Raw genomic sequence first — 70,775 nt, 5'->3', positions numbered from 1 at the left:
TTATTTTATTAAATTTTAAATTAAAAAATAATATTTATAATAAAAATATTATAATATATAATATTATATATTATAATTTTATTTATTAAAATAATATTTATATTTTATTTAAAATATAAAATAAAATAATTAAAAATTAAAAAAAAAAGTTAGACACTACAATAAGTAGCGTCCAACCTTTAAAATTTTTTTAAATAATTTTTTATTATTTAAAAGAAAGCTGGACGCTATTTTGAATAGCGTCCAGCTTTCCTTTAAAAATTTTGATGCGAACGCTATTATAAATAGTGTTCGAACCTTAAAAACGCTATTATAATTAGCGTCCCGCTCCAGCTCAGCATATCTCATCCCTTTTTTATAAATATTTTCAATCTCATTTCTTTTTTATATTATTTTATTTCGATTACACATTTTTTGTGAAAAGCCCCAACTCTTATACCTAAATACATTATCCTTTTCCACGTTCCCATCATGGCTCTATATATTTAGGGTCTACACTCTCTCACGGGTTTGACCTTTTGAATCAATAAAGAGACGTATTTTTCTTCTAAGGCACAAAGTTGAAGATCGACACAAGAAGATCAAGATGAGCGATGGGTAGTCGAGTAAATGCTAGATAGGGAGCCTTTAGAAATTGCTGAAATAGTTGACCTTTTAATAGGGAGAATGCATTAAATAATACAAACCATGTTTATTTTAATAATTAGTGTTATATATATCATAATGCTTTGTTTCTTTAAATTGATTGGAGAAACATTGTATGTGAATCAAGGGCTTTAGAAGAAATTGCATTAATTATCTATTTTTTTTGGTAGAAATTATCTATATATTTTGATATAATATATTGGGTAGTGGGCACCCATGTGGTGGAAAAAGGTTTTTTTGACTGGATGATTGGCTCTTTCTAAGCATAAATAATCGATATTTGATTGTTTGATCAATATTTTCTTCCTTTGAAGATTTGATTAATGAAGGATTATAAGTTTGTGATCTAATGATGCTCTTTATTGGTAAGTCAGAGAAAAATATTTTATCCCTTATATGTGCACATCTATGGTATAGTCAACCACGTAATAAAGAGGTTCACACCCATCACACAAATTGCTACATTTGCCATGAAACACCAAATGGCTAATGGTGCACACAATCAAGTCAACACTCTCTGAGTTTGTGTATCCTCCATACATTATCTCTCCCTGTCTCCCATGTATGCGTTGACTTATCCTCACAAACAAGCGTGTGGTTTAACATTTTTTAAGGATTGCCACAATCCCTAGATGGGATACTTCAAATGTGAATCATTATTTAACATTATTTGGAATTAAGATTAAAAAAAAATCGTTGTTAATTAGTGAGGTAGAATCCTAACTGATGACATCCACCTTTCTTCTTCGTCTTCTTATTATTTTTATTATTTAAAAAAAAAATTAAAAAGCGAAAGCCAAAAAATGACAAGGCAGAAAAATATTTTATTTTATTGATCCCTTTTGAAGAAAATATTAATTCACAGGTCACCAATAAGAAAATAGAGACTTTCCTGTAAGTCCAAGTGAGCGTGTTCCTCATTATAAATACTAAATTGGTGGAGCTGAAAGGAACATTTTAAATATATCATTCAATAACAAAACTACAAGTTAAGAAGAAGAAGGAGCAGGAGGAGGAGGAGGAGGAGGCAGTGGGGATGGGAAGTAGTAGAAAAACTGAGTTATACTTTGTTTTCATGAATTACGATCCAGAGTATGAGCGCCTTCGAGCTGATAGGTCAGTTGTCCATATTATCAGTCTGAGTTACAATTAACAAAGATAATGCTAGCTGATGCTCTAGATCTCTAATGTTGTTCTTTTCTTGATGTTGACGATTGTCTATAATAGAACAAAGCGAGGGGTATATGAGCTTGATTCGTACCTAAGTAGAAAGCATGACCAGTTATTGGCAAACACCCTTGAGCATGGCAGCTACAAGAAGACACTATCTTTGGTCATTGTAGATGGGTTCGGAGTAGAGATCACAGAAGACCAGGTGATCCTCATTAAAGCTATTGTTTTTGCAGCCTTTTCTTTTACTGAATTTTTGAGAAGTCTCTATCTTTCTCTCTCTCGATATACATCCCAAAAGAGTAACGGGGTTTTTATATTCCCTTTAAATTTCTGCTTGTCATTTTTTGTTTTTCAAAAACAGGCCAATGTGCTTAGATCTGCCAACGGAGTGAGGCTTGTGGAGAAGAATCAAGAGGTTTCTTAGACTTAAGATACGTAGCCGGAGAAGAGGATGAAGTACTATCGACTGAAAGTGGTGTAATAATAATGAGTTTGTAAAGTCTTTTGTAAATGCCATCAAGTTTGGTGGTATGTAGACTATGAGACTGAGAGTTATCTCAACTCATAATCAGTTTAATTAAAATGATCGACTTCCGGCCGTTTTAATTTTATGTACAGTATTGGTGGATTTTTCTTTATTTCTTCATTTTTTTTTCCTTATTTATTTCTTCTGCTGAGTTTTATAAGGAGACAGTGCTATCCTCGCTTTCACTGGAACAGGTATCCATCAATCAAAAAATTTGTCCAAACTTGATTTATAGGGTTTCATCTATCTTATACAATGATTTCATTATGTATATTGTGTTTTTACTTCTTAATAATTTGAGTTTAAATAAAAAAATTCTATTGATCAAAAGTTTAATTAAAATTTCTTTAAAAAAAAAAAAAATTCTTAATCCCAATCAAAATTTTAGTTTGATAGACTTGGACTTGATGCGACTGGTATTGTCTTTATTTATCTACTTCCTTGAGCCTTTCATCTGTTGGCCTTTCATTGCAACTTCCACATGTTTTTTTTTTTAAAGCAGTGCAAAATGAAGGAGCAGGGGTGACAGTCCTCTTTTAATTATAATTGTCTATTCAAATTGACCTGTAAATTTAATTTTATATTTTAAGCAATATTTACATTTATTTTCATTATCTTAAAATATTTTCTGGATCAGGTTCTCTCAATATTCACTTGGACCTAAAGAATTAAAAAAAAATAATTCACTTAAAAAAAAAAGAAACTAGCAGATAATAGGTTGGCATATATAGATGTGTGGAAAATTGGTTTTAAGTCATTTGTTTATCTCTTCTGATGTGAGCAACATTGTTTTTTTGATAAATTGTGAGCGACATTGCTAAAGTTCCTCTTAATAGAGTTAGGGCCCGGTTAGTAAGATTTGGCATTTTCATAAAAAAAGGGCATTATACAGTGAAGTCGGATTATCGTGTGGCTTTTTCGATGTTTCATCCAATCTCATACCTTAGATTTGCCCCCAAAGTAAAGAATTTTTTGTGGAGATGTCTAAGGTATATCCTCCCCACTAGAGACAATCTCAACAAAAAGGCATCGATGTTGTTGAAACGTGCTTATGGTGTGGTTCCGAAGAAAATTTAATCCACGTTATCTGCCATTGTTCTAAAGCCAGCGCATGTTGGTTGCTACCGGAATTGCAAGTCAACACATCCTTAGCATCTTTTGCTGATTTGGTTCTACCCATAGTTGAAGACTTTCTCATCTCTAAAGCTTGCACTGTGGCTTGGAAAATTTGATCTGCAAGAAGCCTTTTGTTGTGGTTTGGGAAAGACATGGCTGCTCAGGGGATTATTGCCAATGCTTTTCGAGTGTTGGAGTGGAATTCTGCTCTCTCTTCCCCTACCGGTTCTCCCCTCCCCAGCCTTTGGTCAAATGGATCAATCCTCCAGTGGGCTCCAACAAATGCAATGTTGATGCTACTACCTTCTCAAATGAAGGTTGTTTAGTATATGGTGCAATTGTCAGAAATCATCAAGGTGCTTTTTAGCAGGTATCTCTAGCTCTGTTGAAGGGCGTTGGAAACCAGTGGAAGTGGAGGCCCTAGGTTTGCGTGAAGTTCTTGTATGGATCCCATCTCTCTAGCTTCTCCTTGTTTGCGTGGAGATTGATTCCTTTAAAGTGTTTGTTGCTGTGAATTTCAGAAAGAAAGATTGTTCAGAATTTGGTGCTGTTATTTCTGATTGTAAATTGCTTTTAAAACATGCTAATATTTTTCTTAATTGGATTAGAAGGCAAGTTAAAAGAGCTGCTGATTTGCTAGCCAGATCATCTATTTATTTTGTTAAACCTGCTGTGTGGGATCATATGTATTTTGAATGTGTTACTTAATGATTATGCTCTTTAATGAAATTCTTATTAGTCTTTTTTTTTCAGAAGCAACTTATTTGGTTGGACTGAGACATAGAAAAAAATGAGAGTTGAATCGATGGGATAGGACGAGTGATACAATAAATATGAAGGGAAACATTATCTACTTAAGGTTGTAAAGGAGAAAGCAGAAGTTACTTGTAATGGTTCCATTTCCCCACCACAAATATAATTAAGCTGGAGAGAGAAAGCCTGGCATTGGCATATGGGTGGGTGTTGTCTTCCATCACATCAAATGTTGCATGCAATGCAAGCTCTGAACCTACATTTTTCTGCTTTTTAGAACCCTATGTATGTGCGTGCCTTATCCCTTCAATTATTTTTACCATCAGATTCATTTTTTGTTCTCTAACCCATGGTGGAAGGAGCCTGTACATCGCTAGCTACCGCTGCTGGCGGAGAATGGATATAGATAATTATTATTTTTTTATCAATAAATTTAATAAAATGAATATTGATATAGTTCATCAAAATATAAATAATTAATTCAATAATTTAGATTTCTAAATAAACGATAAGTCTAATGATATTTAATGGTTCAATAATGAGATTCGTTCAATTGGTTCAACCACGAGATTCATTTAATTAGTTTAACCACTGAAAGACTCACTCAATAAAAGAAAGAAAAATCTTGATTAAAGATAAGCAATATTAGTATGATTGTCAAATATAGCAATTCCTATAATTATTCATTATAAATAGAAATAAATTCTTATAATAATGCTAACTAATAATATCTACATAATTAGATAGTTGACTCACCATAACTATTCATTGTCCATATTTTATGTAACACCCCAAAATTTTAAATTTCATTATTTTATGAGTATTATTAATATTTTAATTTTATTAAATTTTAAGAAATTATTTGAGATTTTTTCGGATTTTAAAAATCGGGTTCGATTTTCCAAAAATATAAATTTTGATGATTTTTAAAAATTTATTTAAAGACCACGTGGCAAAACTAAAAATATATTTGGAGTCTACGAATTTTTCTGAGTTTTCTGAAATTTTTTCGAAATTTTTGGACCTCGTTTTCGGTCCCGAGGCAGAGTAAAAATTTAAAATTTTCTATTCCGAATCGAACCGGACCGGATCGGACCGATCGAATCGGACCGGCCCCCTCTTCTTCTTCTTTTTCTCCCGCGCGCGTCTCCTCCACCTTCTCTCTTTCTCCCATTTTCTCTCTCCTCCCGACCCAACCCGCCAGCCAGCCACCTCCCCCGCCACCCCAGCTCATCGGCGCGCCACCCCAGCTCATCGGCGCGCCGCCCCACCCCTTCCCCACGGCCAGTCGCGACTCCAAACGGCAGGAAAACGCGCACGAACGCCCCTCCCTTGCGCGCGCGACGTTCGTCTTCCCGGCCAAAATCCGGCCGATCCGGCCACCAATCGGATCGGGTCTTGTGTCTAAAGTCATCTACTCGTCGAGAGCTTTCCATAGACACCAAGAACATCGAAATTCATCGAGCGGTTTGTCCAATTTTTGTCCGGGAAGTTTTAGCCCATTTTGACTTTCGGGCTAGATTTCTCGCAAACCGTGAACCCCATGAGAAAACCGAGAGTACCAGAGCGCTCCACTCAACGAGAGCTTTGCGGGGATATAAATTTCAAAATTTTTCGACACCGTTTTACGGTGGGTCCCACAGAACTTCGCAGTGTTTTTCCGAGTATTAAATGAGCTTAGAAAATTTCAAAAAATTTATGTACTAACCCCCGTGTTGTGGGCTTCGTGTAGGTATCCTCAATTCGTGGAAATTCGACAGTTGTCCGGGTCTGTGAATTTTCGGCGCATGCACTTCTGGAAAAGTCTCCGAATTGGACTGAGGTTTGGCTACCCCCCCATTGTCAGACATCTCGAGCGTGTTCCAGAAGTCGGAATTGGCAAAGGTAAACCCGAACCTTGCTTTTCGTAATTTTCTAGTGCTTAAATAGGATAAAAAATTCATAAAATATTCTTGGTAGCTCAGAAAATTATGATTCTTTTTGCAATAGCCTAGTAATATTGCTAAGGACCGCGGGGCAAAGTTTTAGAATTTTTAGAGCTTGTTTGGGTAGTTTTTGCAAAAATGATCAATTATAAGGACTAAATTGAAATTTTACATATTGTGATGGATGACTGATTTGATGGGCCCAGGAGGGGCTGTGTGATGTGATTGAATTGTGGATATATGAGTTGCGAATATAGAAGTGTGTTTTGAGCCCTTTTGCAGGTTGGGTAGGTCCTAGGTATAGGGGAGACTCTGCCAGATTTTAGGCACAATTTAGGACGTATTTGGTCTTTTCTTGATTTGTATTGAGTCAATTATATTAAATAATTGTAATGTAATTGTCAGGTGAGCTGGGACAGCCTTCTTCCTCCGCCCAGCCGCCACAGTGACCGTTGTCAAGTCTGTGAGTAAAATATTAATTTTAATTGTAATTTCGATATTATTATATGTTTAAGCATGCCCATGCATCACTTATATGCATATATCTATGTAGATAAATCCTAGGCACGATTTATGTTGCATTCATAACTGTGAAAGTGTCATGTATGTTGTTGTGGTAATTTAGAGCAGTGTGCGTGCGTTGGCGTGCGTGTGATGTGGTGTGGACTATGGATAAGACGAGTAGTCACGGCTTGAGTTCTTCGCTGGGATGCCGATTTGGTTTATTAAGCGAAAGTCCGGCTTGAGTTCTTCGCTGGCACCAGGTTGGATTTAAGAGAGCTGTATAGGGGATCAGCTCCCATATATTATGATTGATATTATTGGGTGTGTGAGTGCTCCAAATTACCTTTTTGCTGTTATGATGTGAATTTATTGCTGATGTTGCATTTCACTCCACAGGGTGCATTAGTTTTAGATAGTTATAGAGATTATGGTTAAAATTGATATTTTACTATCTGAGTCGAACGCTCACTCCTGTTCAATATTTTTCCAGGCCACAGGAGGATATTTTTGAGGTTAACCTGCTTTCTCCCTCGCAGGTCATTTATTCATGTTGGTGTAATTCTATAAATTTCTAGAATTTCCGCATGTGTTAGAAATATTTATTTGATTTGGATCTGTAATATAAATTGTTATTTTAGACCTGTAAACTTAATATTTCATGCATGTTTGATGGACTGGATGAGGGAGCTGAGCTCCCATATATTTTTATGATGATATGGGTGTGTGGAGGGTGAGTTGAGCTCCCCAATTGATTATTTATTGTGTTTACAGGTCGGGTGAGTTAAAAACTCCCCGTTGAAAGGTCTATTTTATGGCCGGACTCTGTCCGGTTGATTTCTTGAAATTGGGCCCAAATGGGCTTTAGAGTTGGGTTAATGAATAGTTAGGCTTACTACGGGCCTCGGGGGCATTAGACTGGCCCAGGTCCTAGTGCCGGTCCGGCCCACAGGTTGGGTCATGACAAATGTGGTATCAGAGCTTAGGCTCCAGATTCTTAGGAAATGTTTGTCTAAAGTATTGGGAAGAGTCTACTAGAAGTCATATGCGGAAAAATAGGGTCCACATTCATCTTGCATTGTCATCTTTGCTTCTAGTTTCTGCTTCATATATTGTGTGTAAATATGAGTCTATAGAGCTGTGTAATGAGTAATTTTGAATTTTGTGGGCTAATGCTGCTAAATTTCAGGAAAATGTGTAGAAGCAGGAGAGCTGCCACTGCACCAGAACCAGATGTGCCTGACGAGGTGTCAGCACAGGATGAGGCACCTGCCCCTAGGAGGCGGGGTAGGAGGCCTAGAGCTGCTCAAGTAGAAGAGCAGCTGCCAACAGTTCAGGATCAGTCTTTCATGGCACAGGGTCCCATGGACCCCATGGCAGCTACTCTAGCTGAGTTACAGAGAACCATCGATATGATGGTCCACCCTACACAGCAGCAGCAGTCCACCGCACCAAGAGGGGAACCTTACAAACAGATCATCAATTTCAAGAAGTTAGTGCCAGGTACTTATGATGTGTCAGATGATGTATATTGGTTTTTGGATTCCTGCAGACAGGCAGGAACAGAATTACAGTTGACTGATAAAAGACTTATAGAGTGTATGCAGCATGTAATGGGGCCTATGCCTAGACAGTGGATGAATGACTACATATTACCTCGGATGGAGGGTTTGTCGTGGACTCAGTTTGTGGAACTGTTCATCAATCGGTTTGTGCCAGAAAGCTTCAGGGATCAAAAGCAGTGGGCCTTTGAGGCCTTAAGACAGAATGGCAGGTCTGTAGATGAATATGCTACAGAATTTCTTGAGTTGAGCAGGTATGCCCCTACAGCAGTTGCTACAGAAACTATGAAGGTGAAGAGGTTCCTAAAGGGGCTTGACAGGAGGTATGCAAACCTGGCCATGATGTCTGATCAGTCGTTTGATGTGGTAGTTGATCGAGCCAGACAGATAGAGATTAGCTATGCTGCGGATGACAGCGGAAGAGCAAAGAAAAACAGAGCAGAGGGTTCTTCAGGTGCTCCCCATATGGGTGCTCCAGATAGTGGTGGCCAGAGTAATTACAGAGGAAGAAGTAGGAACAAGAAGAGTGGTTTTAGACACAAACCTCGAGGGTTCAGACCAGGGTACGGATCCAGCAGTGGTCACAGTTCAGGGTACAGCAGTTCGGGGTCTGGTTCAGGATCCTCTTTGGCACCTTGTGCACAGTGTGGAAGAGGACATTCAGGACCTTGTATGATGGGTTCAGGAGTATGCTTCAGGTGTGGCCAACCAGGTCACTTTGCTAGGGAATGCCCCGTGTTCAGCGAGCCATAGATGGGGTCACAGGGTTCTAATGCAAATGTTCCTCGTCAATTGTATCCGGGTGCTTCCAAAGATGGCAGCGATCGGTTGATACAACAGGGCCGAGGACAAGGGGGACGTGGATTTGGAGGCAGATCAGGAGGTAGAAGTCAATATCAGGGTTCTGCCACTCAGGGTAGGGGTCAAGCTTGGGTTTTCACCCTGACCCACCAGGATGCTCAGGCTTCCAATGCAGTTGTGGCAGGTATTCTACTAGTCTGTTCCTATGAGGCTCGTGTTTTGATAGATCCGGGTGCTACGCACTCATTTGTCTCCCCTGTGTTTGCCATGAGATTGGGTAGAAACCCTACAACTTTAGAATGCCCTTTGTCGGTAGCTACCCCACTTAGTGACAACATAGATATAGATATGGTTTTTCCGAGTAGCCCAGTAGTAGTGGATGGAAAGATTCTCCCAGCAGACTTAGTTCCTCTACCAGTAATGGATTTCGATGTAATCTTGGGGATGGATTGGTTGGCAACTCATTATGCCACTTTAGACTGCAGGAACAAAAAGGTGTATTTCCACATACCCGGTGTGGAAGAGTTTAGCTTTGATGGTGACAGGAGCGTGGCTCCATATAACTTGGTGTCAGAAATTAGTGCTAGAAAAATGTTGAGGCGTGGATGCCAAGGGTATTTGGCATTGGTGAGAGATACATCTGTAGAAGGTGTCAACATGAAAAATGTTCCTGTTGTCAGAGAATTCATAGATGTCTTCCCTGAAGAGCTTCCAGGGTTGCCACCAGAAAGGGGAATAGAGTTCTGCATTGATGTTGTTCCGGGTACAAACCCCATATCAATGCCACCTTACAGGATGGCCCCAGCAGAATTGAAAGAGTTAAAGGAGCAACTACAGGAGCTGTTGGACAAAGGTTTCATACGTCCGAGCACTTCACCCTGGGGTGCTCCTGTTCCATTTGTGAGAAAGAAGGATGGGTCATTGAGGTTGTGCATTGACTATAGACAGCTGAACAAGGTGACTGTGAAGAACAAGTATCCACTTCCTCGGATCAACGATCTGTTTGATCAGCTCCAAGGGGCTAGATTCTTTTCCAAGATAGACCTGCGATCAGGCTACCATCAGTTGAGAATCAGGAATAAGGACGTGTCCAAAATGGCATTCAGGACAAGATATGGTCATTATGAGTTATGGCTGATGTCTTTTGGACTCACTAATGCACCAGCAGCCTTCATGGACTTGATGAACCGGGTGTTCAAGCCATTTTTGGACTGTTTTGTCATCGTATTCATAGATGACATTTTGGTATACTCTCGGACCGAGGAAGAACACGTGTGGCACTTGAGAATGGTGTTGCAGACTTTGAGGGAGCACCAGCTATATGCCAAATTTTCAAAATGTGAATTTTGGCTAGAAAGCATCTCATTCTTGGGACACGTGGTTTCTAGGGAAGGTACTCAAGTGGATCCCAAGAAAATTGAAGCTGTAACTGATTGGCTTAGGCCAACAACAATCACTGAGGTGCGAAGTTTTCTGGGCCTAGCTGGCTACTATAGGTGTTTTGTGTAAGATTTTTCCAGTATAGCAGCTCCCTTAACTAAGTTAACTCGGAAGAATATTCCATTGATTTGGACAGATGACTGTGAGAAGAGCTTCCATAAGCTTAAGGAGTGTCTAACCACTGCCCCTGTGTTGACACTACCTATGAGTGGTGAAGGATACACCGTGCATTGTGACGCCTCCAGAGTTGGCCTAGGGTGTGTTTTGATGCAGAATGGAAAAGTAGTGGCTTATGCTTCAAGGTAGCTGAAGAGGCATGAGCAGAACTACCCCATCCATGATTTGGAAATGGCGGCTGTAGTCTTTACACTAAAAATCTGGAGACACTACCTATATGGTGAAGTGTGCGAGATATACACCGACCACAAGAGTTTGAAGTACATCTTCCAACAGAGGGACTTAAACTTGAGACAGAGGAGATGGATGGAGCTTCTGAAAGACTATGATTGCACCATCCAGTACCACCTTGGAAAGGCCAATGTGGTAGCAGATGCTTTGAGTAGAAAATCTTCTGGCAGTTTGGTGCACATTTCAGTAGAGAAGAGACCGTTGATTCAGGCAGTACATGAGTTGATGGATCAAGGTTTAATCCTAGATCTTTCAGATGAGGGGGTATTATTGGCTCATTTTTCAGTGAGGCCAAACTTGCGAGACAGAGTTAGAGTTTTCCAGCACAGAGACCAACAATTGATGAAAATCATAGAAAGAGTACAACAAGGTGAAGGTGGTGAGTTCGGGTTTGCCAATGATGGCGCCCTTATGCAAGGTTCTAGGATATGTGTGCCCGATGTGGACAATCTCAGAAATGAAATCATGCAAGAGGCACACTATACACTGTACAATGTTCACTCAGGCTCCACCAAGATGTACCATGATGTGAAGGATAGCTATTGGTGGAATGGCATGAAGAGAGACATAGCAGACTTTGTGTCCAAGTGCTTGACTTGTCAGAAGGTGAAGTTTGAACATCAGAGACAGTCAGGGAAGCTGCAAGAGCTCCTTATCCCAGAATGGAAGTGGGAAATGATTACTATGGATTTTGTAACTGGGTTGCCTCGTACCACGTGAGGATATGATTCGATATGGGTAATTGTAGACCGTCTAACCAAATCAGCTCACTTCTTGCCTGTGAAGACTACATATTCTGTGGCACAGTACACCCGACTGTACATTCGAGAAATAGTCAGATTGCATGGAATTCTGGCTTCCATAATATCTGATAGAGGGCCCCAGTTTGCTTCTCGGTTTTGGAGAAAGTTGCAGGAGGCACTGGGCACACAGTTGAACTTTAGTACTGCTTTCCACCCTCAGACAGACGGACAGTCCGAAAGGACAATCCAAACACTGGAAGACATGCTTCGCATGAGTGTTTTGGATTTTGGAGGTCAATGGGATGATCAGCTAGCTTTGGTGGAGTTTGCCTACAACAATAGTTACCATTCTAGCATAGGAGTAGCACCCTATGAGGCACTATATGGAAGAAAGTGTAGGTCTCCTCTGTGTTGGACGGGAATGGGAGAGGCAAAGGTGCATGATGTAGACCTAGTGCAGTACACTTCAGAGATAGTTCCCTTAATCAGGGAACAATTGAAAACAGCTTTCAGTAGGCAGAAGAGTTATGCAGACCCTAGACGGAGGGATGTGGAGTTTGCAGTAGGCGACTATGTATTCCTGAAGGTTTCTCCGATGAAGGGAGTGATGAGATTTGAAAAGAAGGGCAAGTTGGCACCTCGGTATATTGGACCTTTTGAGGTTACTGATAGAGTTGGAGCAGTTGCCTACCGGTTGGAGCTACCACCCAACCTTTCTCATGTTCATCCCGTATTTCACACCTCCATGCTCAGGAAATACATTCCAGATCCTTCTCATGTACTACAGCCAGATGTAATAGAGCTAAAAGAGAATTTGACATTTGAGGAGCAACCTGTAGCCTTAGTGGACTATCAAGTGAGACAGCTAAGATCAAAACAGATCCCTATGGTTAAGGTTTTGTGGAGGAGTCAGTCAGTGGAAGAGTGCACCTGGGAGTCAGAACGGGACATGCGTAGCAAGTACTCTTATCTGTTCAATGTGTAATCTTGTACTTTATTCTGCCTTGTGTAAAATTACAGGACGAATTTTCTGTAAGGGGAGAAGAATGTAACACCCCAAAATTTTAAATTTTATTATTTTATGAGTATTATTGATATTTTAATTTTATTAAATTTTAAGAAATTATTTGAGATTTTTTCGGATTTTAAAAATCGGATTCGATTTTTTGAAAATATAAACTTTGATGATTTTTAAAAATTTATTTAAAGACCACGTGGCAAAATTAAAAATATATTTGGAGTCTACGAATTTTTCTGAGTTTTCTGGAATTTTTTCAGAATTTTTGGACCTCGTTTTCGGTCCCGAGGCAGAGTAAAAATTCAAAATTTTGAATTTCGAATCGAACCAGCTGAATCGAACCAGACCGGATCGGACTAGTCGAATCGGACCAGCTCCCTCTTCTTCTTCTTTTTCTCCCGCGCGCGTCTCCTCCTCCTTCTCTCTTTCTCCCATTTTCTCTCTCCTCCCGCCCCAGCCTGCCGGCCAGCCACCTCCCCCGCCACCCCAACTCACCGGCGTACCGCCCCACCCCTTCCCCATGGCCGGCCGCCGCCCCAAACGGTCAGAAAACGCGTGCGAATGCCCCTCCCTTGTGTGTGCGACCGTTCGTCTTCCCGGCCAAAATTCGACCGATCCGACCACCAATCGGACCGGGTCTTGTGTCTAAACTCATCTACTCATCGAGAGCTTTCCATAGACACCAAGAAAACCGAAATCCATTGCGCGGTTTGTCCAATTTTTGCCCGGAAAGTTTTAGCCCATTTTGACTTTCGGGCTAGATTTCTTGCAAACCGTAAACCCCACGAGAAAACTGAGAGTACCAGAGCGCTCCACTCGTCGAGAGCTTTGCGGGATATAAATTTCAAAATTTTCCGACACCGTTTTACGGTGGGTCCCACAGAACTTTGCAGTGTTTTTCCGAGCATTAAATGAGCTTAGAAAATTCTGAAAAATTTATGTACTAACCCCCGTATTGTGGACTTCGTATAGGTATCCTCAATTCGGGGAAATTCGGCGATTGTCCAGTGCGTGAATTTCCTACGCATGCACTGCACTGGAAAAGTCTCTGAATTGGACCGAGGTTTTGGCTACCCCCTCATTGTCAAGCATCCCGAGCGCGTTCCCGAAGTCAGAATTGGCAAAGGTAAACCCGAACCTTGCTTTTCGTAATTTTCTAGTGCTTCAATAGGATAAAAAATTCATAAAATATTCTTGGTAGCTCAGAAAATTATGATTCTTTTTGCAATAGCCTAGTAATATTGCTAAGGACCGTGTGGCAAAGTTTTAGAATTTTTAGAGCTTGATTGGGTAGTTTTTGCAAAAATGATCAATTATAAGGACTAAATTGAAATTTTACATATTGTGATGGATGACTGATTTGATGGGCCCAGGAGGGGGTGTGTGATGTGATTGAATTGTGGATATATGAGTTGCGAATATAGAAGTGTGTTTTGAGCCCTTTTGCAGGTTGGGTAGGTCCTAGGTATAGGGGAGACTCTGCCGGATTTTCGGCACGACTTAGGACGTATTTGGTCTTTTCTTGATTTGTATTGAGTCAATTATATTAAATAATTGTAATGTAATTGTCAGGTGAGCCGGGACAGCCTTCTTCCTCCGCCCAGCCGCCACAGTGACCGTTGTCAAGTGTGTGAGTAAAATATTAATTTTAATTGTAATTTCAATATTATTATATGTTTAAGTATGCTTATGCATCACTTATATGCATATATTTATGTAGATAAATCCTAGGCACGATTTATGTTGCATTCATAACTGTGAAAGTGCCATGTATGTTGTTATGGTAATTTGGAGCAGTGTGCGTGCGTTGGCGTGCGTGTGATGTGGTGTGGACTATGGATAGGACGGGTAGTCACGGCTTGAGTTCTTCGCTGGGACCCGATCCTTCGGGGGTAGTCACGGCTTGAGTTCTTCGCTGCGACGCCGATTTGGTTTATTAAGCGAAAGTCTGGCTTGAATTCTTCGCTAGCACCAGGTTGGATTTAAGAGAGCTGTATAGGGGATCAGCTCCCATATATTATGATTGATATTATTGGGTGTGTGAGTGCTCCAAATTACCTTTTTGCTGTTATGATATGAATTTATTGCTGATGCTGTATTTCACTCCACAGGGTGCATTAGTTTTAGATAGTTATAGAGATTATGGTTAAAATTGATATTTTACTCTCTGAGTCGAACGCTCACTCCTGTTCAATATTTTTCCAGGCCACAGGAGGATATTTTTGAGGTTAACCTGCTTTCTCCCTCGCAGGTCATTTATTCATGTTGGTGTAATTCTATAAATTTTTAGAATTTTCGTATGTGTTAGAAATGTTTATTTGATTTGGGTCTGTAATATAAATTGTTATTTTGGACCTGTAAACTTAATATTTCATGCATGTTTGATGGACTGGATGAGGGAGCTGAGCTCCCATATATTTTTATGATGATATGGGTATGTGGAGGGTGAGCTGAGCTCCCCAATTGATTATTTATTGTGTTTACAGGTCGGGTGAGTCAAAAACTCCCCGTTGAAAGGTTCATTTTATGGCCGGACTCTGTCCGGTTGATTTCTTGAAATTGGGCCCAAATGGGCTTTAGAGTTGGGTTAATGAATAGTTAGGCTTACTACGGGCCTCGGGGGCTTTAGACTGGCCCAGGTCCTAGTGCCGGTCAGGCTCATAGGTTGGGTCGTGACATTTTATATAATAAGATCATATCATCTATGGAGGTATGGCTTTTCTCCCTAATAAATCTAATACACTATTCTCTCATACTAGCTCTAACATGAGTGTCGGAGAGTACTCATCGAGTTCATACTCGATAGACTATTCAATAAAAGGAAATAATATTGATTAAAGATAAGTAATCTTAGTAGGATTACCAATATAACAATGCCTGTAATTATGCGCTATAAATAGAAATATAATTCTATAATTATGCTAGCTAATAATATCCATATAATTACATGGTTGACTTACCATAACAAACATTTTCTATATCCTATATAAATAGATCATATTATTTATAGAGGTATGTTATTTTTCTCTAATTAATCTATTATAATATTCTCTCATACTAACTCTAATTTGAGCATCGAAGGGTCCTTACCGGTCCATACCCGGTGAACTTTTGATCCATTTATCTTTTATTTCACAGTTTCATATCATAAGAAATCTTTATGAACCGTAATAAATATTAATATAATTTATATTACGCTTAGATGTATTTAGTAGGCAGAAGAAGAAGAAAAAAGAGTTCATCTCTTTTAAGACTACTTACTTGAGCTAAATAATGGGAGGGAATTTCATAAATCTTTCCATAATAGTGAAATTCAAATTTTAAATCTTTTTAAATTGACATTTCAAATAATATATGTTGATAATTAGGAAAAATTTTCATTATTCAGTGATATTGAAGTTATCCAAATATTTAAAATTTTAAAATTAAATTAAAATTAGAATTAAAAAAAATATTTGTCTACGTTTATTATTTTTATTAAAATAAAATAAGAAAAAGGAGCAGCCTGCATGATGTGGCTCATTGTTCATTTAAGTTAGCAGCAGCTACCGGCCCATTCACTTAGATTTTGGGCTTTTATCAACTGTTTCTTTTTACAAAAGCCACATATATTATTACTCTTACAAAATGAATTCCTTAATCCGTTCCTTCCAACTTGTTGGCAAATTGGCATCTCCTCAATTCAACCCTCAAAGCTAAGCATCCTTGCAAAACGTAAGGGGCAATCTCCATACGTTTGATCCTTCTTACAATATGTAATGAGACAGGTCTTGCGTATGGAGACACCTTGTTAATCATCTGCTTGAGCGATTGAGTTTTGAATGGAAGTTTGATTACGCACTTGCAGACTTAGTTTGATGGTAGGTGCATCTCTCATATTGAGCAAGGCTTTAAGTTTGTATCTCCACGTAATCCTTTGTCAACCAAAAAAGAAGAATGGATGTTTGATTTATTAATTAAAGATAAGCTAAGGAAAATCAAAGAATATAGTATATATAAATCCCCACCTCCACTAGCCTTTTTATAGCTGTAGTAGTGGTTGAAAAGTGTCAAGTTGCAGGCAAATGGAACCAGAACCAAAATTCACTGGCTGACTTTAATTTCTTCAGTTACGTACAAAATAATCCTGATGGATCTACAAAATAGAGTATCAAATAAGAAGCAACAATTTGCAGAGTGTTAGTGTAAAATTCTCCATGAAATCATGGCAAGTATTATACATTCTCCCTGGGGTCCTCCGTGTAGGTACTTGGTTATTCGATCGATAGACCAGAAAACACACAGAAGCCCTTGAGGAAGAGTGAGTAATGAATGCCATTATTGTTGTTGTTGACGAAAATTCTAGACAGTAATATTGTCCACTCTCCTCGATGACCTCCAGCCTTGTCATGCATGTGTCTGGCACTGCTGGAAGTCTTTGAGGGAGAGTGAGCAATAAAAATGTCTCGTACGTGGGAACACTATTACTTCATTATTCTTGATCGCCAGCAAGCCACAGCTTGTTCAAACCCCCTGCAAGAGCTTCTAGCCTACTAATCCCAGCTGATCGAAATGAATTACCTTTTTTGTTTTTCCATTTTTGAATGCATGGGCTAGGGCAGATATGCAGAAGCCCTTTAGGGAGAGTGAGCAACCAATGGCTTGACAGAAAAGATATTAATTAATCTTCTGATTGGTTTAACTAAACCGTTGAAGAGGATTGGGCAAAATAACTCTTTTTATAGGCCCTGGAGGAGTAGAGCTGGAAGTCATAAAGAAATGTGGAGAAAAGAAAACATATATTTGTGGCCAATATGATGGGATCCTCATATCTAGTAGCCAAACCAGATCCTCTTACTATCTTGAGGTCCCCCAAAATCCACCATCAATGCACAAAGTCAAGTTCCGTTCATTTCTTGAGTTTTCTAAGGTCATCGGGACCATTTCCTGGTTGCCACATCAAAATGTATACAATGGAGTTGGCTCTTAAGAATCGTGACAAAGCAGCTATATGTATCCTGTCGTTAATCCAAGAATATTATAAAGCTAGCCATAGGTGGCATCAAAACCTTATCTCCAGTACCATGTGCAGGGACAATATATAATTTTCTTTTGACATTCTTCCAATCCTACTTTCTATTAATCCAAATGGCGCATCTTACAATTTGGATATAAGGATGGTACGCATGCAACACCTTCCTTCTTGCATTATACCATCCTTTCTCTTTGTTAATTATTATTGCTTTACATATATAATTATTAAATATTTTGTACTATCTGAAAATTCAGAAATTAAATTATACAATTTATCTAAATTTTATAACTTGAATAATGTTTTAGAAGAATTGAGAGGAGGAAAATTTAAACTCAAATGCTTTTAATCACTAGAAAAATATTATGGTTTCATATAAAACGTAATTACCAATTTACCTTGGCAAATTAGGTTATCGTGTGGAAATTACTGTAAGAGCTATGGACCGATTATCCAACCTCTGAGTCTTTATTGTGTCGAACCAGCCCTTGAGAAGAGTTGTTTGAACTTGGGTCGCATCAGCCCAACAGAAGCCCATAACACGTACGCATGAGCATGGTTGGGTTGGCTGGCGGGAGGTCGATGCCTGCTGGCGATCGAAATGTTTGTCCCATGAACTAGTGCTCGATTTTTGGGGTTTCAAATGGAGAATTTTTATGACTTCGAACTTCATTTTCGAGTGGTTTGTGAGTTAATGGTATGTGAAATGACGAGTCATCATCACCGTCGCCAGTTGTTGTTTTTGGTCACGGCGCTGGTGCCCGTTCTTATTCCGATTGAACGATCAGGTATTTTTGTTTAACTCCTTTATTGCTCCTTTTTTTACTTTGGCTGATGTGAATATTTTTTTACCACTTGCTTTTGCTGTTTGGTAGAGATTGTTTAACATATCTGAATTCATAAAAATGTGAATTATGGTCTGTACGATTCTAAATTAATGGATTTGATTTGTTTGATATTTCTGGTAGAAAAAACAGGGGTCCTTCCAAAGCAGAGAAATTGGTAGAGTTTCACAAAGATATTGTATAAAAGACTGCTGGTAAGTACCCTCAACATCCTCTGATTTTGGCTGGGATATCCATGGGCTCTAGGTATAATACAACCTATTGAGAAGTTTTTCTTTTTTGGTTTAATTTTCTCTTATTATTTCCAACATGCTTGCATGAGAATTTTGAAATGTTTATGCTAACCTGAGTAGTTTAGTAGCTTATGCTCGTGTGCTGGGTGAGTCAATTTGGGATAGGCATTAGGGTATATGTTCCGGGGATACTTTTGCAGCCCAACATATTAAAATTTTAAAATTGATACATAATTGAACTTAAATGAATGTGACATCATTTAAGTTTTACTTATGTCCTTATGGGTGCCTATATTTGATAATTTGAGCTGCTTTCGTGCGCTGCCATTCTGGGTATTGTAAGGAAAAATAAAATGAATATATTTAATTTGCAATGCATTTTATATTGTTCCTCTCTCTTCTTGATTTTAATTTTCGCTTATAGTTAACCGCATGATTGCCGCTGAGGTTGAAATTGCAGCATCAGCAGTAATTTGCTTGGGATACCCACTTAAGTTTTGCAATACATGCATGCTGTTTTTCATTAACATAAATGATCTAACATGGCTATTTGTTTTTTTATCTCAATTACACTTGATTTGGAGGGGTTTGGTTTCATGATTTATGATAAATCAATCATGCATATGTTTCTTGTTTGCTATATGTGTATTTCGAAGTTGCACTTATGTTAGTTTTTTTTTTGGGCATTTTACTTTTCAATGCTCTACCAATTTCTTGCGGTAAAGCCAATCTTCTTGAGCTGCTATGAAAAGGCAAAACTTTTTAGGTATTTTGAGTTTACACTATCAAACCAATTGGATAACTTCCATTTGCTTAATATTTTAGGCCATGAATGGAGATGTAAGGGATGAGACGCTGTTGAAATTTGAAGTACTTGTATTGTTTGTACAGGTACTCCTTTTGGCTTGTACTGCCAAACTGAAATAAATCAGATAATGGGTAGTTTTTGTGCCTTTGATAATAACTGATAAGTTTGGAATAAGTTGCAATTTTTAGACCTTATTTCTCACATTTGATTTTAGTTATCTTTCCTTAACTAAAAGAATCTAAGAAAAAGAAAAAGAAAAAGAAAAAGAAAATGAAAATGAAAATGTTCTGTATCAAATGCTGTTTTTTTGAAAATTTCATCTTGTTTTTGTTGCTTGAAATATGTTGTACTTCTAAGCTATTTTTTCTTTAGTTTGTCCCCTTGACAAATTGGAAGCTGCTTACAAGAAGATGAAATACCTGTGATCAACGGTGGTGACAGCTTTCAAAGTTGCCAAAATGCATCTTCAGACAAAGGGGTTAACCGTTAACCCAAGATGAAGCTGAAGATCGTGCCATTCAGGCTGTTGCTCATTTGTTTCCAGGTGTCTCTGAGGAAGTTTAATTTACTGCCTTGGATTGATTTCTTTCTTTCTTTCTTTCTTTTTTAACCACTGTCACCTTTATAGTTTCATGAGGACTGACAAACTAATTTATATGCATATTGTAATTTCATTAGATTTAGCACAGGTGTGGCATACGAGTCAGCATTGATGCTGTTCTTGGGCTTACCTGACTATTTCTGCCTCAAAAAGTTGCGCTGTATTTTTATGTCCAGGCTATGAAATTAATAGAGGATAGGGCTCTTGCATAGAGTTTCTTTTTTAAAGATATTGCTTCATTTAAGGTCACATATAGTTGGTGTTGTCCTCGGCATTCAAGATTTTATGAGACGTGGTTCACTAATGAAGTAAAATCCTGTCGTGTAGTATCAGAATTTACGATGCGTAACTCCATGGATTTTGAGCCCCTCAATATCCAGATATCATGATTTTAACTGCTGACTTGAGGATTCAAAGAAATTTTGAGATTAAGAAGCCATGCATTTGCAGATGATCATGAGCTTAACTTTTCTGCTTGGAAAGTGGAGATATACTATTCATGGAACACACGATACAACATCACGTCATACATAGGACTCAACAAATTGGTACAGCTACAAGTCTTCACCGGCCAACACTAGTTCACCTTTATTTATGTGTCATGCTATATTTTATTTTTTTCCCCTACCTTTATTTGCAGATAATGTTGGTAGGCACTCTCACTTGACTCGATTTCTCATTTCTGTAAATATTGAACAGACAAAAAAAAGTTTAATTAGCTCACAGTTTATATTGATGATATAATACTAGCTATATTTTTCAAAATCCAGAGTAATTAGCTAACAATGCATGCCTTTTGTGTTCCTCGGCAACTCTTTAGTCACTGTCGCTGCTGCTGCTGTCCTCCTTCTTCTTATGTCCACGCTTCTCCTTCTTCTTACCCTCGCTTTTCTTTTCCTTCTTCTCTTTCTTTTCCTTCTTATCCTTCTTTTCTTTCTTCTCCTTTTTTTCCTTCTTGTCTTTTATTTTCTTTTCACTCTTTGCAGGGCAAGCCATGACGCTGGATTCACGGTGGTGCTCCTGGTTGCCGTGGGTCTGGCTTTGACATGGTTGAGTTAGGGATTTGGCCATCTGGTGGCCCTTGTCTTGTCCTTGGCTCTTGCTGTGCTCATCATGGGTGTGCGTTTGGGCAAGGCTAGCCTGGTGGTGTTCTTGGAGGCTGGTTTCCTCAGCGGGTTTTTGGATTTGCACCGATGCCATGATGGTTTGAGGCAAAAGGGTAGTTCTGTTGAGTTTTCTCGAGCCTTGCTGGTTATTGCCTGTTATTAGAAATCAACATGGAAACCTAGATTTATAGGAAGTGAGTGAGTGGGATTCCTTCAATTATACATCATCCTTTGAATCTGCTTTTGCAGGATGGGCTAGTAGCATCTTTACTGGAGAAGATTATATTGCTTTCTTATCCGAATTATTTAGCAGAGAATAAATGCAAAAAAATTTTTTCCTCTGCCAATGACGTTCAAATTGTAAGTTGTTCTTCGTCTTTTCCTCCATATTCAAACATGGCTCCCAGAAATGTTGATGGGTATCAAATTATGTGCCGTGAAAAGTGTAAAGTGTGCTGTCTTGAGCCTTTTTCTGAGAATCTGACTGTAAATATAGGTTACATATTCTCTTCAGAAATGTGAAAAGAATTCCTCCTGTAAGGTGACTGTAAGGTGCTTATCTAATCACTTCCAAGTTCTAACCTTCAAACCAAAGGGAGGGAAATGATAGGAATTCCTCCTGCTTGGTAAACAATAAGTGTAGCATTAACCATGAACAGATGGGATGTAGTTTTGGAATTGATTAATATAGCATTAGCCACTAGGGGAAATTTTTAGAAGAAAACAGGTTGCCGACATATACCATTCTTAAAGGAAAACAGGGTTATTAGCAAGTTATGGACATCTTTTTTTTTTTTCTTAAATCGAAAATTCTTGAAAGGAAAATAAGGTTATCAGTCTTTAAATTTTTTAATTTATTTTTTATACCACGATAAACACTCATCATCAAATGATGAGACTTTTTTATACGGAATGGTGAAACTTGGAAGCTTTTATACAATGATGGATGCATTAACCTCATGAACGCACTCGCCTAATGGATGTGTGGAGTGGTGATGGTCTTGGTGTGAGGCCTGGCCCACTAGCGTCATTCATTCTTTTGTTCTGCACAGAAAGGATCAGAGGCCCAAAGAAAATGGGCCTACAGAATTCCATGGCATGTGTCGTAATATTATTTTCTTCACTATTTTTTTTATTTAATTTTAATTGTGATTTAAATATTTAAAATTTGAGATTTTATAATTTTAAAAATAATTTTAATACTAATAAATTAAAAATCATTTTAAGCTTCAAGTTCAAAAAGATTTTATTTAAAAAAATAAAATAATTTGTGTGTATCTACATTGTATGAGAATAAATATAAAGATACATAATTTAGAAATATAATCATATTAGTTTTAAGCATTGTAGGATGGTTGATTAATATGATCCTACACTACAATACCTCTAAAAGCTTACGTGCGGAGCATATTTGAATTTTATATATAAATGCATTTCTCCACTAATTTATACTCTTATTGTATTTAAAAATAGTGCACAATATATTTTAATATATAAATCAAACCTCCTTAGTACATCATATATTTCATTTCTTAGGTATTTTTTTAATGAGAAATTCTTACACGTATTCGTATATATACACTCACCTAGTTAGAAATTGACATGTAATTTAAGCTTATAATTAGCTGTTGACCCCGTGCAACTCAAAATGAACTTTGATTTTGATGATAACAAAACTCAAACAGTATTTGTCTAACCTAACTTTAAAGTGATGTGTAGATTCCTTTTCTTATTCATAAAGAATTTTTGAAGTTGCATCGAAGGAGGAAGAATACTCAAAGGTATCTCAAGTCAAATCATAAATGAGAAAATGACAAGATTATGAAAGCCAAGACTCAAAGTAAATGTATGAAAGTTATAGAGTTAGAGATTGAGTCTTAGGTCTTATGTGAAAAGAATAGATGAGAATTTAATCGAATGGAGCTCAAAAATGAAACTTTATTTTCTGATTACTTTTTCTCATTATGACCTTGATACTGCTATTGGAACTTATTTTTCTTTTAAGGTCTAAATCTTTGTTTTTTAAATATTACAAGTTGAGACATGCAGCTGTTGATTTAGTTTGTTAACTGTCTTGCTAAAATATTAGTTTGCTAATGTGTTTGCTAAAACATTAGTTTACTAACCAGTTTACCACTGTTGCCAAAATTTCATTAGTTTGCTAAATGATCAGAGCTACTCAACTTCGCACAAAAGGACAAAATAACGGCTATTTTGTCTTAAACAGTGTGTATAACGTTCCAAAAAGGTTTCAAACGGTCTAAAATGATTTGGGACTATAAATACACCTTCTTTACTTCATTTTATTTTTGATGAAAGATTACATTTGAACTCCAACCTTGATTTTTATTTATTGCTTTCATTCAAGAGCTTTAAAGTCTTTGAGCTACCATTGGCAAATCAACTCATCTCTTCTTTATAGTTTGATTTATATTGAGTAAGAGTGAGTGTTAAAACACCTATTGAGAGAGGTTGTACAAGCACCTATTGAAGCTTGAGAGAGAGTAAGTGCTTGTGATAGCACTTGTCAAAGGTTCAAGCTGCCTTGGTAAAAGTTTGGTGTTGAAAAAGTGTAAAGGGCTTTTGGTCTCTTGCCTTTAAAAGAGCAAATAGTGAAGAGAAGACTCAAAGAGGATTCTTTGAAAGAGTGGATGTAGGCTAGTTAAGCCGAACCACTATAAAAATCATTGTGTTTGATCTCTCTAACCTTAACTTCTTTACTTTTGTGCAATTTAATTTTTATACATGACCTTAAATGTTGATTGAATATATTGAGTTGGTATATTTGAGGATTTATGAGTATGATAAGAAATTAGTTGAAAGTCTTGTGATGCATGTTTTGGTAGCTATAAATATTGATTAAAGCTTGACTTGCAACTTAGGGACACTTTATTGAAATACATATCACTGCCATTATATATTAAGAAGCACCTAGTTGAACAAAGCCACAATTTTTCATTAGGCTACAAGCAAGGGCCGAAAAATTGTTAAAGTCCAATTCACCTCCCTCTTGAACTATTTTGGAACAACATTAGCCCTATCTAACATGGTAGGACCTATTATACATATATATATATATATATATATATTAATTAAAGATTTAGAACTTTTATTTATTCGTAATAACAAGGCACACCATGATCATGGAGCTACTACATTCTTCACTAGAAATTAAATAGCCCACATGCACCTCACATTGGCATACATGCAGGTATCTTCTTATTTTCCGTTATTTATGTACTACATAGATAGATATAGGCAACCCTTGTTCTTCTGATTTGATCCTGCTGCCTGCCCCGTAGCCAATGCATCTCTTAATTCTGCAAAAATTGAACAGAAAAAACAAGCAATTAATAACCAAGTAAAAAAGAGTTCCCATTTAAATTTCTGAGACTTTCTTAGAAATATTGTGTTATGTATCGTTTGAAGTTATAACTAAAGCAAGACTTGCCTTGTTCTTTCCGCACTTGTCATCATCACTGTTGCTCTCGCTGCTGCTGCTGCTGCTGCTGTCACTGTCACTGTGGCCGGAAATGCCATCCTTGATCTTCTGAAGCAGAACCCTCTTCTTGTGTTCACCACTCCTGCTCTTTCTATGGCATTTTGTTCTGTTAGTGGTTGCAAGGGCGAGGCCCTGTCCAGGGGCTTCATGACCAGTAGTTTGGCTGACACACGCGGTCTGGGTCTTGGGCATTCCACGGGAAAGGGTTTGGCAAGAGCAGTGAGTTTCGTTTTTCTGGCCTGTGGCTGTGGTGTGGCTACAGCATTGGATTTGGCAGTGGCTCGTTGTGTGTCCCTGGTGGGTTTGCTCTTTCTTGAAGACGGAGCTAACCATCTCAGACAGTGCATTTTGCTGGCCATGGTTGCATGATTGCTCAGCTGGTTTGCAACATTGAATTGAGGCCATTTGGAGGGTTGTTTTGATGGGTTTGTAGGACTTTCCCTGGCTTCTCTTTGCGTTTGCTTGGTGGTAAAGGCAAAATTTGTAGCATATATATAGACCAGTATCAAGTGGGAATCCCTTTCGCAACATGGGCTCAAACAGCACTTATGCTTTAAGTCATAAAAATTGAAAAAAAAAAAAAATCAATTAATCTTAATTCAGTGATGTTATACTTAATTATATTCAGTATTGTAAAATTTTGAATTGAAATTAGCTAAATAAATAAAGTTTAAATGTAATCTTTCTATCTCAATTTCCTGTCGAATAAATTCCATTTTATATTTTATGGTTTATGGGATGTCCAATTGGCAACCATTGTTACTCTTTTCAATTGATTTTTTTTTTCCGGCGAATTGACAACGTAAAATTGGAATCAGGTGTTGGATGATAGAACAATCCAGGCCTCTCGTGTCTTTGGTCATTATTCATTCCCAATAGGAATAATCTTTTCAAAGAGGTGATTAATTGTGGTTGAATTAATATTTCAGTCGCCAAAATACCTTATTTATAATGCAAAATGTCAATAAAAATATAGCATTATTTCATAGAAAATAACAACAATAATTAAATTTTAATTTTAATTTTAATTTTAATTTATTTAAAGAATTATAGAGGTTTAGTATTCAATTCGGAATTCTACACGAATCTGAGAGGACAACTCAGAGCGAATGCTAGCCAGCATGGATCCCAGGCTGTTGTACTAACACTTCTTTTTTTAATCAAGATAATTCATTGATAGAAAGAAAGCACCATACAATAAATCTGGCCTTAATACAATAAAGCTTCCGTCAAGCCCAGCATCTAAGCCCCAATTAATACAAAGGTTCCACCAAGCCCATCAACCAAATCTAACCCACCATTAGAAACCCTTGGATCTAATGAGTGTTTGACCCATAGAGGACGATCCAACCAAACAAAAGATGCAAAGCCGCTCATGTACACAAAGCCGGAACCCTCGAGTAATGAACAATTTGAGGAAGACAAGGAACCCGAAAGCATAACTTGAGGAGAACCTCCACTAGACAATGCCAAGCAACTCCATTTAAGCTCAAGAAGATTCTTCCCTCAAAATTACAACTATTTCTCCAGAGGATTGAATCTATAACTTTTGTTCACAAATTGAGGACTAGACCCAAGGGAGTCGGAACAAAACCAATTGAAGACCAAGGCATGGAACCAGAGATAGAGAAAATCGACACTGACGCTTCATGGAGGGTGAAGATGGTAGAGCTAAAACGGCAACGTGGCCATGAGTGTCGACCATGAGAGAGACTAAGCCGGCTAATGACCCAAAGAAGCAAACATCAGACACTTCATCGGTTGCTGAAAAAACACAAAGCAACTCTCAAAGAATCATCCTCACCATTAGTTCAATAGCTGCAAACCAACTAAATCCAAATAACGAAAAATGTTTACACTTTGACCTAATGGCGGAAGGGTGTAAACTCACAACAGCAAAGAGGGAGCTCCTCCACCCAACAGGGGCACGGAAAGCCTTGTTGCAAGTAGAAAGAAAGAAAGAAAACTGAACTCCTAGGAGAAAAATAAAAAACAAAGCAAATTCTCTCTCAAAACAAACCAGAAAAAGAAAGCGATTAGGAGTTTTTAGCACAACCTTATATAACCTAAAATGTGAAACTTGAAATACAAATGAAACCCAATAGCTAACATCCTTGTATAGTAGCACACTATTCAGGTTATGTGCCTTATCAACTGATTAATTCTATTAGGTATTTATGTATGTAGATTGTTAGATTAGTGAGTAATTGAAATTTGATCTTATTTAATGAGTCTTGACTTCTTTTTTCTTTTATAAAAGCAGAGTCCCTAACCTATATAAACTCATCAATACGCAAAAATTCGTTTATCCTTTTTAACAAAAACGACACATATCATGTATAACGTTCCATTTCGGTGGAATAAGAAATCTTAACTACTAAATAATGTAGGCTAATCATTTTAAATCTAACGATTTAGGGCATAATAGTTATTTGGGTCAGTTATATTATAATATGGTTTAGACTGAGTTGCCATTGCTGCACCTAGAAGTCATTAATTTGCTGAAATTTATTTATAGTCGTAGCTCATGCCAATATTTTCAATTTTCAGAAATGAAATAAGAAATAATTCCTAAGAAAGGTGAAGATATAGCGAATTTTCATCTTACCCAAGAGAAGTTATTATATGGGTCTCATAAGGGTGCATGTGAGACCCATCTATTTATGGAGTTGAGGTAATAATTTTGAAATTATTATGATAAAATATATTAAATTTAATGTTAAATAAGTTCAGACTCAGTCCAGCAAATAAAACAATGAAGGTGTCATTAGCTTGTGAGTGATCATGCATGTAGATCTTGCCAAGGAGGTGCTTTTTGTGGTTGGGTAGAGGTCGTATTCTGTAATTTAATCAAAGAACCCTAAAATAATCGATATAACGTTTGCAATATTGTTGAGGATTTGTTTTAGAATTCAAAGGTTTCCAAAATTAATTATGAATTTTTCTAGTTGTTATTTAATTTTGATTGATTGATTTTAGTTTTGATTTCTTCAATTTTATTACTGAATGTTCATTCCTTCTTCTTGCTTTAATTTGCTTGAAATTTTTGCATGGTACAATCAATATTGATATACAAAGTGTTTAATAATGAGTTTCTACCCTTGTCATAAAAAAGAGGAGAAACTATGAGCCCCCTCTGCTATTATGAAAATTATTTTTTTTTAAACATATTATTTTAGGGAGTATTAAAAAATAATTTAAAATTAAATTTAATAAATTTTAATTATAAAAATATTAAAATAATAAAATAATTTTTTAAAAATTATTTTCCTCTTTGCTAAAAGCAAAGACAAATGGGTCAAAATTCAAGAACATGGAAAATGGCTTGGAGTTTGGTACAGAGAAGAGAGCGTTCATAACCATGACCATGATATGATTATGAAGACGAAGGCTTCGTCAACCCTCTTTAAATATCTAATAAGATTATTGTTATAAGTATTTTGATGACGTGTCAATGCTGTTTAATAATATTTTAATAAATTAATATTCCATACTAGGTTTCACTTCTTAGTACTTTATAAGTGGTTAGCAATAGCAAACGCGGATTCAAGTTTGAATTTTCTTGGTCCACTCGTACTATTACTCTTCGACCTTCTAGTTTCCCTTCTATTTTCTTTTTTTTTTCCGAGTCTAAAACCCCAATCATTCTATTTCCTAAAGCACAAATCAAATGGAAGGAAAGAGACTCTTTATTGAAGTGTTTGAAGGGAGAATTGGTCAGCACTCAGTATTTGGACCTCCTCACTTATCACACTCCTCTCTGTTTTATGACCAAAGACTGGTCTAAGCTGAAAAACTCGGTTTCTCAGTCAAACTACATTCGTTTTTTTCACGTTCCCATACATGTTTATAAATATCTTTCTTCTCCTTCGCTATCTAACGCAACCTAACAAGCCTTTCAACTTCAATCCTTAGCTCCTAGCTACACTATTCAATCAAAAATCAAGAACTTGATATTCTTTATAATTCTGGCCACTTCCATGCTATTTGTTGCTACTGTGGTTTTTCGACTCCTTCTGGATCCTCCTTTTGCTGTTAGGGGGAAAGATTTCCTTTCTAAGCAACCCAGTATTTGAAGCACATTAGGCTGGTTCTGTATTGCTCATTGTAAGTGATTGAATAAGTGTAAAAAGAAAAGATGGATAGTTGTTGGAACTTGGAGCAGAAGACACTGATTAGTGAGCTAATCCAAGGGATGGAGCTAGCTAAACAGTTGAGGGCACATTTGAACACGGCTTCTTCGGTTGAAACTAGGGACTCTTTAATACAGAGGATTTTATCTTCTTATGAGAAGTCTCTCTTGATTCTCAACTGGAGTGGGTCGATGGGACAGCAGCAGCAGCAGCAGCAAAATTTTGGAGCTACAGTTGGTGTTGTCCCAGAGTCTCCTATATCCTTGAATGGAAGTCCTGGAAGTGATGATTTTGATGGGCGTCACAATGATGTCTCAAAGAAGAGGTGAGGCGCAACTTATGGTAGTAGTAATTCTTGCATATTGCAGCAAGATTATGGGTATGAGAGCTAACTTAGTAATCTAATGGCTTTGCAGAAAGACAATGCCCAGATGGACAGATCAAGTTAGAGTGAGCTCTGAAAATGGGCTGGAAGGACCCCATGATGACGGCTATAGCTGGAGAAAATATGGGCAGAAAGATATTCTTGGAGCCAAATATCCCAGGTTATTAGTCTTTTCTTGTTTATCCCAGGTTATTAGTCTTTTCTTGTTTGAAATTCACAATTTATATAATCGAAAATGGCTGCGTAAGCATGAGCTTTCTGAATTGCAAAGCTTATTTTATCTTGTTGCTTTTGTTACACTGCACATAACATCACATCAGAGCCACTCATAGAGTTATCTGCCCAAATGCTGAGCAGTCGCACTCCAGCCCATAAGTTCACATAGGAACTAAAATAAAACACCTAAAAAAAAAAAAAACTAGCTGAACTTTCCTCGACTAACTTTTCATAGTCAACATAGTTTCCTAGACATAAAACTATAGTTTTGAAGACTTGTTTACTGTTACAATATATACCATCTGGAAATTTAATAAGAACTGTTATGCTTGCAGAAGCTATTACAGATGCACCTACAGAAATACCTTGAACTGCTGGGCTACAAAGCAAGTGCAAAGATCAGATGAAGATCCCACCATATTTGATGTCACATACAGAGGACTACACACTTGTTCTCATGGCCAAAAATCTGTTCAACAGCCAGCATCACCAGAAAAACAAGTACATAAACAAAACATTAATCAACAACTACAATCACAAGAAGCCCTCTTTAACTTTCAAAAGGGCCTGAGGGTTAATACTGAGGACATAGACAATACAGAGATTGCATTTCCTTTCTCTTTTCCACCTAGATATGGAAGTATGGAAAGTTCAGGCACTTATTCTCCATCTTTCATATCTCCAACCACCCCTGAACCAAACTACTATGTCTCACCATTCCAGATGAACAATTTTGTAGGAGTTCAAAATTTGCAGCACCGTTACGAATCTGATTTCACTGATATCATTTCCGCCACTACCTCTGCTGCCAATTCTCCAATTGTGGAGCCCGACTTCTCTCTTCAGTCACTGGAATTGGATCCAAACTTTCCATTTGACATGCCAGGATTTTTCTCTTAACTCCACTAAGACATTGAAAATAAGAAATGAGGAAAGATAGCTTTTGGCTTGCTGTTACCACAGTAGTGTATCATAAGCAAGAAGAGGATGCATGTAAAAGGGCATTAGTTTTGATAGTATTGTAAAATTTAGAAGTTTTCTTATAAATAGCAATGCTAATTGTATGGTTACATATAACAATCTCCATAAAAATTGGATAATCCAAAGATCCATTCCAGACAACGAAGGTGAACAAATTGGACAATATGCATAGGCAGACATCAAAATCTATTCATCACTTTATTATATGGAAGTAAGCACTTTATCAATTTAGCATACAAGCATAAGCATTCTCTCTGATGGACAAGATATCGACTGACATTCTACAACAACTGTTATTAGGAAATCATGCAAACTGGTCCAGACACCAGGAGAAATGAAAAGGAAAAAAAGAAAAAGGATAAATAGGTTTCCCTTCCAACAACTAAACAAGAATGATTATGCAGAAAAATAAATGATATACATAATTCCAAGTTGGAAGTGGCCTATCCCTTCAAAGGTTCTTTATAATGATCCAATATCTCAAGCACTCGGTAAGAAGCTAGGACTGGATGCCTATATACTTGTGGTTAATTAAGAGGTGATGACACTCAGGAGCAAAGCACAAGAAAGCCAGCAACTCCAGAAAGTATATGCCATCTAACTTCCATCTGCAATGAGAAAACAGAAGTAGAAAAAGATACACATGATAAATATATTTAGTGCTTGAATGAAGTGACAAGAATGGAATGAAAAACTAAGCCTGCATCTTGTACCTAGATTGAAGACTTCTCTTCCTCTTTGATTGCCGGAACAAGATCTGATGTTCCTTTTTGGGTATCTCTTGTATTATTCCTGAGAGCTTGTCTCAGCCCCAAGACAATGAATAAGTTGGTTAGAGTGAGAAGCGACTCAGCTCCCCCATGTAACCAATCCACATTAGACAAGGAAGTTCCATACCGCACCTTAGCTGTCTCAACCACATGCAAATTGAGCTTCAGTAGAACTTTAGGCATGGTGAACATGATTAGTATTCAAAGTAAATCTTGCTCAACAGGAAGAGTTACCATAAATTCCAGCTGGGACTGCTCGGCAGATGTGAAAGCATCGAGGACCATCAGGAACAAAGAAAAGTTAAAACAAAGCCGCGGATAGCAAAAAAGTATCCAACAAATGCAGGGAAATGCAATAAGAATTTTGTTGTTAGCCAAAAGAAATTTTGATGCAGAAAAAAAGGGTGTTAAAAATCATATTGCAAAATATTAAATTAATTTTCCCATTCCAGTCGTATTATATTACAGCATGCCATTTGTTCCTTTGGATTAATCACATTTCCCGTCTGCCTTCCCTCTCTTACCCACAAAGAGATTGAAGTTAACTCTTACTGACTTAATGGTAGTCTAGAAATAAACAGTCAACAACAACAACAACAAAAATGTAGGGATCAATTTAGAACAAGAGAGTAGTGAATAATATTTGATAGAGAACAAACGTAAGCCTAAAGCCAGAAGCGCCATGAGATATCAAAGTTCACTCAAAACCAACTACAATACCTACTTCCCCTGGACTAATGGCAATAATGAATATATATATATATATATATATATATATATATATATATATATATATATATCCAACTACAATACCTACTTGCCCTGGACTAATGGCAATAATGAATATATATATATATATATATATATATATATATATATATTTTTTTTTTTTTTTCTTCCAAACATTTGCATTGGCAGCTATAATTCATGGTGCCAAATGGTGTATCATGCAGGATAATTCAAGCATACAACCTACCTATGATACAGGGGATGAAGAGACTAAGCAAAGGGTAATTTGTGTACTTAATCGAAAATGTAAACTAATAGTCCAAAAGTTATCCATTCCATGTCAAAATTTAATCTCATCAACAAAATTTAGCATCACTTAAAACCTTTCAAGCACCAAAATAAAATTAATTGGGCGCGTAAATAGAAAAAGAAACCCACTGGTAGCCCCCACAAAAGCAAGCAAGAAGTAGAAGCCGAATAGAGTGAGCTTAGGAGCAGACTTGGATTTGGTAATGAAGTACAAGAAGCCAATGTAAGGAAACAAAGAAAACGCAAAGAGCTGAGAAGCAATGCTCTGTGAATCAATGGTGGGTGCCCATGGATCAACCGGTAGCAACGACGCAGCACACACAATCCCTCCTCCCTTCTTTCCACCAAGTCTTCCTCCTTTCCAGCACCTCAAATCTTTAACTATACACAAATCTTTTCGGTGGTTTTGCAAGAAAGAAGAAGAACCCATAAAGGAAACAGGGAGTAAAGAACAGGGCACTATGCATCGAGGTTGCAAACAAGAGATCGTCATTAGAGGAAGCAAGTTTTCTTGATGACTTTGCAATGCTGGGCACCTACTCCCGTATGTGGATAGAAGCTATGAATTGTGAGAGAGGCCAGAGGAGCGAGCATCCAATTGGTGGAGAATTGAGATTCTTCGTCGTTAATCGTTAAAATGGGAAGTGGGTTGGCGTCTTTGAGCCCACAAACTTTAGGCCTGAATTTCGGGGCTAATGTTCGTCCCGTGGCCCACCAACTATTTAAATCAATCGTCCACTACCTGCCATAGAAATTATTATCAAACGAACACGTGAAGATAAGCATTTTATATAAAAATAAATTTAATAATTATTAAATTAAATTTTGTATTTTAATTTTTATGTTTATTATATAAATTTTAATATAAATATTTAATTATTAAATTAAATCTATTTAATAGATTTAAGTTTGAGTCTTATTTTTTTTTAATTTTTTATTTATAAAAAAAGCTATTTTACTTTGATTTTTGCGACGTGGAATTTTTCAATTCCAAACAGAATGAAATGCTGGCCCATCATTCCATCTGTATGTTGACTCAAATTTCATAGTCATACTCTCAATTTCCACGCTTGATAGTTTATAATCTCAGAAATAGATTTGACAACTACAACCATATCTTGATTTTAAATTTAATTAAAATAAATAAATTTATTTGTCAACTTATTTTTATTAAATAATGAAGTGCTTAGCTAGCGTTGTTTAAAATTAATCAAGAATTTTCGTTACCAAAAAATAAATAAATAAAATTTGCACAATCAAATTAATTACATTATTATCATCAAAAAGAAATGCCTACTCTTAAACCCCATCATCGTAAGGAAACGAAGTGGAATCTAGCCACTCATCACCAGCGATGAAATTTGATACAGTAAAATCATTGGCATCGTAATCATCCATTAAGTGATACCCTTGCCAATTTACTCGATCATCTGTAGCAGACCCACCTCCGTTATTTTCATACTCTCCGTAATATAAATCATCTGTGTCTTGATCATCCCCAGACCATTCAATCCACCCCGCCGGATCGATAAAACCATCAATGAAAGACTCGAGAATGACTGTCCTGGAGTACACCTGCCATGGCCTCCCTAGATAATTTTTGACACGTCTGCTCTTATAAGCAGAGTTCAAATCATCTGTAGCCACAATCGAACAATTCTGTATTGAAATTCCTGTGTCTTCGTCTGGGCTATCTCGAGACTGGGCGGTGATGACGGTGAATTGGCCGGGCATTGGCATTCTGGAGATGATGTTACATCCCTGGAACACTGCAGCAGCATTGCCAAATATGTAATCTATAGTCCCTGAAATGTCACATTCTCGATAAAATTGTCGAAATGAGTGCACGTATAGTGTGTCTTGGTGCCCTTTAATCGTACATGCATACATTGCTGCTAGGTCTGCGTTTATGCGAAGGGCAACTGCTTGATGCTTCTCTGCTCCTGCCGTGTTGTCAATGGTTATGTCCCTGGCTAGAAAACCATCACCAGAAACACCTGCAAAGAGATTATTAGAAGAGATTTATGTATGTTGTAATTAAATTAGTAGACCTCCGTGACGCTTACCAAGAGTTGCAGATCTGAAAGTAGTCCAGCCATCAGCTACACTTCTGCTACCAGTAATGAATGTGACATCATTTCCATCTCCAAGCAGAACGATATTAGGCTTATTTTTTGGGATTTCTACATTCTCCTTGTATACCCCTTGTTTGATACAGATGAATATTCTATATTCACTATCACTTGGAGCAAAGTTTATAGCATCCGCGATGGTAGTGAAATTTCCAGTTCCATCTGCGGCTACTGTAATCACTTGGCTTGAATCATATTCATCGGCATCACTCTGCAAAATTCGACCATCTTTCTTCGATATCCATCTTGGAAATCCTAACAAGCGGCGATTTTTACGACCCTTTTTAGGAACTTGCTTAGGGAGCATTGAAAGAGAGTTACTAACATGGGTGTACGTACTGGTTAATGAATCGACTAGGAGAGTCTTCAATGGACCGGATGCAGAATCTAGTCCCTCCAAGCAAGTATTCTTGTTTGTGAGTGCTGCACTAAGGTAGGCTCTTGCATCTGCTAGCTTACGAGAATCGCCTGATTTGATTCTTGAAACTGATATTCTTTGCAAGGCAGACAATGTGATTTGGTGGAGTTCTTGGCAATCTTGGATTGTACCTCTTTGTTTTTCAATTATATCATTTGACCCACCAGCACTCAAGAATAGATTGGTTAGCTTTTCGACTTCTGATATTGCAGTTTGGAGGGTGTGGAAGAGATAACTGATGAGGTTTGTATCAATGTCGATAGAGATGGAAAGCTTCAATGAGTTAAAACAGGCATCAGGGTATGGTTTGTTATTGCAAAAGATTCTTAGGGAAGAGAGATGGGTATCTACAGAAGTAGAAGATGTGTCATTGAGAGCAAATGTGGAAACGAAGAAGATTGGAGAAAGCAGGACAAGGAGATTTAGAATAATGGAGGAAGCCATTGATGAAAGAGTTTAGTTTGGAGTTGGAGAAGATCAAGGGCTAATTAACATGCATCTGACCTTAGGGGACATATAAACAAGTTGCATGGACATTGGCTTTCGGATTAATATTTTTAAATCACATGGGATTTAGAGACATAAACATATTATATATATATATATACATGTTAGATATAAATTTACATTTTTCCCTTATATGATGGCATTTATCATTGATCATCTATTATACGTGATCACCAACTATTCAGAAGTGTATATTACTTGATTTTGCACATCTCGTGCTTCATGCATGGATTTTCATGGCGGACTACGTCATCATTTCCCCGATCCTAGCTTATTCTCTTTCTTTTTTTGAGCTATTTTTAAATTTTAACCATGCTTTCTAGAAGGCGCACGTACAAATCATGACTAATTAAAGACCAAAAATTTAATAATTTTTCAAGCTTTTCAAATTTTCATCAAGTAAATAAATTATTATTTTAATCTTTAAAATTTGTTAATATTTATTAAATAGTTCTTAGCATTTTCAAAACATATATAATTTTTCCCGTACCCACTTAAAAACCATACAAATAAATAATTAGGACAAAATTTAATGTCTAGTCTCTCTCTTTTCCCCTCTCTCTCTACGCATAAAGCAAGAAGGTATTCCAAAAGAATGTAATATGACATTTTCTTTTATGGTATTACTACGTAATTAACACATGACGTTCTTTTCTGTAGTATTATCGTATAACATTTTCTATCCTATTAATATTATAATAAATAGTCATTATTATAATATAATTTATAATATATTAACATATATTAATTATATATATTTATATCTATATTATACATAGATTTTAATTATTTCTATTATGAAATCTTTATTAAAAAGTTTAAAAATTAAAAATAATAACTATAAAATTTGAAATAATTAATAAAAAATTTAAAACATTTCATTATTTTTATAATTTAAAATTAAAAAATATATATATATAAATTAAAATTATTAATAGCCACGTGTATTAATACACGGACAATTAACATATGACATTTTCTTTTATATTATTGCTATGTGATTAATACATGATACTTTCTTTCATGATATTATTGCATATCGTTCTTTATATATAAGTTATAAATTATTTAATAGTTATCCTATTAATATTATAATAAATTATTATTATTATAAGATAACTTATAATATATACTAACATATATTAATTATATGTATATTTATATCTGTGTTATATATAGATAGATTTTAATTATTTTAATTATAAAATCTTTACTAAAAATTTTGAGAGATAAAAAAATAAAAATAAAAATTAAAATAATTAATGAAAAATTTAAATTATTATATTATTTTTATATATTAAAATAAAAATAAAATATATAAATTAAAATTCTTAATAATGCACGGACAATTCCCTAATTATCCACTAATTTAAATGGTTGAAGCATGGCCTAACTCTATGACAAACGCAAATCCAAATATTATTTGGGTTTAAAATTAATAAACCACAACAACACCGCAATATGGTGACATTTTTTTTTTCTAATTAAAAAGACACCATTGTAAATTGAGAAAACTATTATCTAAATTTTATTCATCTAAATTAATATATACATTTGTAAATAAACTTTACGTATGAAATAAGTAATTTGGAGCCTCATGTCAATATCACATAAATTAGTAATGGAAAGAACGAGAAAGTCCAAAAAATAAAAAAAGGTGCAAGTTTGTTGGGGTGAGAACAAAAAAAGGGCAACCAATCGTCTTCTCAAGTAATTGGATGCAAGTACTTTGTCCCCTTCACCTCCTTGTCTCTTTCAAGGCGTGAAAGAATATTGATATTGGTTCACTCGTTTTGATTACTGGCCAATTGTAGCCATTTGCATTTTGCAGACATAATATTACAAGAAGCAATTAGAAATACTAAATAATAATCCTTCAATAACAATACAAACAGTGACATTAAATTAATCACAACTATTAAAACCTTATATTATTACCAATCGCAGCCTTCTCTTCTAGCTGATTTCTGCTGCGGGAGAAAGAGTTCCTAATCGCCTTCCGCATTCCAATTTCTCAGGCCTCTAATAAGGAAAGCCAATTCAGCAAAATAAAATTTAATAAAAAGAAAATTCTGAAGATTCGATGAATCTAGTTACCTGAGAGCTTTTGGGGTCATGCTCCAAAGGAGTAGCGACGTGAAAAACAAATTCACAGCCTTCAATTGCAGGCTCAAACTCATTGTTTTTGTATATATCAGCTTGAAATAGAATCAGGTTGGTTTCCGCGTTCGGGAGGGACTTTAGAAAGCCTACCTTCGATGGGTCATCTGCGAAGCAAAGAAGCCATCAGAGAACTGCACATCCATCACCCACACACGCACAAAGGAGAGAGAGAGAGAGAGAGAGAGAGAGAGACCTAAGTTTCTCACTGTTGCATGGACAGTATAGCCTCTCTGTAACAGCTTTTTAACAAGCCAGGAACCAACATATCCAGTTGCTACTGTAACACAGACTTTAGCGTAACACTTCATCTCTTCCGTCTATGCTTTTACTTTCTTCTTCTTCTGCTCCAATAAAGGGGTGGCATTGGGCTCTATTTATTGCGCAATTATCACTTCATTTTTAACATCTTATCCAAATTCAGCATATAGTCAGGTGTACTTAAATATATAACCATTTATTTGTAAGAAATTCTATTAAAAAATCATTTAAATATTTAAATATATAATAATTTATTTGTGAGAAATTCTATTAAATTAGAGTTATTATGTGCTACTTGTTGATTTTGTAGGATAAAAAATGCATGGTTCATATACATAAAACCGAAACAGCTAGACCTGGCCACTGCACCTTTCAGTCAGCACCGTTGACTAGGTTGAATCTACAATTCAGACTAATTTTAATCGATAATATTTCTGTTTAATTTTGATTTGGCTCATAATATTATCAAGTTATAATAAATTTGTAAATATTTATCTAATTTTTAATATAAAATAATTAAAGAAATCAAATATAAATCTAATTTAATTTAAAAAGAAAAAAAAGAAAACAATTTTTTTAAATCAAGCAGCTTTCAATTTGAAACCACTAATTCAAACCAACTGACTCTAGATTAATTTAATTCAAGGAAAGAGGGCCGATAACTGGCTCCCTTGCATCTCGGCTTCGGGTCAATTCAAAACTCAAACTATTGACTCAAGCCAATTCCAAATAATTTCTTTTTCTTTAAAATTGCTGAATAACCTTATTTTCGTACAAGCCGAAAGCATAAAACCGAAATAACGAACCTTTGAAAAAAAAAAAAAAAAGGCAATATCTTGTAAATACTAGAATTTTTTTTTCCTTTAAAATAGCTCAATAACCGTATGCACGTTTCTTTTTTTTTTTTTTTTTGACATGCACATAAAAACTGCTATTTTTTTATGAGAAAAGGAAATTTCACTGAAAGGCTAAATTGGCTTTAAGAACATAAAAAACTACAATATCACAATCAAAGATCGAGGAAAACAATCCAATAAACATGCAAATTGTTGGCTTAATTGGCTTTGTGTTTACATTTCTATTGAAACTAATATTAATAAAAGTATATTTTAAATGAATATTAATTAAAAATATTTAAAATTAATTTAAATTTAATATATTTTAATTATAAAAACATCAAAATAGCAAAACAATTTTGTTCCAAACTGTTTCTTTCAAACAGAATGGCGCTTTTCTAACACATATTACACGGTACAACAGATTTTGATAACCAATCACAACAGAGAAGAAAGAGCAGTGAAACCATAGCAAATGAAACTATGTTCTCCCTTTGGCAGCAGAGAAAAATGGCCACCAAAACCAGTAAAATATATATAGACACAGAAGGTCTAAGAACTGGAATCAAATGCAGCTTCCTCATGCCAAACGCCATTCAGGTTGGACTGCCAGAGTCTTACCATCCCATCAGTTCCTGTGGTTGCTAAAGTCATTCCACTCATGTCCCATTCCATCTGCCACACCTGATCATATAATGGCTACCAATAAAATATGCTAATGAAAATAAAGTAACTTCAAAACGCAACATCCCAGGATAATGTTGTCAACATAGTATAGCTTGTACCATTTCCATAGGGTAAAATAAAATTTAGTAAAGTGAAGTGATTCTAAAATTTACTATTGATCTGATACCTCGCCTTCAAAACCAGAGAGCGAGGCAACTTTTTCCAGTGAAAGTCTTCCATCCAGGTCAGGGTTCAACCCTAGATGCCATATTGCAATTCCCTTATGAGTAGCTACGGCCACTATCTCATATGGCCTACATCAAAATACAAGCAATGTTTAGTCAAATTCAGGGTGCTATTATAAATTGTACAACAAATATTGAAAAGGAGGACATTGACAGCCTGAAGCAATTTGGTTCAAACTACTTTCTGCATTGAATCTCCTAAGGTTTGAGACAGGCCATATTTCTTTCTTCAACAGCATTCTACATAGTGTCTATATCTCCTCTACTAATAGGATCAAGTGTTTTATTTGTAAAGCATACTGCATCATATATTTTTCGGCTTCCTATCATATGCCAACATAAAAATGCAGAATCATTTTCCTAACAAAAGAGATAACCCCTCACCGGCCAATGTTGGGTGCCCACGCAACAGCAAAAACCTGATCGCTTTTGTCTGCGGGCAAAGCCAACTCTGCAACTGCAAGCCATCGTTGATGTGCCTGATCAAACTCCCATACCTGTAGAAATCTAGCATCCAATTAGTTTAAGCAAAATGATAGCTCATCAACTGTTACCATCATCATCATCATCATCGTCATCGTCATCATTATTATTATTCAGGGAGTTATTCAGCACAATGCTGCAAGGAAAACTCTTTAGAGCAACATAATTTCTTCACCTAAAATAACAGCAAAGAATTGTCACCAGAAAGAAAGGCTTTTCTTGTAAGGAAATTTTGTTAAAATTGAATTGACAAAGCTCCTCATCAACACTGACAGAAAAGCAGAAAATGTAGGATCGAAGCTATACACACATTACCTACCTTTGAGGAGTTCAGTTGTGGTGTATCTGAATTAAAACCCAGAACAAAGCTCAATTCCTGGTTTTCACCCATTCGTGGATTCCAAGAAATAGATGCAGAAAAGCAATTTGCCCTCCCAAATGTAGATACTGAATCAATAGTATTCTGAAATTCGGCCTGTTCCATAAAAAGAAAATGGAAAAACATAAGTAAAGAAGTCTTTAAACAGGGTGAGTTTAAATTAGACATCAAATTTAAGAATGATAACCTGAAGCTGCCAATTCTTCAACTCCAAGGGATCCAAGAGCTCATAGACCTTCACATGACCATTTGAGTATGCCACAACCTATAAAAAATATAAACAAATTATATATTGAACAGAAAATAAGTGAACCAATTTTGAGCACCTTAATACTTGGCTTGGCTCTTTATTTCTTTGACTTTTAAAAGGAGTTATATGAGCATGCATGAGGAATGCAGAAGTACTTAAACATCTACTGCTTCACTGTTTACCAGTATATTAGGATCTCCTAGTTGCTTTCCTCTTATTTGGGCTCAACCAGCTGATGCCCAGAGTCAGCTCCTGACGGACTGGAGAGCTGGTGCTAGCAGTGCCACGGAGGATAGAAGATATAACCACTGGGATAATCAAGAGTCTAATTCTGATGCTGGAGTATGATGTTAAACTTCGTTTTTATTATTATTGATGATGGGTTCTCTCAATCTCCATTCCAGCTGTAGTGAATACTATATTTCTTGACATATGTACTATATTCTTAACATATGCATACTTCACAAGGCCAGTTCCCTCAATAAGTAAATCTCATAAACAGACATATACTACTCAAGCTTGTAAAACGAAGAACACTATCAGTCATTGCTTGGTTGCTGTAGCATCTATATGCACCTAAAACGCACTAAAAATATGTCTATCATCATCAGCCAATTGCATCTTATCTTTGGATGAAAGCAAAAAATTTATGATTTAGTGGTAAAAAAAAAAAAAAAAAAAGAAAGAAACAACCAGCAGCAATAAAAATTGGCAGAACTCACCATTTTCAAACTTGTCCGCAAGACTCCAAATTGAACATCCAACACTTTAATTGCCTTGCTTGGAAAGCTTTTGCAAAGCTTCCATTCAAAAGGTCGTGAATCTAGAAAGGAAAAACAAATTTAACAAAAAAAGTCACCAAATATGCAAGGAATTTATCTTCAACATCACACCAATAGACCTTAACACTATTGACAAGCTACATCACTAGGCAAAGGAACCATAGATCATACTTTTTAGATTGAAAATCATCCTTTTAATGTCACTAATTAGTATCTACGATGGACCAAAATCATAATAAACTAAACAAATACCTTCTACCACTTCCTCCCACAAAGATAAACTCCCATCAGCACAAATGCAGGCTATTGCATCACCATGTTCAGGAGGAACCCAAACAACCTTCACGATACGAGCCTCATGAACCTAAAACAAGCTCGGTAATATAAAAAACATGAGAATTAGTACCAGAAGTAATCCACCAGGAAACTAGAAATTGAGAATTCCTCATTTAAAAATTCATCAATGAAATCCATAAAAATTTACTAAATTCAATCGATTTAGGAACCGGATAGAGGACCATAGCAATTAGCAAACACGCGCATTTTAAGGTAGATAAATGAAGGACCAATCACGAGAAACAGGAACGAACTCACCTTAATTTTGGAGGTGCAGGAAAAGGAGGAAGAAGCGGGGTCACACGGGTCGAAAATGGATAGGCTCCCGTCTACGGAGCCTGTGGCCAATCTCTGCCCACAGTAGTTCCACGCCGAGCACGTCGTGCCTTTGTCTAGCGTTGCCACTGATTTCTCCATGTCCTGGTGCGCTGCACCGAAAAAGCGCACCCCCTGCTGCTTCTAAAACCTCTCGACCTGGCTGTGTCTGGGGACTAGGGCATTGTCACTCGTCGAGCCCATCGAAATTGGAGCGCGATGAGGGCGGGCCTGTGGAAATTGGCCCAATTTGTCAATAAAGATTCCCTGAAGCTCATCACATGCAATGTTTTGCCACTTTATAAGCAGAAAATTTACATTTACAGATGGAGTTTCAAATTTTATATTCATCCACTAGCCCATATTTGATCGCTTTCACACTCGATGCAACCTTCAAATCCTCAGCTGGTAACACCGAGTTCATTTTTTGCTCTGCATAAAGTGGCCGCCACGCAATTAAGGGCAAACTGTCACGACCCAAAATTCTAAATCGTGACCGGCGCATAATTTAAGTATTCTTAAATCATGCAAGGTTTATCAGAGTATCTTAAATGAATATATTGTCACTTACTAATCTCAAAAATAGACAAAATTCAATTAAATAAAATACTGAATAAACATCATAAATATCTCATAGGTAAACTGCGGAGTCTCTACAGATTTCAATAAAAACTTAAACTATTCAATAAACTAAACTAATTATTAGCCCGAGAAAACATGAATTCGGGTATACCATGAGAATAAATCAAAGTTGTCCCTCTCCAGAAAATGGACTGAATATTTGGATCAGCTGCAGAATTCTACTGATGCAAAGCAGATATGACGGAAAAGCGTGGTTTGAGCTAGATGCTCGATGAATGATAATTATAGCACACAACGAGAATAAGCAGGCGGCTTGATTAATTTCACAATAAATTTCTATTCAATAAAATCATGCTCATGCTGTCAAAATCATTAATAAAATAATTTCGTAAAACATATATATAAAATAAATTCATTCAATAAAATTTTTATGGTACAGTGCACCAGGGTGATGATACCCCACATCACCAAAGGTCAGATGGTAAGCGCGCTACCAGATATTAGATACCTTACTTCTCCTTAACAGATATCAATGCATATGATACTAATGCAAACCATAAACTGCAATGATGCATGACTCGACAATGCAACCTAATACCGTGATAGTCCACACGGCGGGGCAATAAAATCAATAAAAACTTTCAGATAACAAATAATAACTGATAGTGCAATTTCAATAGTATATTTCAATAGTTTCAGAGAGTCAATCAATCTCAAATCAATCTCAAATCAATTCAATAAAATCAAATCAATCTCAAATCAATTCAGTAACACATCGGTAAATTTTATAGTCAAATATCAATCAATATAAATACATTAAAGGCCTGTTCCCGGAATTCTAATGGGTCTAATGCAGAGATAGTTAGTAGAATCAATTATTTAATCAAAATCGAGATAAAATTCAATAATAAAATAAAACTCTAGAAAATCACATATAAAATCATTGTTAAAATATTGATTTAAAATTTCATTTAATAACAAACTTAATGCTAAGAAATTTTAAAAGGGACAAAAACGGTGCCATGTACTATAATTACCACTCAACTGGAACCTCCAAGACAATAGTTATTTTCAATAAAAGGGAGACAATTTCAATTGACTGATTGAATATTTGAATCTCCTACATACCCAAAATATAAAAGAAAAATATTAAATAATAATAAAATAAAATAATTTTAATATATATATATTGGGTGGGACGAATTTGGTTTGCCGATGTGGATGAACAGGGGACGAAGGTTTTATATATATATATATATATATATATATATATATATATATATATATATATATATAACAATTAATTATTATCTAATAATAATTATGATTAATCCAATTCAATATTAATTATCAAAAAAATAAATTTATAGAGTAGTTGTAACAGATCAAGAAAAGAAAATAAAATTAGATTCACCCATTATTGAACAAGGGATGAGAATTTTTACCTTGAAAATAGAATCGAACGTGATGCATAGAGAAGTAAAAATTTAGGGATTCTCTGTTGAGAGTATTTGATGGAAAAAGGAGGTGACAAACAGGTTTTGAGAGCAAAGTTTAGCGGAAAGGAGGTGACAAACAGGTTTTGAGAGCAAAGTTTAGCAGAAGAGATGATTAGGGTATATATATATTTCAAGAGTTCTATTAGGTGTAGAATGGGATAAGATTTATTATTTAACTGGATTGTTCAGATTGCAGATATATATATAATTTCAAAAATAATATATATATATATATCTAAAAATAAATAAGCAGATCATTTAATAAAAAATATATATTTTTTATAAATATATTAAATTATTATTAACTAATTAAAATAAAATAATAATAAATAATAATTGTATATGGATTTTCACACAAACCCATTCACAATCCTCTCCAAAAATAGAGTTCCATCCACAATGGCTCAAGAACGCTCCAGTGGATCCGTGGCTCATGACCTACATCTCAGGAGCCCAATAGGTGCTCCTGTTGGTCCTATCCATGAATCCTGTTGGGACTAAAAACTCGTAAGGGTCAATAATTTTTCCTACTTCGGAATAAGTTGCATTTGATATTCAAAAGTTTACGTACTTTCAAAATTTTATTCGTAAATAACTTTTAGTTCACTTGTATATGTATTTTGTAGCATTAATAATAATGTAATTTCTTATAATTTTAACAGTATTAAATTTTATCTAGTCTAATTATTATATATTAATGTTATATTTTTAATTTTTATAATATTATTTTTTTTATGTGTTAACCTAAAAAATTTCTGGATCCACTATTAAGCTCACTGATTGAACCGGTCCGAGTGAGCGGTCCAACATGGTAAATGAAAGGACTTCTAACCTCTACTAAAGCCTTAAAAGCATCGGCTACCAAATCCATAAAACTATTAATAAGGGTTTCAATAGCCAATGGGTATAGCTTGCAAATGTGAAGAATCCATCTGTTAGTGTCATCTTTTCTGTCATGAACAGGGTCCGTGAGATCTCTTCAGTGAATCGGCACGACCCAGGAAATTTTAACTGTTCAGACAAATCTCTATAATCACAGGTATATGTTTCATCAAGCTTAGGCAAATGAAAAACCGAAGACAATGCTATGCAGTTGCAGGAAAGAAAATATAGGGCAAAACATTGAACTCTCTAGTGATTTCAATGGCATCTAGACTGAAAAGATCAACGACTAGAGTCACTACACGAGATGCTCGGTTAAAGCTTAAAAGATTCACAGGGTGCAAGAAGAGAGCGAGACAAGCTAACTATGATATGAGTCTCGATTTGAACATCTTGAGGGAGGTCATCAAAATTGACCGAAAGAAAAAAGGTGGAGATTATGGAATTAGGTAAGGGTTAAAGAAGTTGCTTTGGGGGTTTTGATGTAGCCACGAGTTCCTTTGATTGGTCTTGATGCCAAATCACCCTGAAACACCCAAAGAGAGTGAGGTCGGCGACTTTCTGGCATGCCACTTAGATGTTTAAGTTAGAAATTGAATATCAGATATTTAATGGGTGTTAACATAATTTTAGTCCTATTAAGAATGCATACCTGATTAGAGATCTTTTTCTTTAATTTATAGTTTGAGATCTTTAGAGAGCCGTTGTATAAATTAGAGGCGAGAATTTAAGCGTTCCTAGCTCTTCTCCTAAGATTCGTGCATGTAATCTTTCCTTAATGATTGACTTTTCATACCGTCACTATGATGTTGTTTGGTTATGCTTGGTCGAGTGTGTTGCCTATGTTTGAGTTATTACTTAGCTTGGTTAGATCCGAGCATCATTGATATTCGATTTGAACTGGACAAAGTGATACTCGATTGACAGGCGACTAAGTTATTTCCTAATATCTTTTGATCGTGCTTGACTTTTGATTACCACATTAATTACCACGCTCGCTTTATTGACTTTTTAATTAGTTTTTAAGACGAGTGACATCAGGTTCCATGAGCCAACCATTGTTAGGTCCGAGGAAGGTGACTAAGAAGTTGTGGTGGAGAATGAGTATGTTTGGCAACTTCTTCAACATTGATCAATGGCAATGGTTCTACACAAATTCCAACTTCTCATAAAATTAATTGGGCAATATGTGAATGTGATTATATAATTATTAAATGAAATCAGAGCGTCTTTCATTAATGGCAAGTGTTTCAAATCCCCTCTCCATAATAAATAAACCAGCGCTAGTGCCCCTCCAGCGCCCTTCCCTCGCTGCCGGCAGCCCCTCGCCGAAGATAAAATGCACTCCAAAGAGCTCCCCATGCGTGCGCAACTCTTGGGGTTCCTTCACCGTTTCTGGCGATTCCGGCCACCAATTAGACTGGGTCTTGTTCCTTTTTTATTCTACTCCTCACAAGCTTTCTATAGACACTAATTTTATGAATTTTCATTCAGCGATTTATGCGAATCAAAGCCTGTGAAGTTTTAGCCCTTTTTGACTTTCAGGCTAGATTTCTCCCAAACTGTAAATCCTACAAAAAATCTGAGACCACCAGTGCATCCTACACGTCGAGAGCTTTGTAACGACACCAATTTGAAATTTTTCCAACACCAAAAATTTGGTGAATCCCACGAACTTGCTAGTATTTTTTCATGTCTTTATTGAGTCTTCTTTAATTAAATAAAAACTATATTCTAACTCTTGGTGTCGTGGGCTTCACATAGGTGTTTTCGTTTTGAAGAAATTCCACTAGCGACTGGGACTGCAGTTTCAAGCCAGACGCTTGGGTTGACGAACCCACTGTGTAAGTGGGTCAATAGTACAGCGCTTTCCATCATTTTCAGATGCTCCAGATGCATTCCAAGTGTTAAAATTAGTGTAAGTAAATATAAACTCTGAATTCTCCTTTTACCTAATGTTGAGTTTAGAATAAAAATCCATAAAATATTCATAGGTAACTAAAAAATTATAATTTCAATTGCAATAGTAGAATAGCATTGTTAAAGACTGCATAAAATAATTATAGAATTTTTAAGGTTAATTTAGATAGTTTTTGCAAAATATTAGTTTTAAGCTAAATTGTGTAGTTAAATGAGAATTGACTGGTTTGGCAAGCCCAGAAGGGGTATTGTGTTATTGTTGTGTTGTGGGCCTGAGACTTTTTGGATTGAGAAATGTTAGTTGAGTTATTTTGCAGGTTGGGTAGGTTCTAGGTATAGAGAAAATTCTAACAGATTTTCAGCATAAATTTAGAGTGTCTTTGACTCTATAATTCTTTGGTATGATTTATTATTGATAAATTTTTTGAATATAATTATTTAGGTGATTCAAGTCAACATTTCTCTTCTTCTCAGCCGTCCTAGTAAAATTTGGATAATCTGTGAGTTTGATATTAATTTTATTTGTAATTTCGATATTGTTAATTTATATTCAAGGCATGCTCATGCATTCACTTATATGTTTTTATGTAATTAGTTAAATGCTAGGCACACTCCTCTACTGCGTATGTTATTGAATTTATTTGTAGATGATGCTTTAAGATAACTTGGAGCTCTGTGTGTGTGTGTTAGCGTCAGTATGTGTAGATATGAATATGGGTAGGACAGGTAGTCATGGCTAGAGCTTGACTCGCTGAGATCCAATCCTTATATATGGATAATTCGGGGTGAGCACGGCTTTGAGTTGATCTCGCTTGCCCTCACACTCGGATTATTAAGCGAAAATCTGGCTTAAGTTAACCTCGCTGGCAGGTGTTAGATTAAAAGAGATGTATAGGGAATCAGCTCTCATATGTGTATTGATGTGACACATGGGTACATGCGTGCTCCAAATTATCTCTTGTGTGAATATTGATTGAATTGTTTGAACTATGTGAACGTGTTGCATTTTATGCATAGGAATGCATTAGATTTAGATAGTTATAGAAACTATATTTAAAGTCAATATCTTACTCCCTGAGTAGAATGCTCACCCCTGTTCAACTATTTTTTCTCAGATAACAGGTGGCTTTATTTATGATTAACCTGCTTTCTTTTCCCACAGGTTTAAATAGAAATTATTTTGACTTGTTTTTATTATCTTTTATTTAAATCTAAAATTCCGCATGGATCAATAGTTATATTTTTATTTGGGTTGTAATAACTTATGTAACACTCCTAATTTTCAAAAAATTATTTTATATGTAAATATAAAAATTTTAGTCTAACCCTTGGTATTGTAGGCTTTGTGTAAGTACTTTCATTTTCTGGCAATTCGACCGTCGTCCGGATTTACAATTTCGGGCTGAGCAGATAAGCTGCCGGAATCACTTTAGAATCGGGTCAAAGTTAGAAGCAAACCCACCATTTTCAGACGCTCCAAACACGTTCCAAGCGTCAGAATTAGCATAGGTAAACCCGAACTTCAAGTTTCTTCAATTTTATAGTGCTGAGTTTAGAATAAAATTTCATAAAATATTTGTGGGTAGTTAAAAAATTATAATTCCTTTTGTATTAACTTAGTAATATTGCTAAGGACCGCAGGGCAAAATTTTAGAATTTTTAGAGCTCATTTGGGTAGTTTTTACAAAAAGGGTTAGTTGTAGAGATTAAATTATAATTTTCTAAAATTGTAGTTGTTAACTGTTTGGATAGGCCCTGGAGGAGCCATATGATGTGATTGAGATATGGTTGTGTGACTTGTGGATATAGAAGTGTATTTTTAAGCCTTTTTGCAGGTTTGGTAGGTCCTAGGTATTGGGAGAATTTTGTCAGATTTTTGACACAACTTAGGGTGTCTTTGGTTCTTTTTAAACTTTTATTGAGTCAATTATATTAAATAATTATAATGAATTTGTTAGGTGAGTCGAGACAACCTTCCTCCTCAGCCCAGCCGCCACAGTGACCTTGGTTCACGTCTGTGAGTAAAATATTGATTTTAATTATAATTTCAATATTATTATATGTTCAGGCATGCCCATGCATCACTTATAAATATATATTTATGTAGTTAAATACTAGACACATTTTAAATTGCATCTTTATTTGATGAAATGTTGTGGATGTTGTTTTTATGGTAATTTGGAGTAGTGTGCGTGTGTTGGCGTGCGTGTGGTCGTGACATTGGATATGGACAGGATGGGTAGACGCGGCTGGATCTTGACTCGCTGAGACCCGATCCTTTTATGGATAAGTCGGGGTAGGCACGGCTCGAGATAATCTCGCTGGTCCCCGCATTTAGTCTATTAAGCGAAAGTCTGGCTTGAGATGTACTTGCTAGCAAAGGTTGGATTAAGAGAGCTGTATAGGGGATCAGCTCCCATATATGTACTATTTGAATATTATATGGGTGTATGAGTGCTTCAAATTACCTTTTGCTATTATGATGTGATTTGTATAAAAATTATGAAGGTATTGCATTCCACTCTTTAGAATGCATTAGCCCTAGATAGCTATAGAAATTATGCTTAAAATTTGTATTTTAATCTTTGAGTCAAACGCTCACTCCTGTTCACCTTATTTTTCCAGGATACAGGAGAGTTCTTGTTGAGTTTTAACCTGCCTCCCTTGTCACGACCCAACCTATGGGCCGGACCGGCACTAGGACCTGGGCCAGCCTAAAGCCCCCGAGGCCCGTAGTAAGCCTTAACTATTCATTAACCCAACTCTAAGGCCCATTTGGGCCCAATATCAAGAAAACAAACGGGCCAGTCAGGCCATAAAATGGACTTTCCAACGGGGAGTTTTCGACTCACCCGACCTGTAAACACAATAAACAATCCATTGGGGAGCTCAGCTCACCCTCCACATACTCATCAACATAATAATAAATGGGAGCTCAGCTCCCTCATCCAATCCATCAAACAGACTTAAAATATTAAGTTTACAGGTCCAACATGAATATAATATTACAGACCAATTTCAAATAATTACTGCTAACACATGCGGAAATTCTAGGAGTAATTAAAATTACACAATATTGATAAACAACCTGCGAGGTAAAAAGGCAGTTAACCTGAACAAAATATCCTCTGTGGCTGTAAAATTTTTGAACAGAGTGAGCAGAGTAAAATATCAATCTTAACTATAATCTCTATAACTATCTCAAACTAATGCAACTTGTAGAGTGAAATGCAACACACACAACATTTTCACATCATAACATCAAAAGGTAATTTGGAGCACTCACACACTGTAGTATCAATCATAACATATGGAGTGATCACTCTCTTAAATCCAACAATTACTCAAGCTCGGACTTCCACTTAATAACCAAATCGAGGGTCAATTACTCAAGCCGTGACTACCCCTTGAAGGAACGGGTCCCAATTACTCAAGCCGTGACTACCCGTCCTATCCATAGTCCACACCACATCACGCTCCAAATTACCACAACAACATCCATGGTACATCAATGATTATGAATGCAACATAAATCGTGCCTAGAGTTTAACTACATAAATATATGCATATAAGTGATGCATGAGCATGAACATATAATAATATCGAAATTATAATTAAAATTAATATTTTACTCGACTTGACGACAAATGGAGGAAGAACTCACCGACAATCATATTACATTTATTTAATACAATCGACTCAATACAAATAAAGAAAAGACCAATTCGTCCTAAGTCAAAATCGAGTCTCCCTATACCTAGGACCTACCCAACTGCAAAGGGCTAAACGCACTTCTATACTCACAATCCATACATCTTCAATCATATCACACAGCCCTCGGGCCCATCAAATCAATCATCCATCACAATACGTAAAATTTCAATTTAGTCCTTATTATTGATCATTTTTGCAAAGCACAAACAAGCTCTAAAAATTATAAAACTTTGCGGTCCTTAGCAATATTACTAAGCTATTGCAAAAAGAATCGTAATTTTCTAAGCTACCACGAATATTTTATGGATTTTTAATCCTATTTAAGCACTAGAAAATTACTTAAAAACTAGGTTCTGGTTTACCTTTGCCGATTCCGACTTCGGGGCGTCGACAATGGGGCTAGCCAAAACCTCGGCCCAATTCGAGACTTTTTTGAATCGAGGATACCTACGAAGCCCATAACACGGGGTTAGCACATAAATTTTTCAGAATTTTCTAAGCTCATTTAATGCTCGAAATTACGGGACCCAAAAAGCGGTGTCGGAAAAATTCGAAATTTATGTCGCTCTCGACGAATGGAGCGTGCTGGTGGCCTCGGTTTCCTCGTGGGATTCACGGTTTTAGAAATCTAGCCCAAAAGTCGAAATGGGCTAAAATCTTCCCGAGCAAAAATCGGACAAACCGCTCGATGGATTTCGGCGTTCTTGGTGTCTATGGAAAGCTCTCGAGTAGATGATTTTAGACACAAGACCGGTCCAATCGGTGGCCGGATCGGAGGAGAGAAAAGAAAGAAAAGAGAGGGACGCGTGGGAGAAGAAAAAGGAAAGGTTCGATTCGACCGGTCCGATCCGGTCGATTCGAAATACAAAATTTTGAATTTTTATCGCCTTGGGACCAAAACGAGGTCCAAAAATTAGAAAAAATTAGTAAAACAAAAATCGTAGACTCCAAATATATTTTTAGTTTTGCCACGTGGTCTTTAAATTAATTTTTAAAAATCATCAAAGTTTATATTTTGGAAAATCGAACCCGATTTTTAAAATCAAAAATCTCAAAAAATTCCTAAAATTTAAATAAAATTAAAATATCAAAAATACTCATAAATAATAAAATTTGGGGTGTTACATTCTTCCGAAAATTCGTCCTCGAATTTTTACACAAGCGAATAAAACACATGATTATGCATTGAACAAGTAAGGTACTTGCTACGCATGTCCCGCTCGACTCCCAGTGCACTCTTCCACCGATCGACTCCTCCACAAAACCTTAACCATAGGGATCTGTTTGGATCTCACTGTCTCACTTGGTAGTCCACTATGGCTGCTCCTCAAATGTCAAGTTCTCTTTTAGCTCTATCACATCATGAGAAGGATCGGGAATGTATTTCGAGCATGGAGATGTGAAACACGGATGAACGTGAGAAAGGTTGGGTGGTAGCTCCAACAATCGCTCCAACTCTATCCGTAACCTCAAAAGGTCCGATATACCGAGGTGCCAACTTGCCCTTCTTTCCAAATCTCATGACTCCTTCATTGGAGAAACCTTCAGAATACATAGTCGCCATCGCAAACTCCACATCCTCCCGTCTGGGTCCGCATAACTCTTCTATCTAAAGATCGTTCCTCGATTAAAGGAACTACCTCAAGTGTCTTGCACTAGGTCTACATCATGCACTTTCGCTTCCCCATTTCTGTCCAACACAGAGGAGACCTACACTTTCTTCCATATAATGCCTCATAGGGTGCCAACCCTATGGAGTGATAATCGTTGTTGTAGGCAAACTCCACGAGCTAGCTCATCCCACGACCTCCAAAATCCAAGACACTCATGCGAAGCATGTCTTGATGTTTGGATCGTCCCTTTCGAGGGTGGAAGGTGTTCAAGTTCAGTGTGCCAAGTGCCTCGCAACTTTCTCCAAAACCGAGAAGTGGGGGGCCCTGATATTATGGAACTCCATGCAATCGACTATTTCTCGAATGTAGAGTATGTAGTCTTTAAGAAGTGAGCTGATTTGGTCAAGCGGTCTACAATTACCCATATCGAGTCATATCCTCGCGTGGGTACGAGGCAACCAGTCACAAAATCCATAGTAATCATTTCCCACTTCCATTCCGGGATAGGGAGCTCTTGCGACTTCACGCGGGTCTACCGTGTTCAAACTTCACCTTCGACAAGTCAAGCACTTGGACACAAAGTGCTATGTCTCTCTTCATGCCATTCCACAAAGAGCTATCTTTCACATCATGGTACATCTTGGTGGAACACGGTGGATCTTGTCAGATGTATAGTGTGCCTCTTGCATGATTTCATTCTGAGGTTGTCCACATCGGGCACACATATCCTAGAACCTTGCACTAGGGCGCCATCATTGGCAAATCCAAACTCACCACCTTCACCTTGTACTCTTTCTATGATCTTCATCAATTGTTGGTCTGGAAACTCGACTCTGTCTCTCAAGTCCGGCCTCACCGAAAAGTGAGCCAACAATACCCCTCATCCGACAGATCTAGGATTAAACCTTGATCCATCAACTCATGTACTTGAATCAACGGTCTCTTCTCTCTCGAAATGAAGATTTTGCTCAAGGCATCCGCCACAACATTGGCCTTTCCAGGTGGTACCGGATGGTGCAATCATAGTCTAAGCTCCATCCATCTCCTCTGTCTCAAGTTCAAGTCCCTCTGTTGGAAGATGTACTTCAAACTTTTGTGGTCGGTGTATATCTCGCACACTTCACCATACAGATAGTGTCTCCAGATCTTTAGTGCAAAGATTACAGCCGCCATTTCCAAATCATGGGTGGGGTAGTTGCTCGCCATGCCTCTTGGTGTCTTGAAGCATAAGCCACTACCTTTCCATTCGCATCAAAACACACCCTAGGCCAACTCGAGGCGTGCGTATCCTTCACCACTCACGGTAGTGTCAACATGGTTAGACACTCCTTAAGCACGGAAACTCACCTCACGCTTATCTGTCCAAATGAATGGAACATTCTTCTGGTCAACTTAGTTAGGAGAGCCGCTATCCCGGAGAAATCTTGCACAAACTAAACCAGAAAACTTCGCACCTCTTGTAGGCCTAAGCCAAGACTTCAATTTTCTTGGGATCCACTTGAATGCCGTCACTAGAAACCACGTGTCCCAAGAATGAGATGCTTTCTAGCCAAAATTCACATTTCAAAATTTGGCATATTGCTCCTCAACGTCCGCAACACCATTCTCAAGTGCCACACGTGTTCTTCCTCGGTCCGAGAGTATGGACAGAATGTCATCTATGAATACGATGACAAACGGTCCAAAATGGCTTGAACACCTGTTCATCAAGTCCATGAAGGTGCATTAGTGAGTCCAAAAGACATCACCAAGAACTCATAATGACCATATCTTGTCCCGAAGCCGCTTTTGGACACGTCCTCATTCCCGATTCTCAACCGATGGTAAGATCGCAAGTCTATCTTGGAAAAGAATCTAGCTCCTTGGGTGATCAAACAAATCATCGATCCGAGGAAGTGGATACTTGTTCTTCCACCTTGTTCAGTCGATACACAACCTCAATGACCCATCCTTCTTTCTCACAAATAGAACAGAAGCGCCCCAAGGTGAAGTGCTCGGACGTATAAAACCCTTGTCCAAAAGCTCCTGTAGTTGCTCCTTGACTCTTTCGGTGCCATCCCGTAAGGTGGCATGGATATGGGGTTTGTACACAACATCAATACAAAACTCTATTCCCTTGTGGCAACCCGGAAGCTCTTCAGGAAGACATCCATGAATTCTCCGACAAACAGAACATTTTCCATGCCGACACCTTCTACAGAGGTATCTCTCACCAATGCCAAATACCCTTGGCATCCACGCCAACATTTTTCCGCACTAATTGCGACACCAAATTATATGGAGCCACGCTCTGTCACCATCAAAGCTAAACTCTTCCACACGGTATGTGGAAATACACCTTTGTTCCTAAAGTGGCATAGTGAGTTGCCAACCAATCCATCCCCAAAATTACATCAAAGTCCACATCGGTAGAGGGACCAAGTTGGGAGGATCTTTCCATCCACTACCACCGGAAAAACCATATCGACATCTATGTTGTCACTAAGTGGGGTAGCTACTGATAAAGGGCACTCTAAAGTTGTAGGGTTTCTACCCAACCTCATGGCAAATACAGGGGAGACAAATGAGTGCGTAGGACCCGGATCTATCAAAACACGAGCCTCATAAGAAGAATAGCATTTGAAGCTTGAGCATCCCGGTGGGTCGAGTGAAAACCGAGCTTGACCCCTACGAGTGGCGTAACCAGCATCGACTTCTACCTCGACCGCCTCCAAATCCACGTCCCTTGTCCTGCCATGTTGGAAGTACCCGGATACAGCTGGCGAGGAACATTTGCAACAGAACCCTGTGATCCCGTCTGTGGCTCGCTGAACATGGGGCATTCTCTAGCAAAGTGACCCGGTTGGCCACACCTGAAGCATACTCCTGATCCCATCAAACAAGAACCTGAATGTCCTCTTCCACACTGTGCACAAGGTGCCAAGGAGGATCTGAACTGGACCCGAACTACTATACGGATCCGTTGCGAATCCTCGTGGAAACCACTTCTCTTGCTCCTACCCTTTCCTCTGTAATTACGCCACCACCGGAGTACCCATGAAAGGGACACCGAGGAACCCTCGCTGCTTTTTCTTTGCTCTGTCATCCACAGATAGCTAATCTCAACTCGATCAACCACCACATCAAAAGATCGATCCGACATCATGGGTTCGCATACCTCTGTCAAGCCCCTTTAGGAATCTTTTCACCTTCATAGTCTCTGTAGATAGGGGCATATCTCGCTCAATTAGCATATTCATCTGCTGCACTGCCATTCTGTCTTAAGGCCTCAAAGGCCCACTGCTTCTGATCTCTGAAGCTTTCTGGCACAAACCGATTGATAAAAAGTTCCACAAACTGAGCCCATGTCAAACCCTCCATCCGGTAACACGTAGTCATTCATCCATTGCCTAGGCATGGGCCCCATGACGTCCGCATACATTCTATCAATCTTCTATCACCAATCGAATCCAAAACCGATATGCATCGTCGACACATCATAGGTAGCACCAACTTCTTAAAATTTATGATCTGCTTGTAAGGTTCCTCTTGGTGCGGTGGAGCTGTGGAGGGTGGACCATATCTCGCGCCATCATGTCGATGGTTCTCTGCGCTAGAGTAGGCGCCATAGGGTCCATGGGACCTGTGCCATGAAAGACTGCTCTTCTACTTGGCGGCTCTAGGCCTCCTACCCGCCTCCTGGCGGCGCCTCATCTGTCGACACCTCGTCGGGCACATACGCATTTTCTGAAATTCAGAAAGATTAGCCCACAAAATTCAAAATTGCACATTGCACTCTATAGACTCATATTTACACACAATATATGAAAAACTAGAAGCAAAGACGACAATGCAAGACGAATATGGACCCTATTTTTCCGCATGTGACTCCTATTAGACTTTTCCCAACACTTTAGACAACTTTTCCTAGGAATGGAGCCTAAGCTCGATACCACATTTGTCATGACCCAACCTATGGGACTAGGACACCCTAAAGCCCCGAGGCCCGTAGTAAGCCTTAACTAGACAATAACCCAACTCTACGGCCCATGTGGGCCCAATATCAAGAAAACAACCGGACAGAGTCCGGCCATAAAATGGACTGTCCAACGGGGAGTTTTCGACTCACCCGACCTGTAAACACAATAACCAATCCATTGGGAGCTCACCACCCTCCACATACTCATCAACATAATAATAAATGGGAGCTCGGCTCCTCATCCAATCCATCAACAGACTTAAAATATTAAGTTTACAGTCCAACATGAATATAATATTAGACCAATTTCAAATAATTGCTAACACATGCGAAATTCTAGGAGTAATTAAAATTACACAATATTGATAAACAACTGCGAGGTAAAAGCAAAGTTAACCTAACAAAATATCCTCTGTGCTTTGTAGCTGTAAAATTTTTGAACAGAGAGAGTAAAATATCAATCTTAACTATAATCTCTATAACTATCTGAAACTAATGCAACCTGTAGAGTGAAATGCAACACACACAACATTTTCACATCATAACATCAAAAAGGTAATTTGGAGCACTCACACACCCTGTAGTATCAATCATAACATATGGGAGCTGATCCCCTACTCTCTTAAATCCAACAATTACTCAAGCTCGGACTTCCACTTAATAACCAAATCGAGGGTCAATTACTCAAGCCGTGACTACCGCCGTGACTACCGTCCTCCCATCCATAGTCCACAACACATCACACGCACGCCAACGCACACTGCTCCAAATTACCACAACAACATCCATGGTACATCAACAGGTATGAATGCAACATAAATCGTGCCTAGAGTTTAACTACATAATTATATGCATATAAGTGATGCATGAGCATGCTGAACATATAATAATATCGAAATTATAATTAAAATTAATATTTTACTCCATTTGACTTGACAAATTATCCGTGGGCGGAGGAAGAAGACAATCATATTACATTTATTTAATACAACTGACTCAATACAAATAAAGAAAAAGACCAATTACGCCCTAAGTCGTTAGAAAATCGAGTCTCCCTATACCTAGGACCTACCCAACCCGCAAAAGGGCTAAAAACGCACTTCTATACTCACAATCCATACATCAACAGTTCAATCATATCACACGCCCATCAAATCAATCATCCATCACAATACGAAAATTTCAATTTAGTCCTTATTATTGATCATTTTTGTAAAGCCCAAACAAGCTCTAAAAATTATAAAACTTTGCGGTCCTTAGCAATATTACTAAGCTATTGCAAAAGAATCATAATTTTCTAAGCTACCACGAATATTTTATGGATTTTTAATCCTATTTAAGCACTAGAAAATTACGAAAAACTAGGTTCGGGTTTACCTTTGCCGATTCCGACTTTTCGGGGCGTCGACAATGGGGCTAGCCAAAACCTCGGCCGAGACTTTTGCTCGAAATTTGAATTTCCGCGAATCAAGGATACCTACGAAGCCCATAACACGGGGTTAGCACATAAATTTTTCAGAATTTTCTAAGCTCATTTAATACGAAATTAGTTGTGGGACCCAAAGCGGTGTCGGAAAAATTCGAAATTTATGTCCGAATGGAGCGTCTGGTGGCCTCGGTTTCCTCGTGGATTCAGAAATCTAGCCCAAAAGTCGAAATGGGCTAAAATCTTCGAGCAAAAATCGGACAAACCGCTCGATGGATTTGGCGTTCTTGGTGTCTATGGAAAGCTCTCGAGTAGATGATTTTAGACATAAGACCCGGTCCAATCGGTGGCGGATCGGATTTGGCAGGGAGGGAGGAGAGAGAAAAGAAAGAGAAAAGAGAGGGAGAAGAAAAAGGAAAGGGAGTTCGATTCGACCGGTCCGATCGATTCGAAATACAAAATTTTGAATTTTTTGCCTGGGACCGAAAACGAGGTCCAAAAATTCCGAAAAAAATTCCGTAAAACTCAGAAAAATACGTAGACTCCAAATATATTTTTAGTTTTGCCACGTGGTCTTTAAATTAATTTTTAAAAATCATCAAAGTTTATATTTTCGGAAAATCGAACCCGATTTTTAAAATCCGAAAAATCTCAAAAAAAATTCCTAAAATTTAAATAAAATTAAAATATCAAAAATACTCATAAATAATAAAATTTGGGGTGTTACATCCCTCCTTCGCAGGTCATTTAATAATGTCTGTTATATTTTGTATAATTTTACTAAATTTTATAACTCCGCATGTGTTAGAAGTACTTTATTTAATTTGGGTTTGTATTATAATTGCCATGTTAAAGCTGTAAACCTGTTAAATGCATGATTGGATGAGGGAGTGATGCACTTGAATTATATAGATATTTTTAAGTATAATTGTATACTATCTCATAGCATTTAGGTAAGTAATCTCATGCATAGTAGTTGATTTCATTAGTTTTTGTAATTTCTATTATCAAGCCCTTAATTCCATGTTTTCTACATCATTTCAGGTATTTGGGTGAAGCCCCAGAGTATAGGAGTACAAAAGGAAAGCTTGGATAAGTCAAAAGACTCAGAATTTCTGCTGATACAAAGTACACGGGCAGTGTAAGCTAAGCCACAGACCCGTGTAACCTTCTGCCAGATGAAAGCCAGAGAGCCAATGGAGAAACAAAAGTACAAGGGTCATGTAATTGGACCCATGTAATCTGTAGGGACCTGTGTAAGTCTCTGCTGGGCACAAGCTTGAAGAACTTTCTGAGAACAAAAGTACACGGCCCGTGTAACTAGGCACGTGTAGCCAGCACAGAGCCGTGTAAGTCTTTGTGCTAATGCAAGACTCCACAATTTCACTCCAGTAAGTTGCACGGCCCTGGGCCGTGTAGTGACACACGGGGCATGTGCCTTGCGGTAGCCAGTTTTCAAACCTGAATTCTCACTCTTGTTTACACATTCAAATCAGACTCTTAAGCCTTTTGGGACTCAAAATGACCTAACCTAAAACAGCTATTATAAATAGAAAGAGAAAACATCTAAAAAGGAGAGGATCCTTTGACAGCAAATTTTTTAGGAGTTTTAAAGAGACTCGCATTCTGCACTCTCTCCAGCCATCTTGAGGAGAAGAATATCAGTATCAAGGGGAGTTTTTCAGCCGAAGTTCCACAAGATCAAAAATGTAGACTCTCTTCGGTTCCTTTATTCCATCTCCTTAAATGGATTTTTATTGTTTTATTTCTTCTATATGATTTCTTTTTACTATCTTTACCTTTTTATCATGATGTTTGCTAAACTCATGAGTGAGTAGTTTTTATATTCTGGAATTGGGAGAGTAATGCTTGTAATTATTGTTATGGATAAACATTAAGTTTTATTTATTGGATTTGAGATTTGTTCCTTGATTTAATTTCTTGTGATCTTAATGCATCATATGTGCTGGTACCCACTTAGTATTGATTGTAGATATTAATTAGAAGACTAAAAGGTAAAGATTAATATTAGAAAATCAAGATCTTGAACTTAGGAATTCTGACCTAGACATAGGCTAATACCTTTGTGAAACTTCAAAATTAGTCAAAGACCTTAAGGGATTTTAATTAATTTGATCGCCACGAAAATCGGGTTTAAGTTAATTAGAATACACCCTAGGTACCTTGAGAGAGGACTTAGGATACCTTATGACTGATTTCCATCAAGGTAAACTATTCTCAAAATCAGTAAATAAATAAGATAACATCCATAGTAAGATTCAGGTGTGAAATCTTAATTCTAGAATTGTTTCAAAATAGATTACTTCATTTTAAGTTTATCATTTTAGTGTTTAAAATAGACAACTTCCATTCCTTCATTGTTCGATAGCCTAAACAGTCAAAATTACTGTGTAGATTGGTACTTACTAATCAAATTCCTCGTGGGAATCATACTTTACTCATCACTTTATTACTTGTTAACGATCCGTGCACTTGCGGTGATTGTAAAACCAACAAACAGGGAGCTAAGCTCCCATTTGATTTTATGACGTTATGAGTATGTGGAGAGAGAGCTGAGCTCCCTAAATTGTTATAAGCATTGTGCTTACAGGTCGAGTGAGTCAAAACTCCCTGTTGTATAGTCCATATTATGACCAAATTCTATCCGGTTGAATTCTTAAAATTGGGCTTAATATGGGCCTTAGGATTGGGTTAAGAAATAGTTAGGCTTACTACGGGCCTCGAAGGTTTTAAGCTGGCCCAAGTCTTAGTGCCGGTCCAACCCATAGGTTGGGTCATGACAACTTAGTTCTGGAGTTATAAAATTAATTATGTGAGATTGCATGGATGTATAAGATATTTATTATTAATGACGGAGGGAGCTGAGTTCCTAAGTGTTGATATATGTGATTTGAGGATTGTGAGGGTGAGCTGAGCTCTCCATATTATTGATATTATTTGTTTACAGGTCAGGTGAGTTAATACTCCCCATTGGATAGTCCAATTTACGGCCGAATTCTGTTCATTTGTTTTTTTTGAAATTGGGTTTTATAAATGGATTAGAAATAGTTATGTTTACTATGGGTTTCAGGGCCTTCATGCTGACCTAAGTCCTAATGCCGATCAGGCCCAGAAATCTGGTCGTGACATCAACGACTAGAGCCACTACAGGCGATGCCTCAATTAAAGCCCTAAAAGATTCACATAGTGCAAGTAGAGAGTGAGACAAGCTAAGTATGATTTGAATCTCGATTTGAACATCCTGAGGGAGGTCCTCAAAAGAAGAAAGGTGGAGAATATGGAATTCGGTAAGGCTTAAAGAAGTTTCCTTGGGGGTTTTGATGTATCCGTGAGTTCCTTTGATTGGTCTTGATGCCAAATCACCCTAAAACATTAAAAGAGAGTGAGGTCGGTGACTTTCTGGTCACCACTCCGATACTCAAATTAGAAATGGAATATCAAATATTCAATGGGTTTTAATAGGATTTCAATCTTATTAAGAATGCGCACCTAATTAGAACTCTTTTTCTTTAATTTATAGTTTAATATCTTTAGAGTGTCGTTGTTTCCAGCTTTTTTCTCGAGATTCTTGCATGTAATCTTTCCTTAATGATTGACTTTTCATACTATCACTATGATGTTGTTCGGTTATGCTTGGTCGAGCGTGTTATTGCTCGGCTCGGTTATATCTGAGCATCGTTGATATTCGATTTGAACCGGACAAAGTGATATTCGATTGACATTTGACAAAGTTATTTCCTAATATCTTTTATCCGTGCTTGACTTTTGATTACCACATTAATTACCACGCTGGCTCTATTAACCTTTTAATTAGATTTTAAGACGAGTGATATCAGGTTTCATGAGCCAACAATCGTTAGGTCCGAGGAAGGTGACTAAGAAGCTGTGGTGGAGAACGAGTTTTTTTGGCAACTTCTTCAACATTGATCAATGGCAATGGTTCTACACAAATTCCAACTTTTCATAAAATTCATTGGGCAATATGTGAATGTGATTGCAGAATCATTAAATGAAATCACAGCGTCTTTCATTAATTTGCAAAATTTTCAAATCCCCTCTCTATAATAAATAAACCCAACAACTTGTAAGCCTGAGTTTATGGCCTCTTATAATCTATGGCTCTGCAAGTCTCGTTGAGACAGATAATGAATTTCCGGGCCCTACGAGACATATTTCCATAAATTTTTGTTCAGAATTACAAATTGTCCGTAGTTCATATTGCTTTCTGTGTATAGTCTTCCAATAAATTTGAGGCATGTTTCGCAGGTCCACAGTTTAATACCCACAACTCAATTCAGTTAAATTAACTTTACAATTGAATAATTAGGAACTCGAATGATTCTAAGAGGTAGAATATGAGATAATCCTCTTCTTTTGAATTTGTCCCATGTATTGATAGAGAACTCAGATTCTTGTGCATATTTTAAGAACATTAACTAATATCACAATTGACTACAATATTTAGTTTAGGCAGTCTTTTGTTTTTTATATTTAGAAGCAAGTAAAATAGTAGAAATATTAAGGCACTTATGTGATTGGGACAATAAAAAAATAATATTAAAAAAATAATATTTAATTTTTTTCTTAGATGAACGATAATGATTGATTAAAATTATGAAAAAATTTGATCAATGAATTGACAATAAGTTGGTAATAGTCTGTAAGTTACACAGTGAAAATTAATTTTTTTAATTACAAAAGTGAAAAATAAATAAATAGAAAGATTCAAGTCGGAGATAATTAACATTTAAGACTATCATAGTGGAGTTAAACTATTTGATAATGATTTGAGGAAATTTCATGGAAGAATGGGAGATGAAAGGAAAGTAAAGCAAATCATGCATCATCAAGCTCATGAATTAATAACTCAAAACTCAAAATAGCTCTAACCTATCACCCATTTTTACCGATCATTATTCAAATAAACCATGAAAGTGGGTCAAATAAGCAACAAGAAGAAATTAGTATCATAGATAGATAGACAGATATATACAACAAAAACATAACAAGGGAAACAAAAATATATTATTCCTAATCTGTAATTATACAAAAACTATGTTCATATGATCTATATAGACCATTATTAGGCACATGAAATACCCATCATGGAACTGGCCGTGAACCTCTCCGACCCAGTTCTCCTCACCAAGGAATTAATCTCCGGTGAGAATCCGCCAAAATCAATCTCCGGCACCTCAGGGATGGTGGAAAGAGCTCCAGACTTATCATAAACGACGTAGTATTCATGGCCCGGTCGACCTTTACTACCAAATATGCCGCTAGAATTCTGTTTAGACTTGAACATGGATTTCAAGAACTTGTTAAGTGACCGAGAAATTTTAGAGGTTTTCTTTGAGACAGAAGGAGGAAGAGAAAGAGGAAGAGGAGGCTGAGAATTCTCTACTGCCACAGGCACTCTTCGATCAGGTAAATGAGGCATGGATAAAGTTCTTGAATGTATAGCAGAGTAAAGTTGACGCTCGAAAGATTTGAGCTCAAAAGAATCATAAAGAGTGCTTCCACAGTCCCAAACAAGAGGGTTATCAGAGATGGGTTTTTGCTGGTGGGTATTTGTTGACTCTTGGAGCTTTTCCATGACTGGGAGAAGGAGGCGAAAGAGAAGAGAAAGAGGGATATATAAATAGTAGTAGAAGATATGTTAGGCTTTTCTCTTGAGGGTAGGTATACTATGAAAGGCGTTGGTTATGAGCTAAATCAAGGACACGTTTCAGAGTTCACGGCAAAAGCATACGGGCCATTAAATTCTCCATTTCCGTGTAAGAGGCATCGTCCTTACTGGCAGCTCTGAATTTATTGAGGGGAAGGTCGGCATTTTCTTCTCATTTTGCCTTCGAGTCACGATTTCTCTCTTATTATTTTTTTTATTTATTTATAATCTTCATGTTTATAGAAAGAAAAAGAAGCTGTAATCACATTTTTTAAGAGTTAATGATGTGACCCTAACGCTATCCCAATGATAAATTATAATATTAATCATACACGTGGATCCCACATCCATAAATCTTGTATAAAAAATGCACACCTCAACATGTCCCATTAATATGAGTGGAAAACTGATTACAAGATTTATAGATTAAAGTAATAATTGGATACTAACGTAATGGGGTATGTGTGACTGAATTATTTGTGGAAAAAAGGCCAATTTGAGGGGGATATGTAACCGAAATTTCCATCACCCAATCGGCATATGACCCTACGGCCACCCTGTGAATAGTTGTTTTCTACTCCTTTTTTGGATTTTCTTCTTAATTTTGGGTGGATCACATGTTCATTATATTTGTATGCAAGCGACTGCTCTGAATTAATATGTATAATTTATCCATATAGTTTTTTTTTTTAATTATTTTTTGCTTAATTTTTAATTGAAAATGTGTTTTGTGAAGATGAGCAGCATTAGTTACAAATTTTAAAAAATATATAAAAATTATTTTATTATTTTATTATAAATTTCACATAAAATTAATTTTTAGCTAATATATTTAAAGAAAGTTTTTTAATAGTAATATCAAATAAATACATAATTATTAGTATTTTTTTTTCATTTCTTTCTATTTTATCAATTAATTAAATTAATAAGTTCAACAAAATTTGTTATTTCTTAATTAAGTTAATAATTTAATATTATATATCTAGTAATATGCATTTTTTTTTCCTTCTTTGATAATTATTTATCAAGTAATACCTTCAAAACATGGTTAGGCTAAGCTAAGCATGTAACTTGGGTTTTTATTATTGAAAAAAAAGGTGCCAACAAGTTGTTATTTTCATTAAAAAAAAATTAAGCACATCTAATTTTCATTTGTTCCATTAAAAATAATTTATACATGCAAAATATTTTTCATAAAAATTATTTTTTAAGAAAATATTTTTCATTATTTTATTATAATATTAAACTATTAGTATGCATTTATGTTATGTATAAATGTTTTCACATTTTAATGAAATTGTTAAAGTTTGAAGAATGAATTATTTTTTTCTAAAAGGAAGTAATTTTTCATAAAAATAATTTAATTTTTTATTTATTAATTTATTTTTTTAATATTTAAATAAAAAAAATTAAAAAAAAAAATAAATATTTTTTACGAAATAAACGAAGTCCTAAGTGTTAAATAAAATAATCTTGAAATGATATTTTAAAGGAGTGAGAAATGAAAATTTCCACCAGATTATTCTAGGATGATATTAGAATTCATCTTCCAGCTAAATTTTAGTGTAATTGCCAAGTTAAGCAAAATCATTTAATTAAATTTTGATTAAAAATGGAATTTACATAAATGGGTAAGAAATAAAAGGGAAAGAAAAAAAAAGTCTATATAAACCTTATAAATGGAAATAGAATAGAGTCCTTACAGGGTTGAATAACAAGTATGAATCTAAGAATTGATCATATTATTGGTTTTTTTTTTAATAATTTATGGTCTGATATTTTTATGAGTTTTTATTTATTAGGATTAAGTTTTCTATCCATACAATTTTAAAATTATACTCTTACTTGATGTATTTAAAATAAATAATTTTAAATTATTTTAAATAAATTTAAATTATGATTAATAAGAAATAAAACTGTTGTACATATTCAAAATAAATAATTTTAAAATATTCTGAATATAATTAAATCATAATTAACAAAAAATGATGTTTTCATCTAATATATTTTGCTGATATTATTAGATTTTTTTTACTGATATTTTTTTTTACATATAACAATAAATGTCACGACCCAACCTATGGGCCGAACCGGCACTAGGACCTGGGCCAACCTAAAGCCCCCGAGGCCCGTAGTAAGCCTAACTATTCACTTAACCCAACTCTAAGGCCAATTTGGGCCCAATTTCAAGAAATCAACCGGACGGAGTCCGGCCATAAAGTGGACCTTTCAACAGGGAGTTTTTGACTCACCCGACCTGTAATCAAAATATATCATCACTTGGGGAGCTCAGCTCACCCTCCACATACTCAAATCAACATAAAGATAAATGGGAGCTCAGCTCCCTCATCCAGTCCATCAAACATGCATATAATAATTTTACAGGTCCACATAATAATTATATTACAGACCCGAATCATTTAAATATTTCTAACACATGCGGAAATTCTAAGATTTAACAAGTTTATACAAACGTTAATAATCGACCTGCGAGGAAGAAAGCAGGTTAATCTCAAAAATATCCTCCCGTGGCCTGAAAAAAATATTGAACAGGAGTGAGCGTTCGACTCAGAGAGTAAAATATCAATTTTAACCATAGTCTCTATAACTATCTAAAACTAATGCACCCTGTAGAGTGAAATGCAACATCAACAACGTTTTAACATCATAACATCAAAAAGGTAATTTGGAGCACTCACACACCCAGTAGTATCAATCATAATATATGGGAGTTGATCCCCTATACAGTTCTCTTAAATCCAATCTGGTGCCAGCGAAGAACTCAAGCCGGACTTTCGCTTAATAAACCAAATCGAGGTCCCAGCGAAGAACTCAAGCCGTGTCTACCCTGAAGGACCGGGTCCCAGCGAAGATCTCAAGCCGTGTCTACCCGTCCTATCCATAGTTCACACCACATCACACGCACGCCAACGCACGCACACTGCTCCAAATTACCACAGCAACATACATGGCACTTTCACAGTTATGAATGCAACATAAATCGTGCCTAAAGTTTATCTACATAGATATGTGCATATAAGTGATGCATGGGCATGCTTGAACATATAATAATAGTGAAATTATAATTAAAATTAATATTTTACTCACAGACTTGACAACGATCACTGTGGCGGCTGGGCGGAGGAAGAAGGCTGTCCCGGCTCACCTGACAATTACATTACAATTTTTAATATAAATGACTCAATACAATTAAGAAAAGACCAAATACGTCCTAAGTCGTGCCGAAAATCCGGCAGAGTCTCCCCTATACCTAGGACCTACCTAACCTGTAAAAGGGCTCAAAACACACTTCTATATTCACAATCCATATATCCACAACTCAATCACATCACATAGCCCCTCCTGGGCCCATCAAATCAATCATTCATCATAATATGTAAAATTTCAATTTAGTCCTTATAATTGATCATTTTTACAAAAATTACCCAAACAAGCTCTAAAAATTCTAAAACTTTTCCCCGCGGTCCTTAGCAATATTACTAGGCTATTGCAAAAAGAATTATAATTTTCTGAGCTACCACGAATATTTTATGGATTTTTAATCCTATTTAAGCACTAGAAAATTACGAAAAAGCAAGGTTCGGGTTTACCTTTGCCGATTCCGACTTCTGGAGCGCGCTCGGGACATCTGACAATGTGGGGGTAGCCAAAACCTCGGTCCAATTCGGAGACTTTTCCGGTAACAGGTCTGTCTGGCCCGAAATTTGCAGACCCGGTCAACTGTCGAATTTCCGCGAATTAAGGATACCTACACGAAGCCCACAACACGGGGGTTAGTACATAAATTTTTCAGAATTTTCTAAGCTCATTTAATGCTCGGAAAAACACTGCGAAGTTCCGTGGGACCCACCGAAAAACGGTGTCGGAAAAATTCGAAATTTATGTCGCCGCGAAGCTCTCGACGAGTGGAGCGCTCTGGTACTCTTGGTTTTCTCGTGGGATTCACGGTTTGCGAGAAATCTAGCCCGAAAGTCAAAATGGGCTAAAACTTCCTGGGCAAAAATTGGACAAACCGCTTGATGGATTTCGGCATTCTTGGTGTCTATGGAAAGCTCTCGACGAGTAGATAATTTTAGATACAAGACCCGGTCCGATTGGTGGCTGGATCGGCCGGATTTTGGCTGGGAAGTCGAAACGTCGCGCGCGGGAGGGAGGGGAGTTCGCGTGCGTTTTCCGGCCGTTTGGGGCGGCGGCTGGCCAGGGGAAGGAGGTGGGACGGCACGCCGGTGAGCTGGGGTGGCGGGGGAGGTGGCTGGCCGGCGGGCTGGGGCGGGAGGAGAGAGAAAACGGGAGAAAGAGAGAAGGAGGAGGAGACGCGCGCGGGAGGAAGAAAAAGGGGAGGGAGCCGGTCCGATCCGTTCTGGTTCGATTCAGTCGGTTCGATTCGAAATTCAAAATTTTGAATTTTTACTCTGTCTCGGGACTGAAAACGAGGTCCAAAAATTCTGAAAAAATTACAGAAAACTCATAAAAATTCGTAGACTCCAAATATATTTTTAATTTTGCCACATGGTCTTTAAATTAATTTTTAAAAATCATCAAAGTTTATATTTTCGAAAAATCGAACCCGATTTTTAAAATCCGAAAAATCTGAAATAATTTCTTAAAATTTAAATAAAAATTAAAATACCAATATTACTCATAAAATAATAAATTTTAAATTTTTTTTTTGGGTGTTACATTCTTCTCCCCTTACAGAAAATTCGTCTTCGAATTTTTTACACAAGGCAGAATAAAGCACATGATTATACATTGAACAGATAAGGGTACTTGCTACGCATGTCCCGTTCTGACTCCCAAGTGCACTCTTCCACTGACTGGCTCCTCCACAAAACCTTAACCATAGGGATCTGTTTTTGATCTTAGCTGTCTCACTTGGTAGTCCACTATGGCTATAGGTTGCTCCTCAAATGTCAAGTTCTCCTTTAGTTCTATTACATCCGGCTGTAGTACATGAGAAGGATCGGGAATGTATTTCCTGAGCATGGAGATGTGAAACACGGGATGAACGTGAGAAAGGTTGGGTGGTAGCTCCAACCGGTAGGCAACTGCTCCAACTCTATCCGTAACCTCAAAAGGTCCGATATACCGAGGCGCCAACTTGCCCTTCTTTCCAAATCTCATGACTCCCTTCATTGGAGAAACCTTCAGGAATACATAGTCGCCTACTGCAAACTCCACATCCCTCCGTCTGGGGTCTGCATAACTCCTCTGCCTACTGAAAGCTGTTTTCAATCGTTCCCTGATTAAAGGAACTACCTCTGAAGTGTACTGCACTAGGTCTACATCATGCACCTTTGCTTCTCCCATTTCCGTCCAACACAGAGGAGACCTACACTTTCTTCCATATAGTGCCTCATAGGGTGCCATCCCTATGCTGGAATGGTAACTGTTGTTGTAGGCAAACTCCACTAAAGCTAGCTGAACATCCCATTGACCTCCAAAATCCAAAACACTCATGCGAAGCATGTCTTCCAGTGTTTGGATTGTCCTTTCGGACTATCCGTCTGTCTGAGGGTGAAAAGCCGTACTGAAATTCAACTGTGTGCCAAGTGCCTCCTGCAACTTTCTCCAAAACCGCGAAGTGAACTGGGGTCCTCTGTCAAATATTATGGAAGCCGGAACTCCATGCAATCTGACTATTTCTCGAATGTAGAGTCAGGCATACTGTGCCACAGAATATGTAGTCTTCACAGGCAAGAAGTGAGCTAATTTGGTTAGGCGGTCTACAATTACCCATATCGAATCATATCCTCGTGTGGTACGGGGCAACCTAGTCACAAAATCCATAGTGATCATTTCCCACTTCCATTTTGGGATAGGGAGCTTTTGCAGTTTCCCTGACGGTCTCTGGTGTTCAAACTTCACCTTCTGACAAGTCAAGCACTTGGACACAAAGTCTGCTATGTCTCTCTTCATGCCATTCCACCAGTAGCTATCTTTCACATCATGGTACATCTTGGTGGAACCTGGGTGGACACTATACAGTGTATAGTGTGCCTCTTGCATGATTTCATTTATGAGATTGTCCACATCCGGCACACATATCCTTGAACCTTGCATAAGGGCGCCATCATTGGCAAACCCGAACTCACCACCTTCACCTTGCTGTACTCTTTCTATGATCTTCATCAATTGTTGGTCTCTGTGCTGGGAAACTCTAACTCTATCCCGCAAGTCTGGCCTCACTGAAAAATGAGCCAACAATACCCCCCTCATCTAAAAGATCTAGGATTAAACCTTGATCCATTAACTCATGTATTTCCTGAATCAACGGTCTCTTCTCTGCTGAAATGTGCGCCAAACTGCCAGAAGATTTTCTGCTCAAAGCATCTGCTACTACATTGGCTTTCCTGTGGTGGTACCGATGGTGCAATCACGATCTTCGTAAGCTCCATCCATCTCTTCTGTCTCAAGTTTAAGTCCCCCTGTTGGAAGATGTACTTCAAACTCTTATGGTTGGTGTATATCTCGCACACTTCTCCATACAGGTAGTGTCTCCAGATTTTTAGTGCAAAGATTATAGCCGCCATTTCCAAATCATGGGTGGGGTAGTTCTGCTCATGCCTCTTCAGCTGTCTTAAAGCATAAGCTACCACTTTTCCATTCTGCATCAAAACACACCCTAGGCCAACTCTGAAGGCATCACAGTACACGGTGTATCCTTCACCACTCATAGGTAGTGTCAACACAGGGGCGGTAGTTAGACACTCCTTAAGCTTCTGGAAGCTCTTCTCACAGTCATCTGTCCAAATGAATGGAACATTCTTCCGAGTTAACTTAGTTAGGGGAGCCGCTATCCTGGAAAAATCTTGCACAAAACGCCTATAGTGGCCAGCTAAACCCAGAAAACTTCACACCTCAGTGACTGTTGTAGGCCTAAGCCAATCAGTTACAGCTTCAATTTTCTTGGGATCCACTTGAATACCGTCACTAGAAACCACGTGTCCCAAGAATGAGATGCTTTCTAGCTAAAATTCACATTTCGAAAATTTGGCATATAGCTGGTGCTCCCTCAAAGTCTGCAACACCATTCTCAAGTGCCACACGTGTTCTTCCTCGGTCCGAGAGTATACCAAAATGTCATCTATGAATACGATGACAAAACGGTCCAAAAATGGCTTGAACACCCGGTTCATCAAGTCCATGAAGGCTGCTGGTGCATTAGTGAGTCCAAAAGACATCACCAAGAACTCATAATGACCATATCTTGTCCTGAATGCCGTTTTGGACACGTCCTCATTCCTGATTCTCAACTGATGGTAGCCTGATCGCAGGTCTATCTTGGAAAAGAATCTAGCCCCTTGGAGCTGATCAAACAGATCATCGATCCGAGGAAGTGGATACTTGTTCTTCACAGTCACCTTGTTCAGCTGTCTATAGTCAATGCACAACCTCAATGACCCATCCTTCTTTCTCACAAATAGAACAGGAGCACCCCAGGGTGAAGTGCTCGGACGT

The 70,775-nt window shown here is 37.1% G+C and overlaps 8 protein-coding genes, 1 long non-coding RNA gene and 1 pseudogene across 9 annotated transcripts; 3 read left to right on the top strand and 7 right to left on the bottom strand.

The window, feature by feature from the left end:
* Window positions 1-1,598: 1,598 nt before the first annotated feature.
* LOC110656206 (subtilisin-like protease SBT2.5) lies at window positions 1,599-2,429 on the top strand. Its single transcript, XM_021812819.2, has 3 exons — window positions 1,599-1,761; window positions 1,873-2,020; window positions 2,180-2,429. Exons 1-3 carry the CDS (start codon window positions 1,682-1,684, stop codon window positions 2,240-2,242), a joined length of 291 nt encoding a protein of 96 aa, XP_021668511.2. The 5' UTR covers window positions 1,599-1,681; the 3' UTR covers window positions 2,243-2,429.
* Window positions 2,430-18,063: 15,634 nt separating this feature from the next.
* LOC110656311 (uncharacterized) lies at window positions 18,064-21,766 on the top strand. Its single transcript, XR_002495110.2, has 4 exons — window positions 18,064-18,410; window positions 18,591-18,661; window positions 19,526-19,591; window positions 19,881-21,766. It is a non-coding gene; the product is annotated as an uncharacterized LOC110656311 (long non-coding RNA).
* Window positions 21,767-24,303: 2,537 nt separating this feature from the next.
* LOC110656310 (uncharacterized) lies at window positions 24,304-25,240 on the bottom strand. Its single transcript, XM_021812999.2, has 2 exons — window positions 24,667-25,240; window positions 24,304-24,535 (listed from the first exon to the last, which is right to left on the bottom strand). The coding sequence occupies exons 1-2, from the start codon at window positions 25,120-25,122 to the stop codon at window positions 24,530-24,532; spliced, it is 462 nt and encodes a 153-aa protein (XP_021668691.2). The 5' UTR covers window positions 25,123-25,240; the 3' UTR covers window positions 24,304-24,529.
* A 3,346-nt stretch (window positions 25,241-28,586) lies between these two features.
* Window positions 28,587-30,573, top strand: LOC110656309 (probable WRKY transcription factor 41). Its single transcript, XM_058137716.1, has 3 exons — window positions 28,587-29,175; window positions 29,267-29,395; window positions 29,787-30,573. Exons 1-3 carry the CDS (start codon window positions 28,856-28,858, stop codon window positions 30,349-30,351), a joined length of 1,014 nt encoding a protein of 337 aa, XP_057993699.1. The 5' UTR covers window positions 28,587-28,855; the 3' UTR covers window positions 30,352-30,573.
* A 28-nt stretch (window positions 30,574-30,601) lies between these two features.
* LOC110656308 (uncharacterized) lies at window positions 30,602-32,850 on the bottom strand. The gene is made up of 4 exons (XM_021812996.2): window positions 32,370-32,850; window positions 31,437-31,454; window positions 31,146-31,339; window positions 30,602-31,040 (listed from the first exon to the last, which is right to left on the bottom strand). Exons 1-3 carry the CDS (start codon window positions 32,731-32,733, stop codon window positions 31,146-31,148), a joined length of 576 nt encoding a protein of 191 aa, XP_021668688.1. The 5' UTR covers window positions 32,734-32,850; the 3' UTR covers window positions 30,602-31,040.
* Window positions 32,851-33,539: 689 nt separating this feature from the next.
* LOC110656205 (probable pectinesterase/pectinesterase inhibitor 12) lies at window positions 33,540-35,234 on the bottom strand. Its single transcript, XM_058138224.1, has 2 exons — window positions 34,307-35,234; window positions 33,540-34,237 (listed from the first exon to the last, which is right to left on the bottom strand). The coding sequence occupies exons 1-2, from the start codon at window positions 35,232-35,234 to the stop codon at window positions 33,540-33,542; spliced, it is 1,626 nt and encodes a 541-aa protein (XP_057994207.1).
* A 1,922-nt stretch (window positions 35,235-37,156) lies between these two features.
* LOC110656204 (dihydroflavonol 4-reductase-like) lies at window positions 37,157-37,849 on the bottom strand. The gene is made up of 2 exons (XM_058138667.1): window positions 37,654-37,849; window positions 37,157-37,564 (listed from the first exon to the last, which is right to left on the bottom strand). Exons 1-2 carry the CDS (start codon window positions 37,766-37,768, stop codon window positions 37,353-37,355), a joined length of 327 nt encoding a protein of 108 aa, XP_057994650.1. The 5' UTR covers window positions 37,769-37,849; the 3' UTR covers window positions 37,157-37,352.
* A 1,002-nt stretch (window positions 37,850-38,851) lies between these two features.
* LOC110656307 (protein SEH1) lies at window positions 38,852-44,531 on the bottom strand. The gene is made up of 9 exons (XM_058138192.1): window positions 44,452-44,531; window positions 41,954-42,477; window positions 41,612-41,723; window positions 41,300-41,400; window positions 40,515-40,592; window positions 40,268-40,423; window positions 39,850-39,962; window positions 39,408-39,534; window positions 38,852-39,238 (listed from the first exon to the last, which is right to left on the bottom strand). The coding sequence occupies exons 2-9, from the start codon at window positions 42,110-42,112 to the stop codon at window positions 39,107-39,109; spliced, it is 978 nt and encodes a 325-aa protein (XP_057994175.1). The 5' UTR covers window positions 42,113-42,477; window positions 44,452-44,531; the 3' UTR covers window positions 38,852-39,106.
* A 299-nt stretch (window positions 44,532-44,830) lies between these two features.
* Window positions 44,831-61,549, bottom strand: LOC131174715 (hydroquinone glucosyltransferase-like; annotated as a pseudogene).
* A 1,020-nt stretch (window positions 61,550-62,569) lies between these two features.
* LOC110656306 (uncharacterized) lies at window positions 62,570-63,487 on the bottom strand. Its single transcript, XM_021812992.2, has one exon. The coding sequence runs from the start codon at window positions 63,219-63,221 to the stop codon at window positions 62,709-62,711; it is 513 nt and encodes a 170-aa protein (XP_021668684.2). The 5' UTR covers window positions 63,222-63,487; the 3' UTR covers window positions 62,570-62,708.
* Between the last annotated feature and the right edge of the window lie 7,288 nt (window positions 63,488-70,775).

Source organism: Hevea brasiliensis, chromosome 16 (genome assembly GCF_030052815.1).
Source record: "Hevea brasiliensis isolate MT/VB/25A 57/8 chromosome 16, ASM3005281v1, whole genome shotgun sequence".
NCBI classification, from domain to species: Eukaryota; Viridiplantae; Streptophyta; class Magnoliopsida; order Malpighiales; family Euphorbiaceae; genus Hevea; species Hevea brasiliensis.
Note: the sequence above shows the minus strand (reverse complement) of the source record. Positions and strands in the feature narration are given on the sequence as shown.

Bases quoted from the DNA above. Each gene is read 5' to 3' on its own strand.
- LOC110656206 (XM_021812819.2), top strand. From the start codon at position 1,682: ATGGGAAGTAGTAGAAAAACTGAGTTATACTTTGTTTTCATGAATTAC. The intron at 1,762-1,872 runs GTCAGTTGTCCA...TGTCTATAATAG, and splicing joins GAGCGCCTTCGAGCTGATAG to AACAAAGCGAGGGGTATATG. The intron at 2,021-2,179 runs GTGATCCTCATT...TTTCAAAAACAG, and splicing joins TAGAGATCACAGAAGACCAG to GCCAATGTGCTTAGATCTGC.
- LOC110656310 (XM_021812999.2), bottom strand. From the start codon at position 25,122: ATGGCCTCAATTCAATGTTGCAAACCAGCTGAGCAATCATGCAACCAT.
- LOC110656309 (XM_058137716.1), top strand. From the start codon at position 28,856: ATGGATAGTTGTTGGAACTTGGAGCAGAAGACACTGATTAGTGAGCTA. The intron at 29,176-29,266 runs GTGAGGCGCAAC...ATGGCTTTGCAG, and splicing joins AATGATGTCTCAAAGAAGAG to AAAGACAATGCCCAGATGGA. The intron at 29,396-29,786 runs GTTATTAGTCTT...TTATGCTTGCAG, and splicing joins CTTGGAGCCAAATATCCCAG to AAGCTATTACAGATGCACCT.
- LOC110656308 (XM_021812996.2), bottom strand. From the start codon at position 32,733: ATGACGATCTCTTGTTTGCAACCTCGATGCATAGTGCCCTGTTCTTTA.
- LOC110656205 (XM_058138224.1), bottom strand. From the start codon at position 35,234: ATGGCTTCCTCCATTATTCTAAATCTCCTTGTCCTGCTTTCTCCAATC. The intron at 34,238-34,306 runs GTAAGCGTCACG...ATCTCTTTGCAG, and splicing joins TTTCAGATCTGCAACTCTTG to GTGTTTCTGGTGATGGTTTT.
- LOC110656204 (XM_058138667.1), bottom strand. From the start codon at position 37,768: ATGAAGTGTTACGCTAAAGTCTGTGTTACAGTAGCAACTGGATATGTT. The intron at 37,565-37,653 runs GTCTCTCTCTCT...TTTGCTTCGCAG, and splicing joins TGCAACAGTGAGAAACTTAG to ATGACCCATCGAAGGTAGGC.
- LOC110656307 (XM_058138192.1), bottom strand. From the start codon at position 42,112: ATGGAGAAATCAGTGGCAACGCTAGACAAAGGCACGACGTGCTCGGCG. The intron at 40,593-41,299 runs GTGAGTTCTGCC...TATTTTTTATAG, and splicing joins TGCGGACAAGTTTGAAAATG to GTTGTGGCATACTCAAATGG. The intron at 39,535-39,849 runs GTGAGGGGTTAT...ATTTTGATGTAG, and splicing joins TGGGCACCCAACATTGGCCG to GCCATATGAGATAGTGGCCG.
- LOC110656306 (XM_021812992.2), bottom strand. From the start codon at position 63,221: ATGGAAAAGCTCCAAGAGTCAACAAATACCCACCAGCAAAAACCCATC.